This window comes from Rosa chinensis, chromosome 1, assembly GCF_002994745.2.
Source record: "Rosa chinensis cultivar Old Blush chromosome 1, RchiOBHm-V2, whole genome shotgun sequence".
NCBI classification, from domain to species: Eukaryota; Viridiplantae; Streptophyta; class Magnoliopsida; order Rosales; family Rosaceae; genus Rosa; species Rosa chinensis.
The window spans coordinates 48,686,611-48,758,699 of NC_037088.1; the positions used below are offsets into that span (position 1 = coordinate 48,686,611).

The following is a 72,089-nucleotide window of genomic DNA, read 5'->3' on the forward strand; positions in this document are numbered from 1 at the left end:
GGTGGCACACCACTTTCTGCTCTTTGAGTACTAGAAGATGAAGGCCTGAAAAAGTCCATACCTGTCAAAGAAGAAGCTGAGATAAGATATCTGCAAGTGTATTATCAGCTCCTTTTATATGCTCAAATTGTGGCCTAAATCCATTTCCTGTAATACAATCTATAAAATTGACCCATCTTCTGGCTGCTTGTTTATTAGTAGTGATTTTATTATAATGAGAAACAATATTTTGACAATCAGTTCTAATTGTAAATATTTCATTATGTAAGAATAAAAAAAATGCTTCTAAAGAATTAATTATGCCTAATATTTCTAAATCTGTGGCTGGTAATCGAGATTGTATGTCACTAAATTTACCTGATGCATATCTACAAATTTGCTCATCAGACTTTGGTAATTCTTTAAACTTTTTCTGATATAAAATTCCTGCCCAACCTAATGCTGATGCATCTATTTCTACTATTTTATAACTACTATCTAATAGTAGTGCTAAAGGTTTAAGTTGTGTAATTTCTTGTTTAATTTTCTGAACTAACTTAATATCTTCTGTATTAAAGTATTTCTGACCTGTTTTGCTAGTCTTACTATGTAAAACTGCTATTTTTCTTCCTAAATCTGGGATGAAACTTCTAGCATAATTTAATAATCCTAAAAATGCTTGTAACTGCTTTTTATCCTCTAATCGATCTGGAAATTCTATAACCTTCTTAGCTATATGTTCCTACAATTGAATAGTTCCTGACTTAATATATATTCCTAAAAACTCTATATCTTGTTTTTCTAAGTCTATTTTATTTTTACTAATAATGATACCATTATCTATAAACTCTTGCAAGATTATTTCTAAGTGTTTTCTATGTTCATTTCTATTTTTGCTATGTATAAGTATATCATCTACATATACACTACAAAAACTATCATACTTCTTCAAAAGTTGATCCATTTTTCTTTGAAAAATAGAAGGTGCATTTTTCAATCCAAATGGCATAACTAACCATTCAAAGTGTCCTTCTGGACAAGTGAAGGCTGTCCATTCTATTGATTCTTCAGCTAATCTAATTTGCCAAAAACCTGATTTACAATCAAATTTACTAAAGTATTTACTCTCTTGAATCTTATTTATTAACTCATCTTTATTAGGTAATTTATAACTATCTTCATAAGTATTGTCATTTAGTCTCCTATAATTATAAACTATTCTAGCTTTACCTCTTTTTAGTTCAGAATGCTTTCGAACTACAAAGGCTGCTGACCTATGTCTAGATTTAGAAGGTCTAATTACTTTAAGGTTTAATAACTCTTTTATTTGCTGCTCAAATTCTTGTTTATCCAATAAATTACAAGGCATATCTGCTGTTTTAATAGTTAAATCTGGGTTAATTATATCTAATTTTGCTAAAATCTTATTTTTATTCCAATGTAGTTGGGGATCTTCTCCTATGATTCGAGTTTGTTCTGCTAATTGTAATAATTCTTTTAATGTTTTAGGTCTACCTATTTGTTTTAGTTCTACTAAAGCTACTTCTCCTATTTTTGGATACTCAAGTTCAAAGATTGATTCATCATATTCTATACTATTCTGCTCATCGACCTTGTTATCTAGATTTTCTTCTTCTCTAAAGCTATTTTCTCTTGACTCTTCTATGCTAATGCTATTATAAGCTTCTATCAAATTACTTTGATCAGTTGTAGTTATACCTTTCTTAAAGAAAGTTATATCCGGAGGTATATACAAAATCCTTGTAAGCTTTTAAGAAAGTTTAATCCTAAGATAAATTGATAAGATCCTACGGGTGATATAAATGTTAAAGGTAAGGTAAATAATTGTCTTTCTATCTTTATAGGTATATTAGTCATACAATGTGTTAAGTATACAGTTCTAGTATCGAATTGTGATACTCTAACTGGTTTAACTAGTTTTTGCCTAAATTGTGTTGGTACTAACTCTTCCTTTATGACACTCTTAGTGCTACCTGTATCTATCATAGCTACTGTTTGAATCTTATGTTCTTTAGATAATTCTAACTCACAATTAATAGTTATTAAAGAACTAGTTTTCTGATTTTCTCCAATGTTTTGCATATTAATTTCTTCGTCCTCTATTGAATTTAGCTCTAATGTTTCATTAGTATAACAAGGTTTACAAAATATTATCTTGCTTGTATAATATTTTTCAGCTACTACTTTCTTACATTTACTACATTCTTGAGGCCAACCTAAATTAACATATTGAAATTCTTCTTGTTCTTCCTCAAACATATATATTTTTTCATCTAGTTCACTATCTGAATTACTAGAGTAATCTGACTCTAATTCTGATTCGGATAACATATCTATGCTATTTATGCTATAAATACTTTCACTATCACTTAAATTGTCTAAGCTATATATTGACTCTAAGTCTTCATCTTCTTCTAATTTAAATCGCTCAATTAATTGTACTTTTTCTCTAGGTTGTTTTCCTAACTTAGGACATTTAGGTCTAATGTGTCCTACTTCACCACAAAAATAACATTTACAAGTACTCTTATCCTTTGGTGCTTTGTATTTTCTAATCCAAGGTTTATTGGTTCTTTTCCTAAAGTGCTTAGGAATGTATTTTCTCTTCCTAAAGGTTCTTGAAGGTTGTATGTCAAAGGTCTTATGTTGCTTATATGATCTATACTTCTTCCTATAGCTCTTTCTATATGGTCTAATTTTCTTATTATACTTATCTTTCCTATGACAACCATATTGCTTAGGTAAATCTATGTTCTTACAGCTCATGTAAAATTGTTTTCTAATTTGTCTCTTTGCTTTTAATTGTCTACATTCTTCTCTTAATATATCATACACATGTTGTGTTCTAGGTCCTATTGCTACATCATCTTTTTATGGTGTTTTTGCCATTCTCTCCATATTTTTTCTCCTATTGGTCCTTTAATTTTAGTTATATATGTATTTAATAAATTTATGTCATTAATCCTACCTGCTCTTCCTAAATATTTAAAGAAATCTGTAGTATATTCTCCTATGTATTGCAAATCACAAATTTGTAATTGCTCTAAATTTCTTATTGCTCTAATTTGTTCTTGTTCGTTTCTACCATCTAACCTATTATGATCTAAAAACTCATACTTAATAAGTTTAACAAAAGTATCTATATTAAAAGTTTCTTTTGCTGCTTGATGTTGTTGTGGATTTTTTACTTTTCATGCTTGAAAGAAATCAAATACCATTCCATCTAAAGTATGTTCAAAATAATCTAACATATCAGTTATATTACTAAAATCTAACATGATTGCCGCATGTACACATCCTTTCTCCCATCTTTCTATTGTTTTTTCCCAATCTTGTGGGTCTACATGATCTATGTTTAATATATTTCCTGCTAAGTTTTGCATGTTCTATTCCTGAATAAGGATCGGAATTCTATTTCTTCTAGGTCTAGTTTCTTCATAATCATAAGTTCTACTATTTTCTGCATAATGTTCTCTAGTTGGTCTTATATTTTGTTGATCGGTTCTACCTACTCTTGGTTCAGTATAGATTCCTGAAGTTCCTGTTGAACTAGTTTCTTCTACAGGCATACATTCTACTTCTATTAACATATTGTTATATGCTTTTTCTCCTAAAATATGTTCTAATCCTATTTTTAATATTAATTGCTTCAGTTCCTCATCATTTAGTCTATGTAATCCTAATTCATAAGTTTTATATTTTTCTAAGTATTGTTCTTCACTCAAATTATCTATGTCTTCTATTAATTTATCTACTATGTTATCAAAATTATGTTCAATCATATTGATTTCTAAATTATCAAAAGCCATATTAATTTCTACTTCACTTTCTAAGTCGTCTACATTTTCTATTTGTCTATAATTGCTAAACCTTACTGATGCTTCTCCTAAGTGATTTTCAAAAATTTGTGCTTTATCAGGTTGTTTATTTTTTGATCCATGTAAATTAGGTAATAACCATTGAGTTCCTTCTAAAAAACTATTATCTACTGGTTTTGCTTCTATCATATTAACATGTTTACTTCCAAAAGTTTGTACTAAGTTTTGGAATTCAACATTAAACTTATAGTTAAATTTGTCTGACACTTTTCCTACATACATTAAACTAACACTTAAGTTTTTAAAATCGCCTTTCATATTATAATTTTTGTTCTAATGCTTACCTTAATATATTTACTAAATTCTTTAATATTCATTACATAATTTGGAATGCAACCTATAATTGCTAAGTTTGTGCTAAGGTCTACTTCAGCTGTTGCTATGGTTGCTTGCTGGTGATTATCCCATCTATCATCATATATGTATACTAATGCTTTAGTTCCTACTTGTGCTCTAGTTAATCCTGCTATTCCGATTAATATAGTTCCTATATGAATTTGTGAATAGTTTGATTTTCTAAGTTGTTCTATTGCCGAATTACTAAGTAAATTTAGTATAACTTCTTTATCTATGCAACTTATTTCATATTGACTTATGCTACTTACTATACTATTTCTATTTTCAAATCTTCCTAATTGATATAAATTATGTCTATTTCTTTGTGATCTTAAAAATCCATTTCTAAGAAAGTCTTGTGCTTCCTCTTCACTAGGATATATATCTTCGGTTCTTACTATTTCTTTTCCTTTTCTTCTAAAGAGTTCCATTTGCTATTATCAAAAGGGTTTATTTTTCTTTTTCTTATATTGGTTGTGCCTAATGTTAAATTTTCTAATTTAGTAACTAATGATGGTAGTAATGATGCTGATGTGCTATTTAAAAGTTGATTAATTTCTGCTATTTGTTCTTCTATGTGATCTATTTTTTCTGCTAAATTTATTATCAATTGGATAATAATATTATTTTGCCTTATGGGAATATTATTACTAGGAACACTTGTGGTAAAGTCTGAAAATCCTATTGGTTCTTCTTCTAACTCACTAACTTCTTTTAATGCTTTGATGTAATTATTATTATTTCTAGAATCATTCATTAAACTAATAATCTATTTATTTTACTATGCAATTTTTCTACTTGCTCTGTTAATTCTTTTTGTACTAATTTAATTTTCTGTACTTCTATTTTCAGCTGTTCTACAATTTCTAAGGACTGCAATTCTACTTGCTTCGGCTTACTGTCAATGATGTCTACAAGCTCTTTTATTTCTTTTCTACTAGGAAATCTTTGTATATTTCTATTATTATCTTCTAGTTGTGATTGCATAAAACTTAAATTTTGTCTAATTATTTGTAGGGAATTTTTCTGAAAATAATCTAATACTTGCTGTAATTTCTGATTTTACTGACTATGTTCTAATTTTATACTTTCTGCTTGGCTAATTATAAGGTCTATGACACTATTAATTAGTGGATGTTCTTCACTATGCAAAATATGCTTATTATTCTTCTGTGGAAAATAACAAACTAAAGTATTCTGATCTAGAGTGATCTTACGTTTTTGATGCTCTGTAATCTCTAAATTAAGATAATCTATCATAAAACAACAACAGATTTAAATATATGTAACAAACAGTTTAGATTTCAAGATAACGGAATCGTCTATTGGCCTCCAATAGTCGTCTATTGCCCCCCAATACAGGGTCGGATTGTACTGACTCTTAATTACAGGTTCAAATTTTTCTTGTTTTCTTACTAGATGTGTTTATGACTTCTGTCCTCAAGGTACTTTACTGATATAACTATACTATTATAATGCTAAACTAGGCTTTGATACCAGATTTAAGGGGGTCTGTCCTAACTACACATATGCCAAAACATCTATTAAAGATTGAGTCTTGAACATGGACAAGAGCTTAAAACTGCATACAAAGCCAACCTATTGGGCCAAACAAGAGCAGAAACAGAGGTTCTTAGACTCAGAGGTTCCCTGACTAATTTTATTAGTTATCTTGGCATGCATGTTAATTAAAACAGGAATCCTTAAAGATAATATGATCGTCCGTTTAGCAATATAATAGCCTAATTATCTCAGTGTTTCCCTATTTTGGACTAGAAGTCTACTAAGAAAACCGGAAAATAAAAAGTAAGATGAACCTACTTGAACGTGCTAGTACAAACTGTACAGTCTTCTATGGAGTTGCAACAGAAAACACTGGTTGAATGCTAGTTTGCTTCACACGAACATGAATAAAGTGTCACCACAGCTACTGCTAATCATGAACAGCTACTGCTCCATATTACAGCTACAGATTATTGTTGTGGGTTATGTATGGATGATTGTGGTGTTAATAAATAGAAAGTATATGAACAGATGATATTATGAACAAAGGGCTTTATTGATACTGAAAGTGTTTACAAAGGAAAGCAATGGGTACTGAGATTTTTTCTTCTCCAACGTACTCCATCTGCTATCTATTTACATCTTATACTAGTCTTCAGCTAGGTTGCCAATCTAGAGCTCCTGACAAGGCCAAAGCTACATGTACTACAAGTCCAAAATAACATGCACTAATATACAAAAGTTCATGCAAAAGGAAACAAACTCTCTGCAAACTCTTTTTACAAGGAGCTATCATACAAAAACTAATGCAATCTGATACAAAAGTGGACAAACACCATGTGATTATAAGGACAAACGGTGGTGCAGCAAAGAGAAATGCTATTATGCTGGTCTTATACCCCTTTTCGGTATTTTGAAAATAATTTGGGTGACTGGGAATTACCCCCCTAGAAAATGTGTAAGGGAGAATTTCCCCTTTATAATTTTTGCGAGGAGTGATTTTGTGTGCTCTCCTGTTAAAAATGCGCCAATTTCGGTTTGCATGAGTCACAAGCTTGTTTGCAAGGTAATTAGTATAGTTGTGGAAAATGGGTGATGTGATGGAACTGTCCTTGAAAAGACGAGAAGGCCTGATTTGGTATTGCTGAGGGAATACTCTAAGAATATAACGTGTGTTGCTTGATACCATAAGAAATTGCTGATAGTCGAACTTACATGATCATTACTAATTACTAATTGCACTAAAGTCTTTCAAAAAATCATACATTTTTTTTTAGTCGAATCAAAACGGTTTCTCATTAGAAACTCAAGTTAGAGTAATACATTAGATACATTTTCACCGCCTTAAATACAGAGGGCAAATAAGAAAAAGTGGTTTATATATCTAGTACCACTTATTAAAGAACATCCATGCTCACTTATTGTGAAGCAAGCCTATGAACCATGAAAAAACATAGTAAATAGCAAGCCAAAAAATAAAGACTTAGCTGCACAAAAGCGCATAACTTTCCCTAACAAGGTAGGAAATTATTGTAAAAAATCAACTAAAAGACTAGTAGCCCGCACAGGCCCCTTCTGGGTCCAATCACCAGCCCATTCAACAAAAGGAATGCAAAAACCCTACCACTGCCCTTGACCTGCCACATCTTCATCGCCTTCATACCACCATCGTCGCCGCTTTACCTCAATTGCACCACCATTCTCAAGCAAGCCATAATCGCAGCCCACTGTCCTGCCTACCCTGATTGAAGCCACTGCAGCGCAAGGAAACTCGACCTCGTAATCGAGGTTGCTATTCAAAGCGCCCAGCCGCTGACCCCACCACCACCGCTGACCCCACCACCACCGCGACCCAAACCCACCGCCTCACAATCTATGAAACCAGGGACAACCCAATCCAAAGCGAATTTGATCCATCCAAGTCAGAGCGATGTCGATCCAAACGCATCACCACTACCACCTCCACCATCTAAGCAAAATCTAGAGCCCAAAACAGAACCCATGAGGAAATCAATAATCCCACAGGAGGAGAAGTTCGACCGGCTGCACGTGCCACACACCGACGAGGCCAAGGCCCACGCTGATGCTGGTTCACTACAGGATGAGGTGGTTTTGACGAAAGGAAAACCTAGTTTTTTAGAGAGGTTTCCTGTTACATCCTGTATCTCAATTTACTAATTTACTAGTCATTTGGACGGTAAATGACAATTACTTTCATTTTTTACTTTGTTTTGATACTTTTAGTGGACCAAAAAGTTGATTTTTGTTTAGGTCAGTTTTTGAGAAATTTTTCTTTACGAAAGTTGTAGAGGACGTTAAAACGAGTCCGTGGACATATAGTACGCTTAAATCGGAGTTCGTATATGAAAGTTATCGATGAAAAACCAAAAGCTACTATTCATGATAATTTTTCTATAAAAGGAGGAGTTACTGTTGTAAATTTTCATTTTCGGAAACTCACCCATCAGTTTCTCTCTCTTTCTCCCCAGCCTAGTCATCTTCTTTCGGCGATATCTCCTCCATCCGGCAACAGGCTTGGGCGCCACCGGTGTCAATCGAACCCTCTCTTCTTCCTCTTCAAGTCTGGTGTAGTTTGGTGGCTTGATTTGAGCAGTAAGAGTCACAGCAAGGCGGAGAACATGGTGCAGCTGCTGTTTAGGTCTCTGGCGATTCTTCATTTTTCGGCCACCTCCAGTTGCGCCTTCGGTCTCGTTTGAAAGCCTTTGAGACGTACAACAAACCCTCCAAGTCTCTTGATCCAATTTGAAGTGTGGAGCATGAATCGAAGATTTGAAATTTCTAGGGTTTTGAATTTAGCCTCTTTCTTTTCGGACAGATTTCCGGCCAATCAAGATAATTCTAGACTTTGTTGTAGTTGTGAAAGTTGTTGGGCTTGATGAGATGAAAATTTTGATATTGGTATTGTAACCCTGTTTGGGGGTTGGCCGGCGACACGTGGGGATCGATTCTGGCCTCCTAAATTTACTGGTTGCATTCCTTGTAACTTGTGAAGCATGTTCGTGTGTGTTTTGTAAAAATTGGAGGTTTAGTATTGATTGTGATTTTCCGAAGGGTGGAGTTTGGGTTGTCGATTTACGAGAATCTGACCGTTGGATTTCCCTTGATTCTACTCTAGAATATTTAAATCGACGAATAGATCGTAGTTGTGAAGTTTGGGATGAGTCCGAGAAGAAATGAAGATATTGGTTTACAAGGGGTTTTCGGGGTTTCATTTTAAAATCATATTTAGCTTTTGAATCGTTGTTTACAAATTGTAATTTTGTACGGGACGAGATACTGACCCATCGCTCGATAAGAATCCATACGCTTTGCCATGTTAGATGTATACTGTGAGTGGACCTTTAATTTTAAATGATGCATGCAAATATTTTCCGAACTATTGATTTATCCAATTATTGTTTCAATTATCGAGCATTGATTAGTTTTAGATATTATTTGGCTTGGATAATATTTCAAGATTATGATTTGATTTTGGAATTTGATTTTGGTTTTTCTTGTGGATTTGCTTTCAATGATATTTTTCAGAGATTGATTATGATTTTTCTCGGTTCTGATTTCGGAAATGGATTTGTGTTACTATTTTATTTGATATTGAGCTTTCAATGATTTTTCTCCGATAAATAGTTATTATTTGGATTTATGATTTGTAATTTTATCTCGCTATTTGTTATCGATTTGAGAATATCTTGGAGTGTTGGACGTGTCGACAAATAACTTGGATTTCTCATGAGATGTTCCGAGTACGGCTAGGAATCGTACGTACTCGTAACTTCATTCACGAGATCTTAGGGAAGTCTTATGAATTTTATTGTTTTCTAATGTTTCTTCACTATACTTTGGTCACTTTATTAGTTCTCCTCGTCACGTACGTTGTAGTCGAGCTTTATTAGTTCTCCTCCTCACTTACTCTCTGTTTGTGGGTGGTAGTCGAGCTTAGAGCCTGGGAGGCTCCTTTGTCTTATGGTGATTCTTTCTTTCCCATACTCTATTGTTGCTTGACTAGCAGCACTAGTTCGATTTCTATTAACCAGCGGGGCTGATATGTTTTTATGAGATTTCGAGTTTAAAGAAATATGTTTTATAAAAGTTGCATGCATTGAGGTGTTTATTTATTTTGTTCACTCACTCTAACATGTTTTTTAATACTTTTTCCTGGGCCCTTCGGTTTCAAATGCCCAGTTTGCAAACCAGATTAGTTAAGGTTGGGTGAACATGGAGTCGAGGCATAGTCAACAGCACAGCTTCCGCGTATTCATCTTCTTTCTGTTTTTTTTGTTTACCTTTTGTATCAGAATTGCTCTGATAACCTGTGATATTGACATTATTAAGTTGAGACTTGTACTTGTGAAATAGGAGATATCGTGATTTGGGGAGCAGGGTGGCTCAAAGAGAATAATGATGGATTGTTTAGAAGCGTAAATGTGTTTTCTACATGTTTTGGGTAGTCCATTTTTAGGGGTGATGGTGCCGAAATTTCGGTAGGAGTTATTCTAAGGTGGTTCTCACAGGGCCACCTCAAGTTTCAGGGTGAAATCTGGGACAGGTCCTGTCAACTTGGTATCAGAGCATTAGGTTGAAAGATTCTATAGACTTGTTTTTATCTTGTTACCTTATATGCTTGATGTTACTTAGTACCTCTTGAGTGATGGCCCGACTACAGCGGTTCCCCATCATTTACTCTTTGGTGCTGATGTGCTCATCAAGTGTGTAAAGTACAGATCTAGTTGGTTTTCCTTTTGGTACGGTGCTATGCCTCTTGCATGCCGACCTCATAGGGATTCCTCTGCGTGGCGAAAGGTATGCGATTCTTGCACTTTCCCTGATGGTTATGGGGTACGATTATTCCTCATGTTTGAGTTGAGTAGTGAGTTGTGATTCGAAGAATGTTGTGGTTATCTCTTCCTCGATTTCAACAAGTTTGTTGAGGCAGGGTTTAGGATGCAAGAACGAAGTTCGAATTTGTGTTTGATTGTCTGAGAAGAGCGACCATAGCTTTAGGTTGTCTCTAGATACTATAATTGTTTCGGAATCAGGATTGTTGTTGGAAGTGGAACTAGTAGCAATTGTGGGTCTGACTTTGAACTGAGTTTCAGGAGTTGTATTACATGACTTGATCGGTCTTGTTAGTGGTATTTGGAACATTATTGGAAGTCATTGGAGATTACTTGGAAAACAATCAGATTACAGTGACTGGCTAGGTTTCATCTTGGGGACCATTTCTTTCAAAGTGTTGATCTTTCATTTCTAGTTGGCCAACTCTTGGACCAGTTTTAAAGCAAATTTCCGCTTGTACTGAGTAGACTTCTGTGCGAATTATCAATATATACAAATAATTATTGAGATAGAAAATGTTAGTCATGATAGTTTGACATATACAATACAAAGGAGTACATACGTATCTAAGAAACCATATTATATACATATCGGCAAATTTATTTATCTTTTGTTGAAGAAAAGAGAAATATATGCAAAAAGTGAAAGAGAGGGGATGAAATCAAAAACCTCTCAGATAAACATAATATGAAAATACAAATTACAGAAATAGAAACTTTGGGAGACCTAAACGGTCACGGTACATTTTGACAATTCAAGACTAGGTTGATAGATATATCCCTACTTATATTTATGGCCAAAGTATAAATACACATATCCGCTCTTTGTATTTGCGTGCATTACATAGGAACCCACAAAAGACCGGCAGTGGCTAGAAAATGACAGACAGCGATTGTATTTCCAGGCTTTATTTTGAGGACTTGAAAGGCCAAATGCTTAGGATTCCAGCTAGTGGTGTCAGTATGGCAAACAACTAATGCTTTAACTTTCGCAACTCCATCAGCACCAACCAATGGAACCATGTAAGCCCTTGTGTTATTGAATTTGTGGCAGTAAAACACACCATACACATAGCTCTCCTTATGGCACACAACCGAGCTGTCTCCAATACTTTGGACTCCAGTAATCTCAATGCCATATTCTTGTTTGTTTTCGTTATTGTTTTCGGCCTCGGTTGCATAAACTTGGATGTACTTCCCAAGCTTTGAAACCGTGAAATCAATCAAGGATTCTAACGATGTTGCGCAGTACTTGTCTTCGCCTTTAATTGCCGGTGCCTCACACTCTTCGATTGTGCTTTTCATTATTTCTGCAACCGCCGACATGGGTTTCACTCCAAAGTATATTAGAATTTCTGGCAACTTGTTGCTTGAAAAGGGTATGGACTTTACAACTTTACGAGGCAAAAGAGTTGCGTTGTTATCTGTGGGTTTCAAGAATTGCAACGTCACCGTTTTTCCCAAATGCTGAAGATCTTTCTCTTGGAAGTATGTAGTTAAACCTGGCTTCACTTTGACTTCTTCTGTACAGCCCCCACCATAACAGCTAAAACAGACGCAGCCACGGCCACTTACACTATCCTTTCCAATCCCACTGTAACTTCTTTCACCTTCTGACCAATATATCAATTCTTTTGATGAGCATACTTGTCTTTGGTAAAACCGTAAAACCATGGAAATAATTATAATTAAACATAAAAAATTTTAAAAAATGAAAAAACCTTTTACAACTTTAGCTTTACATTTTTTTTTCTTTTTCCTTAAAATCTCTAGAAGTATCATACTTCAAGGAAAAAAAAAATCTCATTATAGCTATCCTGTACGTTAATTAGAAGCTCAGTTAGCTTAAGATTATCTAGATCTTGTACGTGTTTGAATTTAAAATAAATTTACCTTAAACTCAGTTAATTAAGTTACATTATTATTAACTAAATAGCATATACCTGCAAGGTTTAGAAGTTGCTGTACAGCTTTGGAAGGTAATGGAGATTTTGGCAAAGTTGAATTCCAATAAGACATCCAGGACTTGCCATCACCGACCTTATTAGAATACCCAATTCCCACCACTACTGATGCCACCTGCGCGCATGCCACAAATTAACTACAATATGAGTCGTATTGTAGTTAGAGCATCTTAAATAATGTTCGCTATTTTTCACTCAAATTTTAGCCAATTTCAATATATGTATGCATTAGTTCTCTCCGGTTTAGATAGTTCTAAATTTATATTGTTCTTTAAATTAATAATAATAATTTAAAGTTATTTATAAATTATACAAAAAAAAACTTAAAATAAATATTTTAAGTTTTCAATAATAATAGAGAGCCTTATCTCTTTTATATATAGGGCCCTTCCACTAAGGAATCCTTTTTTTGGTATTTTCTAGGGATAGGGCAACTTTTCGATTATATTTCACAATCTCAACCGTTCAGTTTTTAGGCCCTAATGTGTAGATTACCTCTGCAAATTTTCAGTCAAATCGGTGATCGTTAAGGTATCAAACTAGATTAAATCAATGGGCGAATCGAATCTGTCCAACCTGAACCGTTCATACATATAATTGTAAATCGCAGTTTTGAATGCCTTAATGATAATCAATTCGGCTGAAAATTTGCAGAGGTGATCTACATATTATGACCTAAAAACTGAACAGTTAAGATGCTAAAATATGATCGAAAAGTTGGTCTAATGCCCTATCCCTAAAAAATACCAAAACAATGAATCTCTCACTAGAAGGGCCCTGTACACACACACACACACACACACACACACACACACATATATATATATATATATTATATATATACATATATACACAAAATAGCCAAATTACTCCCTGACTTTTCCCATGGCTGCCGATTTACCCCTTAACATTTCAATTTTGATTATCTACACCCTCAGTACTTTTCTAATTGTTGCCAATTTACACCCTACCATTATTTTGTAGACTTTCCATCCAATTTTCGGTTAACTTGGTTAGCACACGAGGGGCTTTTTCATCTTTTCAACTATCACCAAAAAAATAAAAAATAAAAAACGAACACTTCTTTAAAGAAATAAATAAACAAATATAAAATTGTTCTTCGTTAAAAGAAGGAAAAAATAAAACTGCCCTTTATTTCTTCTTCACTCCCCTTTATTTCAAAATTGGTCGTTAGCTTGCAACTGATCACTTAATTGGTATTTCCTAGTCACATCAAATGATTGGATCAATGATCATATTCACTGAAGGAGAAACCATCTTTTATAATTGAGGTTTCTGGTTTTCTTTTTCTTTAAAGGTCGAACTGGTCATTAATATTTCAAACATTCATATGAGAACTTGGTATTCCATGATTCTAGGTGGAGGTTTGAATTGTGCAAAAGATTGAGGCCCATTGAACAAACTAAAATATTATAGTATGGAATACGAAAATTAAAATTACTACAAGCATGTGAAGGTCATCTTGATTGATTCAAGTTGGGATTGTATTAGAGTGATCTCGATAAAAGGAACAAAGAGTAAGAGGCCATGCTGAGAAGAAGATAACTGAGAGATAGACAGAGAAGAAGATGAGAGAATGAGGAAAAAAAAAACAGTTGTGGATGATTAGAAGATTAACAAAGTAATTTTGTATTTTTTTTCTTATTAATATATGAGGGTAATATTGGAAGATTAGAGGCAAAAAATTTATAGTTGGCCGATGCACTAAGATATTTGTTGGGTACAAATAGCAACACCCTTTTATTTGGGTGAAAATTGCAAAGACGAAAAGCCCCCTCACGTGCTAATCAAGTTAAAAGAAAAATTGGATGGAAAGTATAAAATTTAACTATAGGGTGTAATCGGCAACAATTAGAAAAGTGAGGGTGTAAATAATTAAAATTGAAATATCAGGGAGTAAATCGGTAGTCATGGGAAAAATTAATGGGTAATTTAGCTATTTTACCTATATATATATTTAGGGTTATAATGGAGAACCACTAAAGAGTTGTGTGCATCCACTAAAATGAAAAATAAAAATAAAAATATTTTCCAAGATAGCTAAAGGGCCAAAATAAAGAGTTTTCTAAAGAAGCTCTTAGTTACTCAGTTTTGTCTAAAACGTATAGATGAATTAATACTTAGTAGCCTCTTGACACGCATTTTGTGCCATTGACTTTTTATTTTCTTTTATTGAAATGTGAAATAGTATATAAACAATGAATTATAACAAAAACAAATATTTGAATAATAAAAGGGAAAATAAAAGGCAGTGTTTTTCACATTTTGTGGTCAATGGTTAATTTTCCTACTTTTCTGATAGAAATGTTTTTTTTTTTTTTTTGCAAATATGTAATACCATGAACATAATGGAAAGTTAAAAAAATTTAACCATCTTGCATTAGATTTTGAAAGGAGGACGGTATATTATCGAAAATCTCATTTTGTTTTATTTATTACATTTATATTTATAAAAAGTAAGTATAACATACTTACTAACCCTAACCGTAAAAAGTAAGTGATATAAATGTAGGGAAAAATTCACCAACGGTGTCTGGATACTTTGGTGACTTTCAGAATGATACCTGAACTCTGAATTTTATCAATGTGATACCTAGACTTTACTTTTTGTATTATCGTCGTACCTCTAGCGAACTTCTGTCACGTCTCCGTCAACTGTGAGCACGTGTGACTCACGTGAGCCTAAAAATGAGGGCAAAAAAGACATTTTGCACTCAATTTGTTTTAGGAAAAAATTCACCAACGGTGTCTGGACACTTAGGGGACTTTTAGAATGATACCTGAACTTACAAAGCTATCAATGTGATACCTGGACTCATTTTTTCGTATCAACGTCGTACCTACGACCAATTTCCGTCACGGAGCCGTTAAATTTTGCACGTGAGTAACTTAATGAAGACAAAAAGACCGATTTACCCTCAAAAGTTTTTTTTTTTCTTTTATCTTTTATTTCTTTGTTTCTTTATTCTTCTTTCTTTCTTTCTCCTTCTTCTTTTTTGGTTTCTTCTTCCCTTGATTTGAATCATCAAGATTCAAATCATCTTGCTCGTCCGATTCCCACCGCCGATTGCCGATCAAACATTGCCGCTGTGTCTCAATCCACCTTCATGCAGATGTTTATGGTTCCCCCCACTTCAAATCCTACAGCAAATTGAAATTGCACTGAGGCTTCGCCGCTCACTCCGAGTTCATCCCCGCCGCCGACGACTTAGCCACCACCACTCTTCTTCTCTCTTCCGACCCCCTTTTATACACCATTGATCAGAAACTCAGACCCTGCCAGCCCTCCACTCTCAAATCACAACTCCAATCCCACCCTGCCATCCTCTCCGTCGTTCCGGACATGCAACACCACCTCCACACCATCCTCACCTGCAACTTCATCAGTCTAGCAGACAACTTCGAGCTGTTCTAATTCACCAGCTCTGCCACTCCGCTGCTACCCACCATTGCGCCTCGTCGATTAGCAGACAAAGAACTCGGAGCCTCCACCATCGAGAAATGGAGGCTCGCGTTCTGCGTGTCCTGCACGACGGATATCGGCACCGTCGAAGAAGATGTTGTCTGAACAGAAATTAAGTTTGGGTTCCACGGCGGCAGCTCGTCGATTGCGGCTTTGGCTTTCTTGATGACCCAATCGACGACCTTGCTGGGCCAGTCATATCCGAGCCGGACGCGGTGGTCCCTGGGGCTTTTGGCGGTGTAGACCTTGCTATGGCGGTCCTTCCAATCGGTGGCCTCGAACCTCCACGATTTCGCTGGCGGTGGAGGAAGAAGCAGTCCTTATACCCAAACCCAATAGAGAAGCAGCGGAGGACGACGTAATTGCGCAGTGGTGGAGGTTGTTATGGCTCTCCCCCATTTTTCTTCCTACATATTCCATGGTGGGTTCTCCGAAAGCAGTGGTCTTGGCAAGGAGAGAAGGAGAGAATAAAGAAACCGAAAAAGAAGAAGAAGAATAAAGAAACAAAGAAAGAAAAGAAAAGGAAAAAAAAAACTTTTGAGGGTAAATCAGTCTTTTTGTCTTTATTAAGTGACTCACGTGCATCGCACGTGCAAAATTTAACGGCCCCGTGACGGAAATTGGTCGTAGGTACGACGTTGATATGAAAAAATGAGTCCAGGTATCACATTAATAACTTTGTAAGTTCAGGTATCATTCTGAAAGTCCTCTAAGTGTCCAGACACCGTTGGTGAATTTTTCTCATAAATGTATAAAAGAGATTCCATCTGCTCTCCCTAACCCTAACCCTAGCCGTCAATGGCCAGGTCATCAGAGTCACACCCGTGTGCTTGCACTAATTCCCGTCCTCTTCGTCAACCTATTTCAGGTTGGTGTACTGTGCGCTGGAATCCATGGCGTCTGTTTGCGTCGTCCAACATTTGAAAGAATACCCATTGAGAATGGCGGTCTATTTTTGACTCGATCCAGTGATGCTCCTCTAACATGGTCGACGGTCTTCTTAGCTAGTATGGTTCCGACCATATCCGGCAAGGGCAACGCCCTCTACTCCCGTTGATGACTTCAACTCCATTGTTACACACTCTCATGGAGGTGCAGCGACTCAGAGATCTAGTGGCATTACAGAGGGCGATGGCGGCGGCCTGACTGGCGGTCCTATGTTCTCTGGTGATGGCGGCTTCCAGTTTGCCTGAGATGGCAGCAGCAGTCTACTTCTACGGATCTACGGTGGTCTAGACTTAATGGGATTCTCCCTGAGTTCGGGCTCAAATTTGAGACAAGCTCCAAGTTGGGCCTGGAAATTGGGGGATGAACTCTGGGCTTGGTTCTTGGATCTGGAAAAATTATTGGGCTCTATAACCATTTTTAGTTAGTTTTTCTTGTACTAGCCTATTACTATGCGTTATTGGTAGGGCTGTCACTCGGTCGGTTCGAATCGGTTATAGGTATTACTAACTTCAAAACCAAAGCTTTCTGTTTCAAAATTGAGCTACCAATTACCAACCAAAATTTTTGGTTTTTAATCATAACTACCAAATTCGGTATTTCGGTTTTCAGTATTACCAACTTTAGAACAACTAATTCTTTATAATTAAAATTAGAACGAACTAAACTAGGTTCTTCAATTTTAGTCGTAAACTTTGTACTCATCTCCTAATTATAGCCTTCTTTTGTATATCATCAAGTTTGAGTCCTTTTCAATAAAACTAGGTTATTTAACCATCTTTGACTAGGTTACTTAAAATACATGTATTATATGTAATAATGTTCATACTATTATGAAAATTTTTATGTTTATTTTTTAATATACATGTGTGTGTATTGAAAGTCATAGTATATAAAGCTAATATTTAGATAATCGGTAGATTCGGTATTTACCAAAACCAAACCAACTTTTTCGGTAATTTTCGATTTCGGTTTTATCGGTCTCAGTTACCAAAAAGTCGGTTTACCAAACTTAAAACATCGGTTGGTATTCGGTCGGTTTGGTAATTACCAAACCAAGTGGCAGCCCTAGTACTTATTGGCCATAGTTGAATAGATTCGTTTTTAATAAGTGAGCATGACATGTCGAATGAATGGTCCCAGCCTATGTATCACTGTGATATCTACTGCATCACAACTTCTTGACTATTTGTACATGGTAGTAGAAGGATATATAATGGTCATTATGATTTTACCCCATATTAATGAAATATCTATAATGTTCTTTGCCAAAAAAAATATATAAAAAGTAGGTATAACATACTTTCTTTACCTGTCGATCCACATTTTCAGTTTACGAGTCTTCCAATAGAAACTTACAATTCATTTAAACATAGAAACTTATTATTTAACATAAATTGTATTTTTTGTCTAAATATTATTAATTTATTAGATTCGAGTATGACTTTTGACATTTGCTTGAAAAAATAATATATTTTATGAAATTATCAAATATTTGTAGTTTGTCAATATATTCAACAACACACTAAAATTACTATACACTATACCTTTTGAAATAGATATTTAATTGAGGATGCGAATGACTTAAAGAATTTTTTTTTCTTTTTGTAATAAATATATTAAACAAAAAAATAAAAGAAGAAGCAGCCTTAGACCAAAACAAAAATAATACTTGATAAAAAAAATAATAAAATAATAATAAAATAAAAGAAGAAACATGTGTGCGTTTATATTGGCAAAGGCATATTAAAGTCTGCTATTAATCCCTATTATGTTGTTTTTGGTATCCTTGGGATTGGGCCTGGGCCTGGGACTAGGCTTCTTGGGCTTGGTCTCAGGTTTTGGGCTATTTCAGTTTGTCAAGAAATCTGACCCTTTTTAAAGAGCAGGAGCCCATAGCTATCTAGTTGTTTTATTTGAATCCATGTCTATGCTTATAAGAATATCTCTATGAGTCTTGTGAAAGCATTTAGCTTTAGAGTACTACAATTGCATGCTCGGCGTGTAAGGTTAGGTGAACTAGATTACCTGCAAGGCGAGGTGTTTTTATGGGACATAGACTAGTCTGAGCAGAAATATTTCAATGGAGTAGTTTTCTGTACTATTCTTTATCTATGAACCGGAGCAGGCTATTAATATGTTCTATTTATCAAAAAAGAAAAAGAAAAAGAAAAAGTGTGTCTATATAAAGATTGTGTTTTAAAGACAATAGATAGATGGAGTACGTAATTCGTGAACTGACTAAGACTTACATAGAAAATTGCAAACAGCCAAAGAAGACGAAACTGATCCATGCATATAGGTATTCGGTATTCCTAGATATTGATCGATATGAAGTGTGCAGTTCTTGTTTAGGGAATGGGTAAGGAATGGAGTGAGTGCAGACTGCTTATATAGAGACCGAATTCTAAATGCAACAGCGCAAGCTGCATATATGCAACTTGATTTTAGGATAAGGATTGAGAACATAGCTAGATGATTTTATCATTTTATGTGGTAACCATGAAACCAACCAAAGAACTTGGGTCAAATAATTTGTGATCAAACAGTACCCAGTTTTGTATTTAACAACAAAGTTCTATGCCGTCATGGTTGTGAATTTTTGACTCGATCAACTGTGTGTAATCAAATCTAACGTGTTCGATCGTGAATGGGCATTTTAAAGGCAGTGAGGGTACTGATGCAAATTCTTGTAGGGTACAAGAAAAATTGCCTCTCGATGATACATCATCTTCCTTCTTTCAAATGTAGATATCACTAATCACTAATACCAATAATGCAGGGCCGTGGGGTCCTTTACTATGACATTAAAGAGAAAATGAAATGATGTAGATATCACGACAAAATATCAAGAAGAATGCTAGCTACCTTCTCCTTCTACCTTTTCCTTTCAACCTTCCCCACTCAACAAATGACACGTGGATTCTAATACCACTTTAAACTCAATATTTATTACATTGAATAACTAATTCTATTTTTTTCCCGTTTGCCCTTCTAATAAATGTCTCACATTTTTTTTCTTTCTATATTTTACTTTGACTTTGTAGGATGTTAATTTATTTTGCATTTCTTTTTTCTTAACTAATTTGGCATTTTTTTTAATTGTTATTTTGAGAATCTGGGTTGTGGTTTTTTTTCTTTCTAGGTTCATCTAGGTCAAACTTCTCCACACCTATCTTCCCTTTCTCTCACATCTTTCTTTATTTCTTTCTATTTCTCTAGCATCCATTCTGAAATCCATTCCCCTTTTTTAATCTTTGTCCAATCAAATCTTTCTTTATCTCTTTCTATTTCTGTAGCATCCACTCTGAAATCCATTCCCATTTTTAAATCTTTGTTCAATTTCATTTCTTTGGTGGGGGAAATATCTTTTACAAACTATGGGCTGAATGTAAAATATGAACAAGATCGACAATGAATTGTTTTTAAAGAAAATAGAACTAAACTAAACTCAGAAAATAATAGATGGATCAAGCAAAAGTGCAAAATCAAACCAGATAAATATTTCAACAAAAGACAAATCAAAAACTCTGATTGTGAAATGGAGATCTAAAAATGAAATTGATAGGAAACTAAAGAAACCTAAGAGAGAGGGAGAGAACAAAATAATTTGGGGCGCAATTTGGGAGTTTAATATATATATATATATACCATATATATTATCGAAACTTTATTGTGAGTTGGTACTAGAGATTCTTTGGAAAAACAAAAATTATCGATTCATGTTTTATAAATTCAGAAAAGGAAACAAAAAACCCAGGGAAAAGTTATAAATGCAAAAATATATATATAAAAAGATTGTAAAGGGTAGACATGGAAAAAATAGAATTAGTTATTCAATGTAATAAATATTGAGTTTAAAGTGGTAGTGGAATCCACATGTCATTTGTTGAGTGGGGAATGTTGAAAGGGAAAGGTAGAAGGGAAAGGTAGCTAGCATTCCTCAAATATCAATGCCTATTGTGACAATGGAGTTCTAACCAGATTTCATCATGGGTATTTACTCGTTGAGAGGCGGAGAAGGTTGGAGCTCTTTTTTTCTTGTTAAATCGGTATGACTTAGTTAGTATTAGGGCTGGCTTAAAATGTCGGAGCTGCCGAAACTGGCTGGAAACCGGCCGAACCGCCACTGTCGGTGCCAAAAAAAATGGTAGCTAAAGGTCCGGTTCGGTTCTGCCGAACCGTATATACGTATTCGGCTCGGTAACGGTACGTCGAATTATATATATATATATATATATATATATATATATATGGTAGTACCGAACCAGCCGTATATATATACTTTTATTATTTTTTATTTATTTTTAATACTAGGTATGTTTTAAGCCGTTGATTTCTAGCATCTATGAATGACAACCGCTGGATCTTACTGGAGACCACGGGATAACCTAAGGGGTTCAGTTTAATTAGGTCATTTGTGCCCGCAGCCTCTCTCTCTCGACCCTCTCTTCCTCTAAGAACCCAGCCATAATTTCACTACTGAATTGCTTCGAAAATTTGCTACGGAAAACTTTTCCGTCACAAAAAGTTAGCTTTCGCGACGGGGTGTACTACGGCTGTTCTTCCGTCGCACATATTTAGATTTTTGCGATGGCATTGTGTTTCCGTCGTAAGAATTTAATCCAATTGCAACAGCAAAGCCACACCGTCGCATGAAATTCGAAAAAAAACAAAAACAAAAACAAACACCGACTTATCTAGAGTTCTAGACCAAAAGAAAGTCCTCACATAGCTCTCTCTCATGTTCCCGTTCATCAACCCAACCCTAACCCTAGTGACCTTCTCGGCCTTCGCTATAGAGAGAGAAATTGGTGAGGATTTTATGGGCCTCTTCGAGTTATTTGTGAAGAGCGTGGAGGGGTTCATCGCCCAACTTTTCTGTAGGTTAAAGAAGGGGGACATTTTCGAGCTCAGCCATGTCGGAGCCAGTCGATTGGGTTCGGCACTCAGATCTTCACCTAGACAGTCTCCAAGGTCGATTTCTCTGCCACTGTGGGATTTCTGCCTGCGCTATCGATGACTAAGCTGCTCCAATTTTCTGGAATTAACCCTTGCTGGTGGTCAGCAGCGAAGACTCAACTTTGTAGGAGGCCACGTTTCTCGCCAAGTATATGAAATCTACAGGAGGAAGCGTTGAGGGCTTCGAAGATGATGCGGAACAAAGCACTCAACAACCCCAAAATCAAAGTGCTTTGGAATTCGGAGGTGGTGGAGGATTGGGGAAGGAGATAAATCCCATTGCGACTAGCCATGAGGTAGATGAACTTTCTGTTGAAGTAGAGTAGATACTGTGAGTTTGATTCTTTGATTTGCTATATTGGTGTTAGTCTTTGTTTTGTTTCTCACTACTTGCATTCGTATTCTGCTTTCTTAATTCATTGGCTTTAGATTGTATTAATTTTTATTTGGATTGATGGGAAATGAGAAATCAGATATATAAATAGTTTCTCAGTGAAGTTGAAATGTTTCAGGGTGGAATTGAAATAGATCTGTCTATTAAATAGTAAATGATTGTTCACTGAAGTTGTACCGGAAAAGACCCAAACCAATCGATTCTTCCAACTCTTCCGACGGCGACGAAGATTGTTCTCTGGGAATGATAATGAAACCAAAATGGTATATGTACCAGTCTATCTACTCAAGTAGTAGTATTGTTTACATTTTGCTGGATTATGATTTTAGTTGGAAACATTGCTCATACAACTTAAAATAAGATTTGTAAGTTTATGGCTTATACAAAGCTATGAGACAAAATGTAGTGTGTTTACTTTCTTACTATTTGTGCTAATTCTAGGTCCTTTAGTATTTACTAAGGACAGCCATATCTTGAAATATCTCTTTTGATTCAAAATCATGGTGTTAGCTTGGTTTCACTTTTTCACTAGGCTAAATGACTTCAGGGAATCAATTTAGTGTTGCGCCTACACCTATACCTCTTTAATTCCATGCTTTGGTATTTAACTTACAATTTTTTGGAGATTGAAAATATTGATTTTCTTTAATGGTAGCTGCTCTTGGCTTGTTGTTGCTAGTTTAATTAGTTTCAGGTTCTGGCGTCTTCGGTTTTCATTTGCATGAAATTCATACATAATGTGTGGGGTTTGTTTATTTAGTTTTTTGGAAAAGTGGTGTTGAAGTGGAATCTTTTTGCTAAATACTTTTCAGGTTAGCATATCTGTGTAAACTTTGTCTAGGATACCAAATTATGAATAGAGGTCGCTAGTCTTGCTATATATCAGTTGCTTTAAAAATCAGTTCTCTTCATAATGAGAGATGAATATGTTGTAACTATCAACTGTTTTGATATTATATGGTAAGATTTCAGTAGAGAAACTTGTTCAAACATATATATTGTGTGGTGCCATATGTTTTTCGTTATTTTTGGAATCGGTTATACTAAGTTTTTTATTGTTAGTTTCAGGGACATAAAAATGTGGGCAATATAATGAGAGGAATTGGATGATATGGCAGCTCATGTGCAGGTATATGATAAGATATACAAGGCTTATAGAAATTGAGTTTAGGAAAAGGACTAGAAATTTTGGATTATATGGTTTTGCTGATAATAGTGCGGTCTAGAGCTTAGTATCTCGTATGGATAAAGCTCAGTGATTTAAGTAGAACATTAAAGAAACAAGTTGAAATGAGAGGATTGGAAATGTTTGGATATAGTGGAGTACAAAAGTACTGGTCTTGCTTACTAATGTAGCTTCTTATGCATTAGAAAGAGGAATTGGTTTGCGATCTTTTGCTGCTGGTGGAAAGTTATTGCAGGTAATATTTTGATTTCTACATGGTTCAACTGGACCCCATAAGCATTGTTTTATTGATTTCTCATTCCAAGAAGTTTGTGTGATGTAACAATTTTGCATAAGCTGACCTGGAACTTTAAATGTCGATTCGTGTTTGGGATTAAAATCATATGCTATTTTCACATTGCAGATAAATAGAAGAATGGAATTTGTATTCACAAGTCACAGTTTTGAGGTTTGGGAGAGTTGGATGTTGGAAGGTTCTCTGGATGAGTGTAGGCTGGTTAACTGTAGAAATTCACTGGTATGTACCTTTACTTTGTTGCATATGCTTCCATGTTCTTTCACTGCAATACAGATGCATAGTAAAAGTAATGGTCTCTTCCCCCTCCCCGCAACTTTAGACATGTCAACAAAGATAGATCACTGGTGTATAGGAATTCCATATGCATGCACTTTGTGCTTCTTTCAAGTATGTTAGGGGGGGTTAACAAACCGCGGAACAGATTTCAACACCATGCTGAAATTTGCATCTTAACTAGCCCCAAGTGTGCAAAAGTTGTGATGTCTTTCTTAGGGCAACTTTGTAATGAGCTGCTTCTACTTGAGATTTAACATTATACTATTCTCAGTTCTTTAGCTGATATAAGCTCATGATCTTTGTGACTTTGTTAAAATTTTAATATTTTCTTCCAATTTTTATCCTCACCTTTTGGATTTATAAACCTGTAGGCTGTTTTGGATGTAAGCATCGAGATACTGGCCATTGTAGGTGAAGATGATGGGGTAACACGCTGGCTTGAATAGGACTGGAACATGAGAGTAAGCCTAACATTCTTGTTCCAATTTTATTTTCCCCTCCTTGGAGGTTTGTATCAATTTGAATCTGCTTGGAAGTTGTAAAGTGTTCCTTTTGTTTATTTTTTATTGCCTCTATTCCTTTCTATTTCTTGTTCTATTTCACAAGTAGTTGAGTACACATAATGATAAATGAGATAAAATACTGGCATTGTTCCAACTTGATTTGCCCTTTACTTATCTTGTGCTTCGGAAGTCTGTTCTTTTATACTTAGAAAACTTCATTTAACTTTGAGATGCTAGTAGTCACATTCAAGTAAATACAGAGAGCAGGCTGTTCTTGTGTATCTTGAGAGATGCAAGTCCATGGTGAATAGGCTGAATTGGTTGTCCTGCGTTTTGGAAGTTAACAATTTACAGTTAACAATTTACATTATAGCTTTATATCACAGGGATTTTTTTTTTAAAAATTTCTGATGCCATTTATGCATAAGGATTAGCGACTCAAATGGAGGGGGTTCAGTGTTTCCAAACTTAAGTAATATGACAAGCTTGCTAAGATTGCAAGTCCAAAAGATGTTGTATTTTTGTTCATCATAGTTTTAGACTAATCCTTGCTTATCCTCAAGAATGCTAATATGGAGTCATGTTGCAGAATGCTGAGGAGCTGTAATTTATCTGGACCTATTCCTGATTTATCAGCAATGATAGCATTGAATATCTTGTAATACTATTATTTCATTACTTTCTATCTTTCATTCTACTATATTTTAAAAGTACACAAGGCACGGTCAATTTAGACTTTCTCGATAGCAGTTTGATTAACGAGGTTCATTTGCTCAGTTAAGCCTCCAAATAGTAAGCTTTGGGTTCTTATAACATCCTCTCGTTATTATTTTACAGCGATCTCAGCTTCAACAAATTGGAAGAACAATAACAGAGATCTCAGCTTCAACAAATTGGAAGGAAGTATTCCTAATCTTGAAGATCTTAAATCTGCAACTAATTTAGAAGATTATATATATATATATATATATAAAAGTTGATGCTTATATATCATGTAACAAAGGACTCACTTCCAGTGTCCTTAAATCCATTTTTTCTAGTAGTGAACCTTTGGCTGGTCTTAGAATTGTGATTTTTGGTTGGTTATAGATTATGGGTTTCATAATATTTTTCAATTTATGATATTTGCTGCAGATGGTACTATCTTTGGTGTGCAATGTACACCTTTTTTTTTTTTAATATATTTTTTTTATAAATGAAATATTCTTTTGCGACGGCAAAGTATCCGTCGCAACCAATTCACCCCAATTTTTTTTAAAATGAAATATCTTTTTGCGACGGCAAAGTACTCGTCGCAAATAGTTTAGCCATTGCAACGGCAATAGTTTTCCGTCGCAAATACTTTTTGCAACGGAAATTTACCGTCGCAAATACTTTTTGCAACGGAAATTTACCGTCGCAAATGGATCTTGTGACGCCACCTATTGCAACGCTAACATTTCCGTTGCAAAAAGCTTAATTTGCTGTCGCGAAAAGTTTTTGCCGTCGCAAAAGGTCAATTTGCCGTCGCAAAATAGGCGTCGCAAATGAGGTTTTTTTTAGTAGTGTTTCTTGAATCCAGCCCTGATTGTATCAAAACTTTGGCCAATCGAATCCCAAAAACACGATCTAGTGATCTATCAAGATGAGAACCTCACCAACATAAGTTTCAACCCAATATCATTTGATTTTTGAAATCCCCAAATCCTTCGACCCAACCCTAGATCAGCTGCTTGTTTGAACTTTGAAGTGGTTGCTCAGAGGCTTATACGGTGTTGAAGTGGTGGTTCAGAGCACAAAAAATTCGGTAAAATCTATCTCCTTTTAGTCTTGTACTCTTGTTACTCCTTTTAGTCTAATTTGTATGAAAAAAATGTAATCTGTTGTTGATTTTTTTAATTGATTGTTTGCAATTGATCGTGGTTATCTAATATATGTTAATATGTGTTTTGGTAGGAAAGTCCTTTGAAGCTTCAACGTATTGACCATGGATTTCAGTTGAGAGTTTATCAGTTTATGTAGAGGCAGAGAGGCGATCGAGGTCTTTGATTAGGCAACTAAACTTATGTGTGCTTCGATGGGTTTTGATTCTTTGATACATGCACTATCTGATTATGACTTTGTGTGTAAGAAGTATGTGATTATGGGTGCTAAAATTTTACTTTGCATTCAAGCAACTCTTATTACTGTGACTTTATGTGAAAAAGTGTGTGAATTGAACATTGAGTATTGACTGCTTTGTAAGAGTATGTGTGAATATGTATTCATGAATTGTGACCATCTGAAAATAATGGAATTAAGTATGAACTGAACATGATTGCGAATAAGTATAACTGAACATGATTGCGAATAAGTATTGTGATTTACTAAAAGTATGAACTGACCATGATTGCAAAACGTCAGAAAGTATGAAATGCATCCATTGGTTTTAATTTAAATAGATGTAGTTATCAATTTATCATCATAGAAAACAGAATAAATGTCCCTTACATAAAACTCATCAAAACTGAACAAATTTTTTGTTTTCATTGTAGACCATGGCTTCTACAAGTAGGTCAGGAAGTCATTGTTGTTCATCCCCTTCCATAACTTCTAACATGGTTACTGCAAGTTGTCAATCAATAGGTGTTCCCCCAAATAATAACCAAAACACTCTACCACCAGCAAAAAACATTACCCCTAACTCAATTCCTATTCCAACCCCAACTGAAACACCAAATCCAGATCCTCAATCGGTGGAAGCTACTACGGGGTTGGGGAAAAGAAGGTGTCAATATAAGACCACAAAGGGTAGGAAACAGAGTCGAGTGTGGGACTGTTTCACAAGGCCTTTACTCCCTGATGGCAAGCCTGACCCCGATAATGCACAATGTTATTACTATAAAGCAATAGTTCCTGCCTCTATTTCAAAGAATGGAACCAGTTCTTGCTGATCACATGGAAGAAATTGCAAGGTTAACCCTTTATTTGAGAAACCTATCGAGAAAGAGCAGACTATATTATGTAGGGAAAATGTAACCGGGGCTCCACAATATCACAAATTTAATCAAGGTAGGATAGATGAGGGATGAACTTCCCTTTAGGCATGTAGAGGGTTTTGGGTTTAAAGAGTTTTTGTATGAAGCTCAGCCACAGTGGATTCAACCAAGTAGGAAGTTAGTGGCCAAGGGAGTGTGGGAATTGTACCAATCTGAGAAGGGAAAGATGAAGTCCATCTTTGCTCAGCATGCAAAGAGAGTTAGTGTAACCACTGACACTTGGACATCAATTCAGAACATTAACTACATGGTGGTCACTGCCCATTTCATGGACAGCGACTGTAAGTTGCACAAAAGGATTATAAACTTTTGTTCAATTACCAGTCACAAAGGGGAAGATATAGGGAGGGCTCTAGAGCAATGTTTGAGGGAATGGGATATCAATAGGGTGTTCACTATCACAGTGGGAATGGGATATCAATAGGGTGTTCACTATCACAGCGGACAATGCTAGTGCAAATGACCTAGCTGTTGTATACATGAACAGAAGGCTGAGGAACATGAACACATTGAGCTTCGATGGGGATTTTTTGCACCTTCAATGTGCATGTCATATCATCAATTTGATAGTCAAGTTGGTTGTATCCATTTTATGGCCTGTTGTTGGTTTCTGGCTTTCTTTACAGCCTCATGGTGTATTTGAGAGTTATTAGCTCAATTGTTTTTCTTTCTTAAGGGATTTTGTTCATTTACCTTAACTCTAGAGATTTTTTTCCCACTTACCCCATTAAGTATTTTTAATTCTCCCTTCCACATAAAGACTCTAATAAGGTATTCCCAAATAGTCAATTAAGTTTTTTTTATTTTATTTTTTTTATAATTATTTTTTAGAAATATTTTACCCTCACCTCTTTATTACATAGAGAAAGAGAGAAAATAAAAGAGAGAATATGAGACTTTGCCGGAGTCCTGTCACCTGTCGCCGGATTCTAGCCAACAATCGCCGGAATTCAGTAACCGGCCGCCCAATTCCTATCACTGGCAGCCACCCACCGGACTTTTCTAAAAACCTCGCCGAAGGTCCCTAAAGAGGTTGTCGGAGATCTCATTGGTCGCCAGAAAGGTTTATTGCCCCTAAATAGACCTGTATTGCTCCCCAATAACCTTTATTGAGACGCAATAGAGGTTTATGAAACCTCGCCGGAAGTCTCCAAAGGGGTTGTCGGAAATCTCATGAGGCTGGAGAGGTTTATTGCCCCCGCCCCTAAAAAAAAAAAAACCAAAATAGACCTGTATTGCCTCCCAATAGACCTTTCGGTCTCCGGAATGAGAATTAGTCTCCCTAAAATTAGGCAAATAAAACTTTGATTAAGAAAAAAAATGAAGAGATTACATCAATTCAAAACATTTATTGCCCTCCAATAAATATATACCCCCCCGCCCATTTATTGCCCCCAATGAAGATGTTAATTTGAATCATCGATCCTTTTGTAACTTCAGCTACATGATGATATGGACACCCCTCATCTCTCCACCTTTTATATACAATAGTCATAATCAGTGAATAAGAGAGATATCATTATTTACGTTACTTGATCCTTCTTAAAAGGGACTTGCATGTCATAACCACAATCTTTCGTTTGCATCTGACCAGCATGAAATCATGCATCTCAAAATTGGAAATCAACATAGATTGATTCCCATGTACCAAAAAAGAAAAGAAAAAAAAAGGCCTACCTTAGCTAACAATTTTAACAAGGGCCCAACTCATCCTTATTCAATATTCAGCTTTCCATATATAACTATCTATCATTATCCTTGGCTAAAGAAACTAGCGATGCCGCCGCATTGGATCTCTCCACAATCTCGAGTCTCGAAACCATCAGCTTATGAATTTCAAGAACTGGGGACTCGAAAATAGAGACATGGACAAGCTCAGACGAGCGGTGGAGTAGTAAATCGAGGAAGAAGATGACAATGGAGCAGAGGAAAACAAAGGAGCCAAGCTCTCTCCAAGTGGGCAACTGAGATGAGGCCAGAGAAGCTTTGAGAAGCATGGTGATGATTTCAGAGAGAGCAAATTAGAGTTTGATGAGGGATTCAGACGTTGAAGAAGAAGGAATTTGAGAGAGAGAGAGATCTGGCTCTGGCCGAAGGGATGAGATTGAGAGGGAGTGGCCGTGTCTATTATTCACTACTACAAAAATTGAATCAAACGACGGCTAAAAACTGTCAAGTCTGATATGGAGGCAAACCGTCGTATATCGAGGCACCATCTGATGAAGGTCGATAGTAGGGAACCGTCATGTGAAGGGCTCGGCAGCATGTCGACAACATTAGCTATTGTGTGACTGTTATTCAGACAACGGGCACCGTTAGCAGCTGTTGTGTGATTGTGATTTAAAGGTCGCTTTATATAGTGAGTTTAAGTCACACAACGCTCTTTACAAATCAGTTGTTATCTGTTTTGAATTCAGATGACGGTTGTTTATTTTTGTGCGTTGTGGGACTTTTATTCACACCACTCTTTTTGTTTGTAAGCATCCATTGTCTGTTTTGAATTCAGACGACGGTTGTTTATTTTTGTGTGCGTTGTGGGACTTTTATTCACACCACTCTTTTTGTTTGTAAGCATCCATTGTCTGTTTGAATTTAGACGACAGTTGTTTATTTTTGTGTGCATTATGGGACTTTTATTCACACCACTCTTTTTGTTTGTAAGCACCCATTGTGTGTTTTGAACTCAGATGATAGAAAATTAGCTAGATGCAGGCTTTCACACGACAGTCCCAACATCAGAAATTACCAAATGAACAGTAATTAGATTAATATATATATATATAGATTAATCTAATATTGTTATAACCCACATAATTGTACCTAAATGGATTACACAATGCAAAATAAGGAGCACATCTATATATGCTACTTAGCAAAATAAGGAGCACATATGTATATGCTACTCCAATAGCAAAATAAGTGAAGAAATGTACTTTAAATTGTCACTTCAGACCACAAAAACACATTTCTTGCCTATTTCACTTGAGAGGTTCTAGGCCATGAGCAACTGCAGACTTTCCAACTTGAGCATGTTTTTCACCACATAACTTGCGAGCTCATTACGCATTTCATCAATTTCCACTTGACTATAAACATGGTTGGCTCTCCTACCCTATTGTAATAGTTTAAAAATCAAAAATTAAACTCATGCCATGCCATTTGATAAACTAAAACAATAGTACTACTTTGAAAACTAACAACAAACCTACAGACTTTGTCATTTCAAAATGAAAAGTTTCAGTTACCTTTTCTGCAAAACCCAAGTTTGTATCATGTACGATGTCCCTCATATATCTCATCACAAAATAGCCGCACTGTTTGTCATAATTGGCTGTGATGGAATACCCTACAAAAATACACAACATGCACCATCAATCAACGACATACATATACTACTCATTATTAACTGAATTATTATTCAAAAGGAAATGAATATATCAAACACATACTGCCATGTTCTTCCATTGAGGAAAACCTCGTCCTTTCTTGTTGCGGTCCGCTCTAAACATTGATATGGCACTTTATATAAGCAGATCAACATTAGAAAAGACCAACAATGTATAAGGTGACCAACGATAGAAAGGACCAACATAGTTGAACAAACTTCCAGTGAACAAGTCAGTTTTGAGCAACTTAAGTGTCAACAATATCTTTCCATTCTTCGTTAGCACCAAGGCGTCTTTTTAATGGATCCATGAAATAGACAGTGTCATTGTCCGGATCGATCACAGTCAATATCCAATGAGCACTACAGTTCATTAAAATCATTTTAGAAAAATATGCATGTGCATATAAAAGCGGCAAATATATGAAGAATAAAGGTTTGGCTTAAGCATATACATATTGTAAGGCAACAAGAAAATCTGATTTGGAGAAGCATTTATCAGGCAATCTTTTATACTTCGGGACCTCATTGTTGCACTCCTACACCTTATCTCACCAATCATTGCTAGCTGGGTCAACAAAACCAACCATGTCTAGCATTTTGGACTCTTTTAGCACATCATGTAAGTACCTAAAGCACAAGGAACATGCATATATCACATACTAATAAATAACCAAAAGAGATTATGAACTTCATGTTAAAAACATAAATTTACCTCATGTACAGCACTGTGAATGTTCCTGTTACTTCTGCCATGTTTGCAAGCCTTTTAACATCCAAGCCAAGTAGATTGCTCTTAGCATTAATACCAAATACAGGCTCTTTTTTATAAAAGCAAACAGCTTTCCCATCTTTGAATCCTTCTTTTCCCTACTCATATAACTTCTGCAATGCGGCTGGCAAGCTTGATTTGAGTGACTGCAAGTCAAATTCTTCTTCTACATCTTGCGCAAAATGATTCCTTTTCAGCTTCCTACTTGCTTTACCACTTTTTTTTTTCCTAAATGAACAAATAAGACAGTTACCAATGGGAAAATCCTTACAATATCTAAATAAATAAAAACTCATTGTTCATATATAAAGATATGTACCTTTTCATCAAATATGATCAGTTTTTTCGGCCACATTACCTAGCTCCCTATAGCTTGCGTTACTGTTGTTATCTCATCTTCTACAACAAATGGAATCACAGCCTTTTCCTCCAAAGCAGCATAAACATAAACACTTTATCTGTCATCTCCCAATGGAGTCCCATGACAAACTTCTAATGGACCATCACTTGTCAAAATAGTAGCAAGAGCAATAATATGGTCAGTTGAACCCAATACTAACTTGCATTTCTTCTCCGTAGGATTTACCTATACTAACCATAAGTAAATAATAATACACATAATAAGATGAGCACACTGATATGCATAAACTCATGCAACAATAAAAGAACAATATGTTTTGAGCAAGAGTTGTCAATCTACAGATTTTGGGCAGCTACACAATTCAACATATCAACTATAATCAAAACCCAACCAATAAATGACTGAATTCTAGAATTGAATCACACACAGATGCAACTAGAACAACATGTAAATAATAATGCACCTAAATATACCTTTGTTCTTTAATCAAGCAAGGTCAAATCCACTGGTTCTATTTTCTCTTTATCATTTATCACCCCATCAACATGCACCTGATTCTTTCCGGCATTATCTTCATGGGCAACTTCTTCAATTGCTGCTTCAAAATCAATGTTGGACTTCTTGACCTTTGAAGTCTTCTTCCTCTGCTTTTGCAGCAACTCTTTCTCCATCGTATCCAAAACATTTTTCACGACGGATTTTTTAAAAACAACGTCCAAAAAAATAAAAATCAATGACACGACGGAAAACTATAATGCGTCGTCTGATTCAATTTTTGTAGTAGTGATTCATTAATTAGATTGAGAACAAAATGGTTATTTGTTGTTAAATTGTGTAGGTAGTGTTGTAAATGATATTGACTATTCATGCAATAGGTATTGCTTAATGTATGCGATTGACAGACTCGTAATGTGTGCGATTGACATACTTGTAATGTGCGATTGACAGACTCGTAATGTATGCGATTGACATACTTGTAATATGCGATTGATTAGTATAGCTATTATGTATTGCCTTTTGTATACATGATGTAACCCCATATAAACCTCATGGTGAGATGAATACAAGATATATACAATTTTTCCAATTCTCTACAACACGTTATCAGCACGAGCCCTAACCATAAGAAAAAAAACCAAACCAGAAAATTCTTCAAAACCTGCCACTGCCACCTTCGATCCTCACTGCCGCAGCTCCTAGCCCATGCTAGCCTCACCTGAGCACCTATCCTTGCAACACCTACGCGCCCTTGCGCACGCATCCCTGCTGCCCCTGTAGCACCAACGTACACCGACTGCATCCTTCTCCTTTTCTGTGCACGTCCATCTGCTTGCAGGCACCGAAACATCTAGTTCGGAACCTCAGATCAAAATCCTTTCTTCATCAGAGTTGTTCGTCTCTGTCTCTTCCATTTGACCTCCCAATTTCAGCCTTATCAGAGTTATTTTGAGAATGGTACAACAATCAAAGTGAAAGCTGTTTAGAAGAGAATCAGCTCTGAATTTCAACACATAAGTTTTGTAATTAAGGTTGCTGCTTTCTTGTATTTTAAATTCTTTTTATTTTTTGCACAAGTTTGGAATATATGAACAGGATTTTGAGTATTTAATAAAGTGAAATTATGGGGATTCACACTTAACGAACTAAGAGTGTTCGTATGAACTAAGAGTGTTCCTAATGCTCGGATTAAGAGCGTCCGCAAGCATTAAATTGTGACCATATTAAACATCATTGTTCGGTCTAATCCAAATATTCTTGGAAATTGATTTCTTGGTAGCATTAAGGCTCGGAAATCTTATATTAGTTGTCGTGGAAGTTTTTACTCCGAAACTAATCTATTCTCCTTTGTCTTTGAATGTCGAATGCAAATGTGCAAAAACTCGACTTCACTAAACCAGATTCAAATGACATTTGTTATCACCGATGGGTGAATGACGTCAAGAATTACCTCACTACTAATGAGATTTTGTGGAGAAGAGCTCATAGACTAAAGATTAATTGAGAAAAATCCTCTCAACCTTCCCCGTCTCAGCACTAATGATTGCCAAGCAATAGGCTTGTGCGCAATGCTAGATGGATTATGAGGTTTCATCAACTTATGTCAGTTATTGAGAAAGCTAACAACATACTCATGAAAAACTATAATTCAAAGGCCTGTTGGAACTAAGAGCGTTCACGAGGCGAATTATAATAGCGCACCTAAAGAAGGGCGTAAGGAGCGGAACCCTAAAAAGTTAGGGGCCAACGAAATGGACGTGTGGGTTCATACAACCGCCCTACAAAGGAAGGAAAACCGCGAGATTGATAAGCGGGCACGTGGCAACATTGGCCAACGTGGGAGAGGCAAAACAGGCGCCGCCGGTAGTGGTGGTGTCTCCACCAACGTCCATGGAGGATGTCCAAATGCACAAGGTGCATCTCAATTAATGGGTGAGGTAATTCTATAGATGTGGATCTTTAAAGAATTGGTTTAAGCACTAGAATGCGAGTGGAAAAACAAAGCCGCATAATACAACTGTATAAAGATATGAGAGAGCATGAGGCTCATCTCGCAGTTGAAGGAGATGATGGAAATGACAATGACGTCAATCTCAGCATTACAGACTTCAAATCTAGCGAGGAAAACAACCATGTTGATGCAGCAAATTTTGATTAAATAGTCTTTTATTTTTCCAAGAATTATGTAATGGCAATTATGCCTTAATTAATAAATGACAATTTTGTATTAACTCTTTCTCAAGTGGCGTATCCAATGAAGTATGATGTCTAGGAAAATAATTGAGATTAGTGGTACTTAAGAGAGCCTCGCTCCACCGACATCTCTCTCTACTTCCCTGGTCATATTTGATTGGAGTTACCAAATGGATTGAGTGACTACAATTTGTCTAAGTTTGACTTTTATTTTTGGATTAGACTTTGGTTAAGAAATTTTGGTGTAATCATTGGCTATTAATAAAGTGTCGATTCTTTTACTTATTGTCTTGGACATACCTTAATTCGAACTTTATTTGAAAGATATAAGAGCCAATGGTTTTCATGTGGAAACACATTGTGAGAATGGACAAGAGTTCCTTTGCATCACCTCTAATGACTACGGGCATAAACGAGTATTAGAAACTTATGTGTCGCTCTAGTGGGTTGTATGCAACCACTATTCGAGTAATTGAATCCAGCCATGTCATGAGAAATGATTTATGGGATTCTGACACATATAGGCTTTGACATGACAGTTTGGGACACCCAAGTCGTGATATGATGATCCGTCTATTAAAGACTTCACACGGACATCCATTCTTCAAAACGAAGAGAAGTACAAACCAAAAATCGGTTCGAGGAGAAGCACATATGCCTCACGGCACCAAAATTGTGCATGACCGGCTACTTAGGGCAGGTGTCGTCTACCCCCTATGGAAACAACATGGCTTTGACGCTATGGACTCCTCTTTGACTCCTTTTTCTACTTCTAAAGTCAATTGTGACTTCGTGGCTCAACCAAATTCTTATTTGGTTGCTTCTAAAGCCCATCTTTCATTTTGCAAAGCCTGCTCTTTAGAAAAATTAGGATCGAGACCATCCTATGCAAAGGACACTAAGGAAATAATTCCATTCTTGTAAAGAATCTAAGGGAATTCTGTGGATTGGATCAACTAACTTGCGGACCGTATAGATGTTTTATGGTGTTGGTTGATACGCAAACACACTGGTCACGTGTTGTGCCATTATCCACTCGTAATGCTGCTTATACTACACTCCGAGCACATAACATATGGCTACGGACTCACTACCCAGATCATCCCCTTCAGTCAATTTGACTTGATAATGCTAGAGAGTTTACATCGAACATTTCCGATGACTATTGCATATCATTGGGTGTTGATATCAAGTATCATATTCCCATGTACACACCCAATTGGCTCTCAGAAAAGCCACCATTAAAAGACTACGATGGTAGTCCGGACTTTGGTAATACGCACTAATATTTCCGCTTGGGTTATGCAATATCACATGCAGCTATGCTAATTGGTCTATGACTCATACCAGCCACTCAACTTTTATTTGCTTTACAGCTAGTGACTGGGTTCAAGTCTAATATCTCGTACTTATGCATATCTGAGTGTGCGGTTTATGTGCCAATTGCGCCACCACAGCGCATCAACATGAGTCATTGCAACGAATGCATATATATATATATGTTTGTGTTGGACATGAGTCTCCAACTATAAGTCTGCTATGTAGAACCCTTGACAGGTGATCTTTTTTTTTTCACTGGATTTGCGGATTGTCACTTTGATGAGACAGTCTTCCCGTCGTTAGAGGGAGATTAGAACGTCAACGTTCAACAGAAACGACAGGAATTGTTGTGGTCTGTCCCCACTATGTCTCATCTTGATCCCCTAAAAGTGATGAGATCACATATACCTGCTGCAAACATGCCTGCAAGGATTGATGTCCCCACAAGAGGACATGGTGCCACCCAGAGAAGATGGGTACGGCACCACCACCATGGATGGTGGTATGGTGACGCCACAAGGTGGCATAATGGCGTCATAGGCCATGGGTTCTGCTAGAGAGCGTAGGAGACCCATAGGTTTGATGGATTCTCACCCTAAGAAGAGAGCGAGTTTGGCACAACTTGATCCATTGATCATTGATACTCAAAATCCGTCTCATGAGAATATTTTGGATTGTGGTTATGTGCAAGAGACATCGTTGGGGGACGACTCAATGTTAGAACCAATTCCAGAGAATATAGAGATCTCTACGAACTACACTAGTGTACATGATGACGTGGAATTGTTGAGACCAATGACATTGAACCTTACTCCGTTGAAGAATGCCAATGTAGAGAAAATTGGCCTAAATGGAAAGATGTGATCCAGGTTGAATTGGATTCACTAATGAAGATGAATGATTTTGGGCCTGAGATGCCAACACATCCTAACATAAAACCTATTGACATTAATAGGTCTTCGTTAGATAGCGTGATAAGAAAAAGAGATGATAATCTTGCCTTATGGCGCAAGGCTTTTCACAAAACACCCTGGAATCTACTATGAGAAGATATATTCTCTCGTAATGGATGTCATTGCACTCCACTACATTGTCAGTTTGGTAGTTTCTAAATAACTGAACATGCAGCTTACGAATGTGGTCACTACATATCTTTATGGGGATCTAGATACGGAATATAATGAAGGTTCTTGTGAACTTCATTTACCCAAGTCAAGTGGCTCTAGACCACGGAGCGCGTTTGCAACAAGGTTGAAACGCTCACTAAAGTGACCACTTGATTGGGAAGGGATATGATGAACTATGCCCACCCGTTTCCATGACAAGTTCTAGATTTGCAATTGTCGCAGTTTATGTTGATATACATAATTGGAAACCTTAAGAGTTAAGGGAAACCGCTGAACACCTGAAATCCGAGTTTGAGATGAAGGACCTTGGGAGAACATGGTTATTTTGTCTAGATTTAGAACTTGTATACCGTGTCAATAAATGCTTGGCATTTTGATAAAGTCAAAAATGCACTCCCATGGTCGTCCGTAGTCTTAGCCCTAAAAGGGATCCGTTTCATCCCAGGGATGATGACGAAGACGTGTTAATAGCAGAAGTGCTTACTTATGTACAATAAGTGCATTATTGTACTTAGCACAATACAAGACCGAACACCTCAATTGTTATGAACTTGTTGGCTAGATATAGCCCCGCACCAACGTAACACCATTGGACTGGTATAAAGGTAATCTTTCGTTACTTAAAAAAATGTACGATAGATATGGGCTTGTTCTATCCCTACAGAGAGAAAAGAAATGACGGGAATTTGGGATCAGACCACATAAGGAAAAACGCCAATTTCCGTAATGTAGCCATCGACGCCACTATCCATGGTGGCCGGCGTCCTACTCCTCCTCCCCTCCATCAAAATGGAATGATGTCTTGATGGGTTTTGCTGATGCAGGGTATCTCTCTGACTCTCACAAAGGTCACTCCCAAACGGGTTATGTCTTTACCATGGGAAGCACTGCGATATCTTGGAGGTCTACAAAACAGACCCTTGTTGCTACTTCCTCAAATCATGTAGAGATTATTGCTCTACATGAAGCCGTGCGAGAATGTATATGGCTGAGGTCTGTGATTAGACATATTTGAGGAACTTGTGGTTTGAAGTCTACCACAGATGAACCTACTTGCATTTATGAAGATAATGCAGCTTGTATTGAGCAAATGAAATTAGGTTTCATCAAGGGCAACAACACCAAACATATATCGCCTAAGTTCTTTTACAATCAGCAACAACATTGATCACTTCTAAAGATTGAAGTGAATCAAATCCAATCTGAGGATAATGTAGCGGACTTATTTACTAAGTCGTTACCAAAATCCACTTACGAGAAACATGTGAAGAGCCTCGGATTGAGAAAGTTATCCGAACTCCCATGATTGTAGCAATCAGGGGGAGATGTCGACATCAGGGGGAGGCATGATGTCTACATGTTCGATCTCGAAGAGTGAAAGACGTGTTGTGCTCTTTTTGTCCTTCAACCAGGGTTATTTTTGTCCCACTGGATTTTTGTTACCTGGCAAGGTTTTTAACGAGGCAACAATCAAAGAGTCATCACCAAGTTTGAGCGGCACAAGGGGGAGTGTTGAAGGATGTCAACTACTCCACATTCACGCGTGTTGTGCTCTTTTTCTCCTTCGACCAAGGTTGTTTTTTCCCACAGGGTTTTTTATTACTTGGCAAGGTTTTTGAAGAGGCAACTTAGAAGCGCATAGCAGAGACAACACTATTGACATGGAATATCCAAGGGGGAGTGTTGTAAATGATAATGACTATTCATGCAATAGGTATTGCTTAATGTATGCGATTGACAGACTCGTAATGTGTGCGATTGACATACTTGTAATGTGCGATTGACAGATTCGTAATGTATACGATTGACATACTTGTATTGTGTGATTGATTAGTATAGCTATTATGTATTGCCTTTTGTATACATGATGTAACCCTATATAAACTTCATGGTGAGATGAATACAAGATATATACAATTTTTCCAATTCTCTACAACAGGTAGGAACAAAAATCTATTACTGGGGTAAGTGAGATAATTTTGGCTAATTTTGGTGCTTTGGGTCAAGGACCATGCATTTTCTTAATTCTAGGAAGGTATGTACATATCTTTCTAGAATTAAGAAATGAGGGTCTTCATAGATGGGCTGATCCGCCACCACCTACCCTTGCTCTGGTGCTCCAAAATGACGGCCTCCCTTGCCCCCATGGTGAGGAGATATGAACTGCAGTTTATTCTGGCAGTTCTACATTTGGTTAGTTTCTTTTCAGTTGTTTCGACTCTACTGCTGCATTTGTCTGAGTGCAGATAGTGTCCTTTTCTTTCCTGTATTGTCTGTGGTTGGGCCTTTCTTTTGGGCTCTTTGGTGCTTTGCCTCTTTAATGGAAGATTTTCATTATCCAAAAAAAAAAAAAAAGGAAGGTATGTACATATAAGGTGATATGTCTTTATATGAGAAGTAGGTGTTTTGGCTCTTTGTTTGATTTGCAAGACTACTTGTAATATTGCTATTCCACTTGAATAAAATTTTTTACTTTGATAAAAAAAAAAAAAATCAAATAGTCACGGGCGCTCAAGGTCGATTCGACCCTAGCTGTCTCCACCCCCATCAGTTATTGCGATCGAGCTAGGGCAAACTAAGCTTTGCTCCACATTGGCAAACCATTGCACATAGGAATTTTGAATCGCATGGTAACCTCCAACCCCCCTTCATTAATTTCTAAAGCTGCAACCAAATCTAAATTAAATTATATACTGATTGAATGGAGCTTAATACAAGTCCTTTAACAAATGGACGAATTTGACAGAGAGGAATCAAAGTGCACAACGTACAGTTTCTAAGTGATTTTTTGTTTTTTTGTTTGTTTGATTTTTTTTTTTTTGAGGGGGTTGAATATGCATATATATGCACGGCTTCATTGAGGGACCGTCAGCAAAATACATACGCCAAAACTTCTAAACGGGAAGAAAATCCCTAGCAAACAAATTTCATCTTAAAACTCACTGCGCACTTATTCTGAGCGACTAAGGTCCCATTTGGAATTGCTTTGCTTTTAAAAAAATCAGCTTCTGTTTAAAATTTTAGATTTTATTGTGTTTGGTAAACAAATAAAAAGCAGCTTTAAGTGAAAGTTATAAGTTACTGGCAGCAAATTTTAGAAGCAGCCCAGATGTTGCTTTTGGAATCTGTTGTGGATCAAAACAAGCTCTGGAGTTGTTTTATGTACTGATAATACTTTTAAAATTTTTAAAAAATATTATTTAACAAACACAAAACTGTTTTAATTCACAGCTGATTATTTTCACAACACAGCAATAGCAGATTTTTTAAAAAGTCACACCAATCTCAAACTAGCCATAACACAAAGAAAAATAAAATGACTCACAGACAACTACACAACTGAAGGAAACCAACAGCCAACACCCGTCCTTGCACGTAATCGTGGATTTGTGATACGAGACCTCACAAAAATTCAATGAAGCCTGTCACGAGGTATAATCATCTTCAAAACACATTTCAATCGTAACTCAGCCCAGATAAAAAAAACAAGAGGGCAAGGAAGGCCCAAACTCAAGGTCTAGCCCGGTGTTGAGAAGTACCAGGCATCGCAACATCATTAAGATCATAACCTCATGTTCGAGAATTGATTTTTGCGGTAGTGATTTCAAGGCTCTGGTCCTGAGTTCATGGAGAATGGTAGCTTGGAAGAGTGGCTGCATCCAATTATTGGAAGAAAAAAAAATGTAAGATATGTACCCAAGAATTTAAGTCTTCTTCAGAGGGTACCTAGACATAGCTATTGATGTTGCTTGTGCACTTGTGTATCTTCACACTCATTGCACTACAACAAAACTGGTCTTTTACGATACACAATGTGTGTCGTAAAAGACAACTTCACGACACAAAGAAGCATGTCGTAAAAGATAAATTTCTCTTGTGACACACAAAATGTGTGTAGTAAAAGACATTTTTTGCACGTCGTAAAACACTCTTTTGCACGCCGTGAAAGATGTTTTACAACTTTGATTGCGTGTCGTAAAATACCATTTTGCGTGTCATAAAAGACCCTTTTGCGTGTTGTAAAAGACCTTTTGCTTGTCATAAAAGACCCTTTTGCGTGTCGTAAAATACCCTTTTGCTTGTCGTAAAAGATGTCTTCATTCACACTTCTAATAGACAATGCTTTCAATTAAACCCTTTCATTCAAGCATAGTAAATAAAAGCATTCATGTAGTAAATCATATCAATTAAATAACTTCATATTACAAAATCATAGTATAACTGATTTTCAAGTACTTTGAAGAAAATAACCTAATTTTATTCCGAAAAAATTTCACATCATTAAAGAACTACCTAGCCAACTTTGCCATAAGGAATACAAAACAGCATGCAAAGGGCAGGCTGCTTTCTATCATAGAAGAACAACTCCAGCTCCTCTAGGCACATCAAAGTATGAAAAACTACATTGACAAGATTAAATCACTTTTAGTAAACACATCTACAATTTTTGACAACAACATTTTTTTTGGCCAGAAGCAGTGGCGGAACCAGGATTTGAAACTTAGGGGGGGGGGGGGGGGTCCAGACTTGAATATAAGTTTTTGACATGACAATTTTAACTTTTTATTTTTGATAAGATAGTATTATTATTTAGAAAATGGAGAAAATATGTATCAAAAACAATATCTCCATGCACAAATAATTAATTTTTTTTTATTAACCTAGCTTACAAAAAGAAAGATATCAAATATATGTAACCGAAAGAAAGGAAAAAATCAATATATATCACTCACAAGATAATGAAGAAAGTAATTAACTCCTTGACTTCATTATTTCTAAAAAAAAAAAACTGTTTGCTGTTCTATTATGTTATTTATTTACTATAGCCAAGTTAAAGTTGTTTAATATGATTGGGTTGAGAATTTGGGGGGGGGGGGGGGGGGGGGGGGTTCCAGCAGTTGATTTAAACACTTTCATATGTTAATTATACACTCTTTAGCTGCAAAACATGGCATCTATCAAAGGAGGGGTCCGGACCCCTTCAAACCGTAACATCAGTCCGCCCCTGGCCAAAAGGATTGAACAAGTATATCTTTCATGGAAGTGCAGGCTGCCAACAAGATGAACTTTTAAAGGGAGGTGCCTACCATCTAGGACATTCAAGGCCGATATTTTGACTAGATATTGAAAAAAGTTCTCACACGTGAAGATACACAGCAAGGGAGGAGGCAAAGTCAAAGGATTGAAATGCAGATGCAGTCGAACTGTAAAAAGTGATTTCATTTAGAGGCTAAGTACCTGAAAACTAAAATCTAATGCAACACATGATGGATGCCAAAAGCTGCAATGAACTAAAAGGAGTTAACTGTTAAAAAACATAAAACCACACCTCTCCAGATATACTACCACCCTAACATCAACATATATCTTCAAAATTGCCAGCCAAAACTTTGAACGATAAGGGCATGTGTTTGAGCCCAAAAGTAATTTTGGCAAGATCTTTTAGTGGATTTAGCACAGCAGGCCGATACCTGCGGCCCAAAAATAAGCCTACTTGGGTTTGAGTTACAGCTTCGCCCATTCCGTAGTCCATAAGGAAAACGAAACCTTATTGGAGTCAAGTAGCAGAGATTGAATAGGAAACTTCAATCAATAATCCTTCTATAGCAAGGAACAGTCGAAACCCTAGGTATAAATACCTAGTTTCAGGGACAAAGAAAGGATCTCTCTCAAATCAATCAATCCCAGCGATTACAAAGCCTCCCCGGAGCAAACCTTCAACCTCGTTGAAACCCGGTGACCGCGCGCCAGTCCTAGTCTCTCCAAGTGCCGACTGTCAGCATCACCAGATCAACTCGGCGACCGTACTTCCAGTCCTAGTCTCTCCAAGAGCCGACTGCCAGTACCACTGCCACCGAGACTCTCTCAACCAGCGAAGCAAGGGTAACGCCCTCGCAACCCAGCGAAGCTAAAGTCACGCTTTAGCAAAACCCGTGCTTTCTCCAAACTTCCCAGTGATTGCTATGCTCAACCTACAACGTTGAGTATCGATTCGGTGACGTGAAGAGATCACATCCAAAGTCCTTATCCGTAAGGCAAGAAGTCCTTTCTCGGAAGGCTAGAGAAGAACCTTGTGGCGAGGTTGGTGCTCTCCTCGTCCACAACGCTTGAAGAAGAAGTCAGGTCAAGGGACTCCCCCGACGACTGCACCCCACGGTGCTGGCACGCCTGCGCACAAGCTCAAAAGAGACAGTTTGCACGCCAACTGGTTTTGGAGCCAAACATTTTGGCTCGCCCAGTGGGACGCCAATAGTGTCTTTTCGTGAACGTAGCCATTGGGAAGTCAAGCGAAAACCCTTACCAAAAGGTTTACGCTAACTGCTCAAAGCATAAGACCTCTAGTTACAGACCGCATTCTCGAGCGGACTGTCATGGTCTTTCTGAAGAACAAGTGACTCAAAGATTTTATCGCCAAACACCCGATATGTCAACTGAATGGGAAGAGAATCATCCGACCGCTACTGAGGGTCAGAGTGTCACTACTAATCAGGCCAGTGAGTCTGTTATCACTACCGCTGTCTCCAATACAGTGGAAAGTGGGGAAAGAGAGGCTTTCGTTGCGAAGCCTATTCCAGAGGGAGCGACCTCCGAGGTAAGGTTCGCGATCATCATGGAGAATATTGAAAATCATCGCAAGAAGATAGTTGTTGATTTTGAAAGGGAAACCGCGAAAACAGACCAGCTCATACGAGAACTAGAGCAGCGCATTACCCGACATGCAGAAGATACTAAGTAACAAATCGCACAATCAGAGAATGCAGTAAGGGCGCATGCCACAGGTATCGCTAGTGAGCAGAATCAGTGCCAGAAAGAAATCATGGAGGCTATCACGAACCAAACCAAGCAGACTGCAGATATAGCAGGTCTTCGCAAGGATGGCGCTAACCTCGCAACCGAGGTGGCCATGCAGAGAGCCGAATTGAACCATGCAAGAGAAGTGTTGAACAAAGATTTAGGAGATCCTAACGCTATCCTTGGCTCCCTTGGCCAGCCGTCTGGTTCGGGCAAGTACGTGCCGCCGAATCAGCCAGAGAAGGTTAGCAGCAATACCGCTACACCTTCCGCAACCGTTGCTACTACACCACTGAAAAATAAAGAGCAAGCTCTGGTTATCGGCTATAGCAAAGAGAATGCCACCTCATCATGTGAACAGACAACCAGACAGAAGCATCAGGCATCAAAAGTTGGTGGAGCTTCGTCCGACTCTGCTACATTCGTTCAATACGACAGCGATGGGGCAGAAAACATATACCAAGAACTGCCAGGAAGTTATTATGGGATTGACCAGGCGGGTAACCCGATTAAGATAACAGCCTTGGCAAAAGAGACGCCTATGCCAGCAGTGACTCTTCAGCAACCAGCTACAACCCGAGTTGTACATGTAGGAGAAGGGACATCGACTGTAAACCAAGCAATACCCTTGCAGGCTGCTCGCCATACCGTGGCGACACTTCCTCCTCCTCCTCCGGGCCCAGAATATGTAAGACGTGAAGAGGTAGAGGAGATGATCAGGCTGGCTAATCCTAGGGCCCAAATGGATGGGGTCTATGAGGGACCTTTCCCGCAGCATATAATGCTCGCGCCCTTTCCCAGGGGTTATAAAAATATCATATTTTCTACTTTTTCAGGGGAAGACACCGAGGATGCGGCAACCCATTTGGCCAGGTTTAGTGTGCAATGCAGCCAATACCAGAATGATGATATCCTCAAATGCAGGATCTTTGGCACTTCTCTTTCGGGAGCTGCCTTTAGATGGTTTTCCAAGCTTCGACCAGGAACAGTGGCGGATTGGCCCGCAATGGAAATGCTTTTTAGAGAAACCTTCGGAGCCATTGAGCCTGAGGTTGACTTGGCTTCTCTCACTTAGATGGCTCAACAGCCTACAGAGTCCGCTGTGGCCTATCTTCAGCGCTTCCAAATTCAGAAAGCCAAGTTGAACGTCATCCTGCCTGAGAAAGAGTTAGTCAAGCTGGCGGTCAAGGGTTTGGAACCTCGTCAGCGAAAGAAGCAACATGGCAGCATGATCCAGTCAATGGGAGAACTCATCACAGAGGTGGGCAGCTTTGAACATCTCTTTAGAGAAACTGACGCAAGGAAGAATGCGTCCAAAGAGACATATGTACCAGGAAAACATCGCACCGTGGCGGCCCTGAGCTACCAGCCGGCTACTTATGACCCTTACTACCATAATCACAGTGAAGAAGTGGTTCAGGATGACGATGAGGAAGAAGAGAATGATATCGCTGCTTATGAACTAACCGGGATGATGAATCCAGCCCAGAAGCAACTGAAAATTTCCAAGGAACCTGTCAAGCTCAAATCGATGGTCTTCACCAAACCTGAATTCGCGACATATACATATGATGCCAATAAGGCACATGAGATTCTGGACGAGATGATCGCCGCGAAGATGGTGAAGACCGACTTCGGACCTTTTCCTCGACCAGACCAGCTGAAAGGGAAGAAGTACTGTAAATTCCACAACTTGTGGATTCACAATACCACGGACTATGTGAAGCTCAAAGACCAGATTCAGGTATGGCTTAATAATGGCAGTTTGCAGGTGGAAGCTCCATTAACGGCGGCATCGCTTGTAGACCTGAACCCTTTTCCTGACACTGGGATCAATATGGTCGATGTGAACTGGGCCAAGCAGAACCAAAGGAAACCAACCTTGGATTTGAGTACAAAGGAGCGAGAAGGAAAGTCTGCCGAGGATGAGATCCCTGCAAAGAAGAAAGCTAAACCAGTTGGTCAAGCCTCACCTGTGGTCATATGCTCGTGATGCAAAGAAGAGTATGGCATCCAAGCGTCACATGAAGAGGTCGAGGAGACAATTCATTTTGGCTCTCTCCCGCCCATCAGGTGGGCCTCGCCATCGCGAAACTATCAACCTTCTAGCCCAAGAGAAAAAGAGAAAATGGAGTCACCACCATCCCTAAAGGACTCCAATTTGTTCAAGAAGCTGAGAGCGGCCGCGGTTGATCAAAAACAAGAGGAGAAAGCTACGAACAAGCGCAAAGACATTCTGACCAAGCCCTACATCCCGCCTGCGCCAGTCGCCACCATCACGGAAGGAAAGTGGTACACCAGGGAAAAGGGGAAGGCAGTGGAAATAAGCACTTCCAAGAAGAGGAAACTACAGCACAGGTTTGGGGAAGCCAAACGCGCGCTAGAGGCTCTGGACTAGGGCCTGATCAAGCCTTCACAATTGGTCAAATCACCTGAGCAGTATCAGAAGGAGATGGAGGCACTAGCTGCTAAGCCATTAATAGCTCCCCGCAGCCTTCAAAAACAAGCGAGCTCAGCAACAGGGGCATCTAAGCCCAGTGTTTTTTGCACGATCACTGAAGAGAGAACACCTCCACTAGCTCGAAAGGAGAGTTCGCCGACTCGGCGACCACATGTCAGACGCAGGTTGTTTCGCGAAGAACTAGAAGCTAAATCTTCGGTTTTTGAGAGACTGGGGGCAAGGACAAGACTACCGATACTTTACAGTGGAGGGTCCAGAGTGTAGTGGTCGCTCCCCTAGAGGTAAGCATAGCAAGGGAACCGAAGTCAGACTCCCCTAAGGAGGCTGCCGTGATACAGGAGCACAAGTAGTGTGAGGTACAGGGCCTTACAGAGGAATCGTCTCCCTGCGAGGTATGCACTACCGGTCGCCGCTCAGGACTGCGTAAAAGCTGAGGAAAGTAGTGCACAGCCCTTGCAGATCACATCGACAGGCACAACACCTGTGGAAGAGTCTGTCTTTCTTGAAACGGAGGATGCTCCCAGCAAATAATTCTTCATGAGCTTCATCAGGCCAACACTTGCTATGGTCCAACACATGAGACCTCTATATATCACAGTAGAAGTTGGCGGCACCAAAGTTAGCAAGATCATGGTTGATACCGGAGCTGCCGTTAATGTCATCACTACCAGGACCATGCACTTGCTCGGGATCAAGAAAGAGAAAATCCAGTCTACGTCCCTCACGCTCAAGAACTTCGCGGGGATTGTAACAAAGACCCTGGGACTACTTTTCTTACCCATCAAGGTCGGCCCTGCAGAGGGAGTTTATGCTTTTTTGTGACAGATTGTTATGCGGCCTACAGTGCTATTCTGGGCAGAGACTGGATCCACCGGAGTTACTGTGTTCCGTCAACTCTCCATCAGGAACTAATTATGTGGAACAGAGGGACAGATAAAGCTGAGGTGATTAAAGCAGATCCTTGTCCATCCCAGTTTCCGCAAATTATGTAGATGTCAGGTACTATTTGGAGCCTATCACTCCATTGCAGGTCAGTGGCATCGATAACAAAGGCCGCCCCACAGGAGTGACGACCTCTGAATTGGCACAGTGGGGGCTTACGCTCGCAAAAGAAGGCTTGGAAAGGCCTGGCCACGCTATGCCCAAATCCTTAAACAATTAATGGATTACGACCTTCCAGAGGAAGGGATAGAGGCCTTCCACTCGTTGTATGAAAGACTTTCATCGTACTTAGTGGAAAAAGAGGCCTACGATCAAGTCGCGACCTTAGAGGCCGTCAATGAAGAACTTTCTGATCAGGAACAAGAAGATGCAGTAGATATACAGCTTGCTCCGGCAGCGCTGGATGATACACCTCCTAAGGTCAGAGACCCTACCGAGAAGATCAATCTTGGAATAGCAGACGAGCCTATGGAAGTGGCTATCAGCGCTTACTTAGAGCCTAACGAGAAACAGAGGCTCATCGACTTATTATTAGAATTCAAAGACTGCTTCGCGGAGAAGTATGAAGACATGCCCGGCCTGTCACCGGACTTGGTTTGCCATCAACTGCCAACACTCCCCGACAAGGGGCCTGTGAAGCAGATATGCCTTCACTAGCAGCTGAGGGGCCTTCCCTAGTTTGTCTTGAGGACCTATAACGAACCTGCAAGCGAGGGTCGTTATATGGTCGCACGGAATGAAAAGGAGATTCCAATATGCACTTTTAGTTTCTTACCAGTCGATCAGCGATTGGTTCATCCTCCGCCCACCGATCAGTTCGAGGGTTAGAAAGACTGCGCTTGAGGGCCAAGATAGTGGCGATCTGCCGGGGTCAAAGGATTAGACTTGAATTGGAAAGAAAGCATTGTTTTCTTTTTGGAAACAAGAAAGTTCTTACCGTTTGCGGGTTATCATCGTGAGAAGAGGAATCTTCGACTTCAGGCTCCGTTATTACTGTTTTTTGCTTCCCGGACTGGCCAGTGGCCGGGGAAGCGTTAACTGCGCGACTGCCAGAAGGTGGCACATTTCCCTAGTGCAGCAAAGGTTGAGTTAAAAGGGAAGAGTGAAAGAAGGAATAAAATATAAACCAAGATACTTACCTCTAGAGGGGGCTTGCGAATTACGATACCAGCCTGGGCCTGGCGCGGGGCTCGCGCAGGTTGTGGAGCCGGATCAGGAGGAGGCGGAGATTGTGCAGCATCTTCAGGAAAGCGTGCAAGTAGCTCAATGTCAGCAGTATAGGGATATCTCAGTTCCCCAAAGTTAGTCGCGAAGAGTTCGTCATACCGTTGTCTCCAGCAATTGACAGAAACTTATGCCCACCATTCCTCATATCCTTCTTCAGTCCCATCCACGACATCAATGTCCTTAGCCCACTCAGGGAGATCAACCAGTGCAAGCATGCTTTGTACTGGCGGAGGCCCAGAAGGGGGCCCAAATCTATTCCAAGAGGTGTTGTAGTTCCAGGCATTATACAGCGGGAATGGCATTAATTGGACGAGGCCGAATTGGCGAGCGAAATGGTTAGGAGCGTAAAGCTCATAACTAAGTTCTTCGGCAGCAATCCTAATGTCTGAACAGGAGATCGCGAGGCGAAAGGCCAAGGGCGCGCGATCGCTGTAGCGAGGAGCGCTAGGGAGGAATCTGTTTTCAAGCGGAGCTGGGAATTTTCTACCCAGTACTAAGTCTCAATAGGGCATCTCATGCAGAAGGTACAGATATGTGAAGTACTCGGAGTAAGGAGGAGATGAGTACCTTTCATCGTGGCTGAACCATTGACCCAAGAGTTGGTCAGCTGGTGGAAGTAGCGGGATGTTATCGCGACAAAAATATGGAAAATAAGTTTGAATCCAGAAATCAAGAATCCAAAAAGGGCCAGAGATGCTAGTTTCGAAAGGATGCATAGTGGCCTGGTACAAAGTGCGATAAAGGGCGCCCAACACAGATTGTCCGAGTCGGACACAGTGGCCGTTGTAGAGGGCCGTTGCTAGAAGAGTTCAAGCACCAGTGGGCTTACAGGAAGAAGTACAGAAGATGAACTTACAGAGCCAGTACTCTAAGAAAGCAATTCCGCCAGTCGCATTGTGGTCCCGGCTGTTATAAGATAGCCACCGTGGATAAGAGCCGTTGTGAGCGCTGCGACCGTTTTGGGCCATGGTTAAAGTGAAAGTGACAGAGTCGAATTGGCCATGCAGATAAGGCTCGCCATCAATGGGTAGGCCAGTGATGGTGAGAATATCCAGTAAAGTGATACCCATTTGGCCAAATAGAAAATCAAAGGTGTTTGTGGCGGTGTTCCAAAAACAGAGAAAGGCAGCGAGCGGTGAACGATTGCCACCGCGGGGAAGACGAAAATAGAGATCGATAGTGTGAGCGATACCTGCCGCGTTCCAGCGAGCCAGATCTCGTGTTCGTGCTTCGCGATACCAGGAAAGCTCCGCCGCGCTGATAGAGGATGGCCAGTGCCCTATTTTTGCTCGATGATTCTGGGCACCCCAACTGTTGAAATCCCTAGGCGTCCTTCGGAGGACTGGAATGGGCCGACGAACGGGCAAGCCATAGAAGGCAATAGCGTCGGCCGGGATAGAGTCTCGCGGCGCTGGGTCCAGTCTGACATGGTGGTTTGAGAACTAGAGGAGTAGGGGTCTCTGGATAGTGGTGTGGAGACGAATGCGGGCACCGATGTTGGTTCCCCAAGAGTGGGCAGCCTGTTCATTCAATTCTTCTTCTTGATCGATGACTATCTTCTTTGGGGGAGCCATTTCTGGGTTTCTGTGAGGAAGATGTTGGCAGTGAGAGGGTTTCTGGGTTTAGGAGACTAAAAGAGTTTCTGATGTGACAGGTCTGAAGTGGCTGCGGGTTTAAATATGAAATTTTGTGAGGCAAACGATACGACAGAAAGGCGTTTTCGCAAGCGAAAGGACGCAACCCTCATTAATGATATTGTTTCAAGCAATCGGCGTGTCGTTTTAGCCCCCTTCAATCAGTTACATCCTCGCGGGCCTGATTTCGGGGCCTGGAGGGCAATGTTTGAGCCCAAAAGTAATTTTGGCAAGATCCTTTAGTGGATTTAGCATAGCGGGCAGATACCTGCGGTCCAAAAATAAGCCTACTTGGGTTTGGGTTACAGCTTTGCCCATTCCGTGGTCCATAAAGAAAACGAAACCTTATTGGAGTCAAGTTGTAGAGATTGAATAGGAAACTTCAATCAATAATCCTTCTATAGCAAGGAACAGTCGAAACCCTAGGTATAAATACCTGGTTTCAGGGACAAAGAAAGGATCTCTCTCAAATCAATCAATCCCAGCAATTACAAAGCCTTCCCGGAGCAAACCTTCAACCTCGTTGAAACCCGGTGACCACGCGCCAGTCCTAGTCTCTCCAAGAGCCGACTGTCAGCATCACCAGATCAACCCGGCAACCGTACTTCCAGTCCTAGTCTCTCCAAGAGCCGACTGCCAGTACCACTGCCACCGAGACTCTCTCAACCAGCGAAGCAAGGGTAACGCCCTCGCAACCCAGCGAAGCTAAAGTCACGCTTTAGCAAAACCCGTGCTTTCTCCAAACTTCCCAGTGATTTCTATGCTCAGCCTACAACGTTGAGTATCGATTCAGTGACGCGAAGAGATCACATCCAAAGTCCTTATCCGTAAGGAAAGAAGTCCTTTCTCGGAAGGCTAGAGAAGAACCTTGTGGCGAGGTTGGTGCTCTCCTCGTCCACAACGCTTGAAGAAGAAGTCAGGTCAAGGAACTCCCCCGACGACTGTACCCCACGGTGCTGGCACGCCTGCGCACACGCTCAAAAGAGACAGTTTGCACGCCAACTGGTTTTGGAGCCAAACAACATGAACGTGAATCCAGCTACAAAACTTCATTTGCGGAAGACTTGTGTACATTACTCATGTGGAGAACTCAAATTCCTAATTCAATGATCCACGAAACCTGACCAAAAGACATCATTATTAGTAAATTAACGATCATTCTAAAGTATCCTGGTTTTTTTTTAAAAGCAAACTAAGTGACAAATAGTACAACATGAAAAAGATGACCACAAGAACATGCAGTTACCTTTTTGAACCACAATTGCTTGGAATCTTTTTCTCCTCTAATGGAAACTTATAATTGTAAGTTACTAGCAATAGTACCCGCGCTTTGCTGCTGGATTTGTTGTTTGGTAATAAAAATTTACAATAATGAAAAATATAAATGAAAATGACTTTATTATCGATCAAACTGATAACATACCACATATTACATTAATCATAATAGTGTTTTTGTGAAGAGACACAAACTGTTCATTTTTTTTTTTTACCACAATTCATTATTTCATTGAAACACATTAGACAAAATTTACAGCTAATTAATATGGATGAAAACAATCATGAATGCCAAAGTTACCGAGTATATATGCATTTCAAAGAAAATGACATATGCTTTTGCTTTTCAAAAATCAAAGGCCAGCTTTAACTCACATGATACAGATATGATGATACAATATGACATGAATTGCAAAGTAAAAATGATGGAATTGGAACTCAACCAACACTAAGCGATAACATTCTTGGCAAAAGAGAAAAGAGGACAATGTGCATAGATTTCATTGTTTTCTGTGGTTAATCACTTACACAATATTTGGTTAAAAAAAGAAACCCAGCAAAATACTAATACAAAGGAAGAGTCAAATTAGCAGTGTTTTGTTTCCACTCCTATAGTCAACAAAACCCATCAAATTCCAAATCTTCAGCTCTCTCCAGCACATAGTATGAGAATATGGAGCATCCTAGCATCAAATCTTTCCCTCCTTTGGGTGAAAACTAAACTAACATCTTCAGAAATTCAAGACGAAGGAAAAAGAAAAAAAAAAAAAAATCCAAACAGTCAATATGTACATAAATGAAGTCGTGTATAGAGAATCAAAGTAAAATTTTGGAGGAAAAGTATGTTGGAACTGAAACCTAGTGAACAAAGTGAGAATGGAATCAATACCAGACCTTCAAAATTGGATTTTCAAAGCCTCTGGTTTCAGCTTTAGGTTCTTCAAGAGTAAGTCTCACCTGCAAAACCAACATAGAGAAATGGAGGCTTGATATATCAGTGTGGATTTTGATCTTCATGAAATTTTACAAATTAACAAATCTTATTAGCCCTCATAGCTTCAAGGAATATTAGAAATTGAGCAAAGCAGAAAAAGTTGAATGGAACAACCGGTAATTGCGGAATATGTGCATAGTCTTTTACCACACTAAAGACTGAGTTTTATGATATTCCTTTAACTTAAGTATTGATGCCTTTTTCCCCCTTCTGTACAGGGGGTTCTCAACTGTTCACGCTATTGCTGTAGCAGTTGTGTCTTTTTACCTTGTACTCTTATCAGATCCATTTCATAAGGGTTATAGTGATACCTGATCATTAGTAGTAGATCTACTTTTTCAAATACAACATTGACATGGCTACATGACATGAGCCATAAACTTTATTAATGTTGTAATATATGTTATTGGCCTCATGACGGTATCTCCGTCTATTCATATTCTGTGGATATCCATAAACTTGGCCAGGATGTAGATCCCAACCAAATAATTCCCTAGATGAATAAGGATGAACAAAATTACACATTTTGCTTCTTTGCTTTTTTACTTAATCACTTCCTTTTAGCCATGTTCTAGAAGAGCACGTTGCCTTTTTCTCCTAGACCATTTGAAACATACCTGATATTGTTTTGAAGTTTATTTGATTTACTCCTTTTTGTTTTGGACTCTATAATGTAAGGCTAACCTTCCTATCTTATGCTTGGAGGCATTTAATTTGAGACATACCAGATCTACACTTTCTAAAGCATAAACCAAAATTGATAGATTAGAAAACTAAATCAAACAGCAGCATAACAACATGGGTAACTGAAACTTATACATTGAGATACATTCCTTCCTTCCTTCCCAAATCAAAACCCAATAATACCTCAATAAGTTCTTATCAAATTAGAACCCCAGATACTTCCAACAACAACGAAAAACATTTGAATACTCTAGACCCCAGAATCAATCAAAATTTTCAAATGATCAAACACTACAATTTTACCTGAAAAAAACTAAGCAAAAATAAAACTCTAAGTCAGCAACCAACTCACCTCAAACCAAAATGTGAATTGATTCATTAATCACAGTAACTTTATTCAATCTCATACGTCTTTCACCAAAATCTAAACAAACGATACGACGAACGATCCAAAGCAACAAAGGTTGAAACTTGAAGGAGAGAAACTAACCTCCGATCTCAGATGATGACGTGAGAATTTGCCTCCGATCTCTCTCTCTCTCTCTCTCTCTCTCTCTCTCTCTCTCTCTCTCTCTCTCTCTCTCTCTCCGTGCAAACCAAAGAAACACACCTGTTTCTCTATCTCTCTATCTCTTCGTGCAAAGCAAAGAAACACAACCGATTTCTCTCTCTCTCCTCGATCGTTCTTGATAATTGATAAAGATGGTTTACAGGACTGTAGAAGAAAGAAGAAATCAAGTGGAGGTGATATATCAAGGTCAGGACTCCAACACCACAAAACCGTAACTAAACCGAATAGAAAGGGCAAAAGCAGAACTGAAAATTGGGGAAGCAGGGAGTGAAGAAGGCTGTTTAGAAAGCAGGGGAGAGAGCAAAAAAGTTAGTCTAGGAGGCTTCTGGAGGAAGAGAGAAGGGTAAAAAAAAAAAAAAAGGTCAGTGGCAGAGGAGTAAAAAAAATCTAAATGAGGGCAGAACCGTCTTTTCGGTCTCTTATGAACAGTAGTAACAGTAACCGGGCTTTAGTATATAGTATAATTTCTTCACCTGCAGCTGTATGTCGTTTTGCATAAATGAAAATCTTTTTCTCACCCTCAACACTTATAACCTTGGTGTAGCGCTGCAAAACAATTGGTGCCTATTATGAGGTCCAAAATACATGCAACTCCATTTGATGCAGCAAACTGTATTATTATTTAATAAAGAAGCTACCTCACAAGAATGGTTTATGAATCTAGCAATTCCTCCACGATTTGTAGCATCAACCTGCAAGTTTCAGGAAAAAAAAAAAAAAACTAATCAATAGGCAATAACCTGCATTGCACAATTGTGCACAACTAGCTTTGAGAACGGAAGGTCGCAAATGGCTTCCTGAATGCGCCTCACATACAAAGTAGTAAAGAGGAGAAATACTATAGAGCATATGCTGCTTACAATAATTACAAACAAGCAAAAGAGAGGTTTTGTCTTGACTTTTGATTAGTTTAAGGTCAGAGTGCAAATTTCCACAATGACTAGTAAAGAGGAGAACCATGTATGCTGTAATGAGCCCGTTGGACTAACAATTCATGTATTATGTGTGTCGAGATTGTGCTATCTATTATACTTACACGAAAAGAAAAAAGGAAAAAGAACAACAGTGACATCTGAATGAGATGTGTGAAAAGCAGAAAGGAAGAAAAGAAGAAGAAGATGATTCATATATCATAAGTACAGTTTAAGGCTATCAAGAGCCATGGTTTTGGCTCTCGGTTTTCATCAGCCCAACATTTTTGGAACCTAGATGTTCAGTAAAAAACATAAAGTTATGATGCAAGCTGCAGTCTATTAGTTAAAGAGGGAAACCAATGCCTAAAAGGAACAAGCACACACTTATTGCTCAGCATTTCAGTCCGATCCCAAGTATCCAATTTCCATATATCCTTCTCCGTAAGAGGTCTTTGATAGCCAAGCTTCATAAAGGGACTCACCCATGAAAATAATATTCCTGGTAAAAACAGAGAAAATCCAGATATCAGCTGACAAATCAGCCATAGCAGCAACAATAACAATATCAGCATTGCTATAAACATCATCAAAGATTATAAATTTCAGGCATAAAGTCTCACTGGAAAACAAGTTTGCATTCCTCTCAGGACAGATTTGCTCTCCACCAGGAAGTGCTTGGTAGGCATCATCAATTGATTCCGTATGGATTGGAGTATAACCAGGAAAAGTAACCAAATTTGGTACATGCACAAGCAAAAGTATTCCAAACAAAACCTGCAACGGGGATAATTCCAGTTAAACATTAATAACAAAGGTCTATGAGACTATGAGTGCAAGCAACACTTGGCATCTAACAATTAGATTCTAGTCAAACCACACAAACTTGTATTGTTCTGATTGTAGAGGCTAAAATGTATTGTTCTGATTGTAGAGGCTAGTCACAGTCATGATTTACATCTAAAGAGAGAAAAGCGCTAGTAACAGTCAAACTACAAGGGACCTCTACATTTTCTTTTTACTGATTATTGATGTGCATCACTAGGGCTGTCAATGGGTCATGTCGGGTTGGGTTCGTGTCGGGTCAAGGTATTTGTCGTGTCTAAGATATAAATCCAAACCCAACTCATTTAATAATCGTGTCAAAAATTTAAACCCAAACCCAACCTATTTATTAAACGGGTTACAAGTTTCCAACCCGCTTAACCCATTTAATAAATAGGTCGTATTTTGTTAGATAAAATGACTCATTTAAGCATTAACAATGGGACCCATTTAACTAAAAAAATATATAAGTTGATTAAATTCACTAAAAACTCCACAAGACGAAAAATATAAATAATTATATATAATTTATAAATAATTAAATCCAATAATTAAAAAGCGAAATATTTCAAATTGTCTAATCCTATGATCAAATACTCCAAACGTCCAAAATTTCAAGAAGAAACATAGCACAATCGGGTGGTTGACCCATGGCTGACCCATTTATTAAATCGGTCATGCTGGTTGACCCACCACCGACCCGCTTTTGAATCGTGCGGGTTCAACCTGCTTTATTTCGTGTGGGTTTCGAGTCGTGTTATCGGGTCGTGTCGGAATTGACAGCCCTATGCATCACTTCACACTATACCAAATTAAAGTTATATCACAATAGTATATAGATTATCCTAGCCAATAAAACCCCAGAATACACATCTCAAAATAAGAGGAATCATTAAATAGCATTATCATTTCTGAAAACAGTATTCAAATCCTAAGTCTCTCACATATTCAGCTTCATGATTATGATACCATCAATTCGCCAGAAACGTACACCACCTTAATTTGAAACTGATTAGTAATCAAATCTTCAAGAAAACAACTAGTAGAAGAACATTGCGGCCTTACTTTCTAGTCTATAGTTCCAATTCAGTTACACACCATTCAACACCATTCACCACGATCCATATATACAACGGATATGTACAAGTATGGTACCGCTTCCAATTAATCGCAACAATTACTCTATCAGAAATCCTATTAAGGAGACCATACAAACAGATAATCAAAACGAAAAACGAATTGCACATATTGAAATCGAAACCCTAATAAAGGATACACGTACAATGGTCACGAGCATCGACAAGAAGGATACACAATTCAAAATCAGAAACCTGGCGTTAACCTAGGCGAAGCAAGAAGAAAGGTACTGACCGCTTGAAATCGACGCCTCTGATGGCCATGGAGGTCGAGCTATGCACCAATTGTTGTGAGTGAGATACAAGATCAGATGATACTCATTTGAGAAAATGCTTGAATCAGACACCGATCTTTCGTTGACGGAGGTAGGTTTCGGAAAGAACAGAGGTCGCCGGAAAAAGAGAGGCGGTGAGGGAAGACGAAGTGAGAGAGGAGGAGCTCAAGAGGGGAAAGGTTTTCTTTTTTCAAACAGAAAATTTTGTTATCGAGAGAGAGGGAGAGAGGGGCATTTAATACTAGCTTGGATAAAAAAAAGAGTTTAATACTCATTTACGACATGCTAGAAAAGTAAGTCGTAAAAGATTAGTAAATAACTCATTTACGGCACATATATTGTGCACGCCGTTAATAGATAACTAAATTTACGGCACACATAAGATGCACGTCGTGAATGACCCAAATAAAGACATTCTGACGACACACATGAGATGTGTGCCGTAAATGACAATATTTTACGGAAAGACCAGTTTTCTTGTAGTGTTGTGATCTCAAGCCGAGCAATGTTAGTTTGGACAATGACTTGACTGGCTGGGTTTCTGACTTTGGACTGGCAAAGTTTCTCTCAGAAACCAGTAATGTTGCTTCAAATCAATCAAGCTTTATTGGAGTTCGAAGATCAGTTGGTTATGCTGCACCAAGTAATTATCCTCATACTTCACATTTTATCTTGCCTGCTGTTACTCTTGGTTCAACGAGAGCTATTAATTTGATATAGGCACAGATGTATACGCAGTGACTAATATTTGTGATACATATTGTTTGAACTGTAGAGTATGGTATGCAAAGTGAGGTGTCAACATATGGGGATGTCAATAGCTAGCTTTGGCACTCTCTTGCTAGAATTGTTTATGGGGAAAAAGCCCACTGATCACATGTTTAGTCACAACTTGAATTTTTATAATTTTGTAAAGACGGCTTTTCTTGAACGTGTTGCATATATTACAAATAAGAGAAAAATTTAGTCACCGTCCCCAAACTATGCTGCCAAGGCCAATTTGATACCTGAACTCTCAAAAGTATCAATGTGATACCCAAAGACCTAAATTGGCATCAACGTGATACTTCAGTCCAAAATTTTTGACTGCGCCGTTTGTTCGTTGATGTGGCAAGCACGTGCCACGCATGTAATATTTTTATCAAGGGTAAAATAGTCTTTCACTATCAACTAATTAAAAAAAAAAAAGGACTAATTTCAGTTTGCCTCCTTCAACTTTAGGTCGAAAATCATGTTAGTCCCTGATCTTTTTTTTTAATCAAGATCACCCCTACACTTTCATTATTCCTCTTCCTTGTCCAATCCTCATAACTCCATCCAATTTTGCCGTCAAATGGTGACGTGGCACTGACACCAAGGCCCATTTTTCAGCTTTCAACCCAAAGAAGGGCAAAATTTCTAAAATAACCTTTGAAAAAAAAAAAAAAAAAACACTTGCAAACTCAGAACTTCAACAAAGAGAGCCATTTATGAATGATTCCTTCAAAATCAGAAACCACTAGTATATTCAATTTCTTCACTATTCTAATCTTGATTGTATTCAACCAATGCCATTAGCACTCGTTTCCCTAAATTGAATCTGCATTCCACATCTAGCTTAAACTAAACAAAACCTTTTCCAACACAACGTTCATCTCAAACCCAGAAATCTAATACAGTGAAAGAACCAAACCAAGAAACACAGATTCAGAAAACCAAATCCCACTTCTTCATCTCCACGAATCCCAACAATCAAATTCGTCTATATATCAGAAGCCTTCAAGTCCTTACTCGTCAACCTCCTCCTGGTCCTCATTGTTCAACGGACGCGCTCTCATTCCGCCCTCCTCCTCTAGCTCGGTAACATCGTTTTACAACTCCGAAGGTGGACTCGGTCCCCGATCCGCCACGCCGAGTCGCTCCCGTTCTGAATCAATATACCAGGGCTCGCGGTCGTACGACGGCGTCTTGCCGGTGGAGTTCGCGGCGGAGGAGCTTATGCCCGAGACGGTGGATGCTTCGAGGTCTGGGGATAGTGTGTCGATCACGATTCGGTTTCGGCCTCGGCTAATTTTGGTAGATCCGTGGGAATTGGATCAGATCCATGCGATTTGGGATTAGGGGAATTTGAATCGTTTGATCCTGGGATTTTTTAACTGAGGTGATGTGATTCAATTGTTTGGTTTTTGGGCCTTTTGGTTGCAGTGAGAGAGAGTATCACAGAGGAAATGCAAAAAAGAGAAGAGGCTAAAGATTTGAGCTTTGAGGAGGAAGATGGAGACTTTGGAATTCTGGAACGGACTCGATTTTGCTTGTAATCTCAGAGCCGAAGAGAATTTGAGAGGAGGAGAAGAAGAAGATGGGGAAGCAATCGCTGAGGATGAAGGCGGTGGTTTACTAAGAAAAGGGCAGCATAGGGTGTTGGTGGGGTGAAAAATGTCCATTTTGCTCTTTTTATTGGTTGAAAAGCTGAAAACTGGGCCATGATGTCGGTGCCACGTCACTATTTGACGGGAAAATTGGATGGAGTTATGAGGATTGGATACGGAAGAGGAATATTGAAAGTGTAGGGGTGATCTTGATTAAAAAAAAAGATCAGGGACTAACATGATTTTCGACCTAAAGTTGGAGGGGGCAAAATGAAATTAATCCAAAAAAAAAAGATCATGAACATTTGAATAGAGAGATGGCTCTCTCTCTCTCCCCGACCCTCTCTCTCTCTCCTCTTCTTCTTCTTCTTCTTCACAACCCTCAGCAACTCTCATTCTTCGACATTGAAACCCAATCAAATTATAGTTCTAGTAGAAAATCTAGAGATAGAAATTAGAAAATTAGGTCTCCCTAATTCCTAGAGGAACAAACAGAGCAATAAGTTGCTATTTCACTCTCTCCGATTTCAATTCATTCCTTCCGATTCCGCAAATGGTATACTTTTCGTTCCAAAGAGGCGACCAGGTCGAAGTTTGCAGAAAACTCAAAGGCTTTTTGGGCTTGTACTACGAGGCCACAGTCGTTGCAAACATGGGCACCAACTATGTGATCCAGTACATTGCCGCTGGAAATCAGGGAGGCTAATGCTATGTTTCATCACTTTCATGTGGGTAATAGGATCGATGCTTACGATCTTGATGGGTGGTGGGTCAGTACAATTTCGTCGGAGGAAAATGGTTCTGGGCATCAATCTGTTTTTCGAGACTACTGGGCAAGAGCTTGATTACCCAGTTTTGAAGCTGAGGGTTCATCAAGATTGGCGCAATGGAAAATGGGAGTCATCCAATTATCCAAAGCCAACTGTGAGACTATAATAAAAATACACACATAGCAAAGCACCAAACCATCCAATTCAACAAGAGCTTTAGGACTAACCATATTGGCAAGTTCTGCAATTGCAAGAACAAAGCATATAGAGTGATTATCAGTCGGAATAATTGAATTCAAATCTATTAAGATAAACACTGAAGGTATGAACCAAATCTTACAACATTTCTCTGCATCCTACGTCACTCGAAGATGAACAAACGCAAATCACCACACACTCTTACTGAAAAGAAACAAAAATAACAATAAAAAAGACACAATGCTCTTAAATGAAAAACAACTGAGATTGAAACAAAAGGGGTAGTCGGTTTCCATTAGGCATACAATGGCAAGTAGGTCCAGGCCCCGGAGACATGTCCATTGTCGCACACATAAGCCCTGACAGTGGGTTCGCCATCATCATGGTAGCCGAAACCGCGTCTCAAACAGAAGGCGAAATGCAAACCCCAACTCTGCTTGCAGGTGTAATAGGCGCAATTGAGGTCAACTTTGGTCCTCTTGGCATCCTTGATGTTCCTCCCCGCAAAACCGGCTGTGGGGAAGCTTGTTGCCTTGCTCTCGGCTCAGATCCCAGACTCCAGAATCCAAATGTGACCTCATCGACCTGCAACTCTTTCGCCTTTTTTGAATAGGAAACTCATCGCCTACTGATTGAGATTGGGGTTTTCAAGGCCGTCGGGGCTCAGATTGGGATTGGGGCGGTAACTGTCATTGGGCCAAGCTCGCGTTCGAGGCCGAAATTGGAATCCATTTTGGGGTGGGTGGTGGTGGCTGGTGGCTGGTGGCTGATGACGTCGTCAAGTAAGTAAGGAAATGTGGTGGCCGAGCTTGCGGTGGTTTGGCTAGAACAAAATTAGCCGAACAAAATCCCAGAAGAAGAAGAAGAAATGAAAAGAAAAGAAAAATGAATTAACAAACACAAAAGGGTAAATTAGTCATTTAACTTTCTTTTTGTCTCCACGTGCTTGCCACGTCAGCAAACGTATGGCACCGTCAAAAATTTTAGACGGAAGTATCACGTTGATGTCAATTTAGGTCTTTGGGTATCACATTGATACTTTTAAGAGTTCGGGTATCAAATTGGCCTTGGCAGCATAGTTTGGGGACGGTGACTAGATTTTTCTCTACAAATAATGATTCACTACTTTCGTCAAGGAGGCATCACCAATATTGTCGATGAAGCTCCCAACCAATCCGGCGTGAGAGAACAGAAACTTGAAGAGTGATTGACTTTGATATTTGGAATTGGAATTGCCTGTTCTGCCGAGTTGCTAACAAATAACCAAAAGGATATCAGTAATGTTGTATCTTAATTGCAGTCCATTAGGGACAATTTTCTTGGCTAGAACCACTTACGTTTTTACTGTTTAGAGAAGGCTTTTATATATATGTTGTATGCTGGATGCTTCTTGTATCTCTTTCTTTTTCAATCTAATACAGTGAATGAAGAAATTTGTCTGGATGATACTCACTACCACAAAACTAGGCAATAGATACCATTATTCCCCACGATTTAGAGAATGGTGAGAAACATGTCTCATTGTTTACTAATCTCTCTCTTTTCATAATAGCAGTGGCCTTGATAATTTTTTAATATTAAAAGTTGTCACTAATACCAAAATAGTATGTATGTTGTGGTGGGTCCTTGTTAATTGGAGTGTCACCAAAGTCTGGAAATAGCCTCTAAAAGAAAGGCCTTGGCAAACACATTTCTCACCTTGCGGATCCAAATCTAGAGTTGCAGAAGAAACAAAGTAAAAGGGTTCGAATCAGGTAATCGACTACGAGGTTTATGCCTAGTTTTCAAATTCAAGAGTTGATTCCACAATGACAAAGGTAGTTTATGGCCTCTTTTTTCGATTGATCCATCGCGTAATATCATCAAATCCTCAAGTCTTCGATCAGAATCTTTACCAGTACGTTCCTCTCATCTTGGCTTCGATCTTTTTCTACTTGGCGCTTCATTTTTCTATGGGTGTTTGTTTACTACCCTATCCATATGCTTTTCTGTGGGTGATTGTTTGTTGTCTCCTACTTCAAGTTCTCTGTATCTCTGAAACCCCCAATTTCGAATTTCAAATGAATGCCTGACTACTGGAACCATGCTAGTGCACTGGGTCCGAGGTTTACACATGTGTCTAATTGTGATGTATGATCTTCAATTGTCCTGGTTGCATTTGCTTATGACTGACTGCGTATGTTTTTCATTTTGCCTGGACACAAATTCCATTCTTTTGTAGCACTAGAGATTACACGATAGGACGTCGCATTAGGGAATAAGGGCGATCATACTATTGTGTAATTAAGGTAAGAAAAGGAAAAGCTATCTATAATGCCTCACAGACTAATTCATATATCATGTATAGACTATTATGTGGAATGGTTTTTTTTTTTTTGTTCCAACCTTCATTCATTTTGTCGCTCGGGCTAAATAACTAGTGTGTATAGTTATAATGGTTAGCTTTAGTATTCTGAAGATTTTTAGCTAGCTGGGACAAAGCTGGACTAGTTAGATATATGTGTTCTAGTTGATGCATCTTTGCTCAGAAAATTAGTTTCAGACTCTTACAGTTCAGTAGCATAGCAGTTTTGACTTTGAAAATGTCAATTCCAACCACCAAAATAACGATACATGCGCCTAGAACGCGCCTTGAAAAAAAGGAAAAACAGTGAGAGTGTGGGGTTCTCTCCCGGCTGAGACGCAGTGGCAGAAGAGGATTTGTCTGGAGGCGGCCATTTTTGCTTGGCTCTAGCCTTTGTCTACCATCTCAGGTTGGTGTTTGGTGTGGTTAGGAAGAGTGTGTGTGTGTCAGTTGCTGATCCGCCGTCGGCTGTGAAGGAAGGGAGATCAGAACGCAGCGGTGGGTTTGAGGAGGGTTTGGGGGGTTCTATGTCCCGATCTGATGTCCTCTTGTTTTAGATCGAACTTGTCTGGGCGCGTAGCTGTTTGTATTGAGGATCTCTAGTGATCTGATGTCAGGTCGGATTCTCAGTCAGGTTTCAGTGAGCTGTTCCAGGGGTTGGGTGATGTAAGGTGTGGTGGGCTGTGGATCTGGAAAGGGAGGCTTCGATGGTTGGGCCTGTTGGCCTTGATCGACAACTGATGGCAGTGTTGGTGGAGGTTCTGAGGGGCGGCATAAGGTAGTTTCGATGGTAGCAGAGGCTGGAGAGCTCCTGGGGTTGGGCTGGGTTACTGAGGTAGGGCGGGGCTGTCCTGAATTGGGCCCTGGCCTTGTCCCGAGGGCCACCCAGTTTTGGGCCTGGTTGTGTTGGCCCAGGAGAAGTGCTGCATCTCCTTTTATTTTTCGTTGCTTGTTGTTGTTCTGTTGTTTGTTTATGTGTTTTGCTTTTCTTTGATCCTTTGTGGTCGTGCTTGTGGCTGATTACAATACACCGCTGATCGAGTGATGATGCTATTACACCTGCAACTATCACATGTATTCACTTCTCAGGAGGCGGAGTTGACTCGAGCATTTGTCAATCCTTCATGGGCTTAGAGCTGCTACCCAGTTGGAATGCCGACGTTTTCTTACCAACTTTGTTTGGCAGTTTGTCGGATTATGCGTCTTCTTGGTCGATAGGACCATTTTCTTGTCTCATGGTGTACCGGAGATTTGGTAGCTCTATTAGGAAGTTATGTTCAGGCCTTTTGGTTTGACTCTTGTTATAAGTGACCCATTAGTGGCTCCAGATTGTATCGTTCATACCGCTTGTAACATCTTCCGTATGAATGCACTCATTTGATCAAAAAAAAAAAGACTTTGAAAATGTCATATTACTTTATGTAAATTGCAATGCTCTCATTGCTCCAGCAATTTGAGTTATCAGTCAATAAGGCAGACTTCTTTTCCAATTTTAGACCTGAACAGAAAGTTCAATGATGTTGTAAGGTGTTTTCTTTGAGCTGGTTGTGTTTTTTCAAGAGATAGATTTGAACCTATGGTTTATTGTGAAGAATAATTTACTTTTGATTCAGGAAATAATGTGTTTATTTAATATGTTTCAGGGAGTTGCCTCCTCTGTTGTGGCAAGCTGTGACAAACCTATTCAAGTTGGTGCATTTGTGCAGGTAATGTCATATTTTAACAATGAATTTTTTGAAAAGTAAAGTGGTTTTGATTTTGTGAAAAATTAAGCGATGGAGAGAAAAACATATGTGTGAGTTCCTAAGTGAATGTCCTATCTTAATTGTGGTCTTCGAAACACCTGCTGACTAAAATTGTATATGTTGTATATATACAGTTTAATAAAAAAAAGATCTGAGCTTATATCAAAAGACCTTTCTTTTTGTTAACGGTTATGTAAATAGAGAATGCTAATAGCAAGTATGAGTGTTCTATTTTTACACACTTTTTTCTATATAGCTTTTGAGAACTTTTACTCCATAATTTTGAAGATTATTGCAGAAACCTGAATCAATGTTGAATATTAATTTCGATGCAGGGTGCAGTCCCAAGAATGCTAAAGTTGTTACAGGGGTAGTTGTACGTGATAGTTCAGGGAGATTACAGGGCGCTTCAATGTGCCCTTATGCTGGTAATCCTATTCTGCTGCTATGGAACAACCCTTGGATGCTTCTATTCTGCTGGTAACAAGAACATGGATGTGATGTGGGAGGAGAAGACATTGTATGATTATTTGCTAAATCCCAAGAAGGTACGAGTCTTTTGTACTACTATTTGTTTCTCATTGCTTATCAATTTTGTTTTTAGTTTCATCCTAAATGTATGGGTTGCAGGAGAAAGATCTGTTGCAGTTCAGACCAAGAGAGACGAGAGCAATAATTTGTTTCAGATGAAAGAAGAAACAATTATCAACTTTGAAAAGTTTAGAGTCAATTTGTATTTAAATATTCAAATTAATTAAATTTGTATTGATATTTTTTTTTAAAATTGAAATACATGTAGTCACCAAAGACTTGATTGGTGAATTGTTTGAGTACGTGGGACCCACATTGGTAGGCACCATGCATTGTAATGGTGAGTCTATAGGTACTTGTCACGCCAGCAATAGAAAAGATCAGCAATTTTGGTAACTGAACCGTGGCTATTGGTTATAGAGACCAATCATTGGTGCCCAAAGGCCCAACTCACACTATTTGTTATGGTGTCTAAAGCCAACATTTGTGGTAGTGACTGCTGCATCTTGTATTAATTTGGTAGGTGATTTTCGGGTAAAACTTTTCTTTACTGTTTTGTGATGGCACTTGTGTTCTATACTCGTTTTTTCTTTCCCCAATTGTTTTGTTGTTCATTTGAATTCTTGGTGCTGATACATGGAGTCGATGATGTCTCCATTTCTTTCTTTAATTTGTCGATCTTTCAGTTAGGACCTATTGAGATTGCAGATACTTTTAATTTGAGACTCATCAAACCAGAGACCAAAGCAGGGCTCGACAAAACAGAATTATCTAATTTCTTTTAGCTACCATTCTTTTCACTGTGTTGTAATCTAGACTGTTTGAAGTTGACAATAGAAGGCTTTTAGTAATGAGCTGGTGGCTTTCGAAGAATCATACACAGCTTTACTTCTCTTTTCGCTCAGCTGGCTAACTTCTCCTTCTTGGATATTTCTTTGCTATTTTCATTTGGTACTTTTGTCTGTCCCAATTTCCAACCTTCAAATGAAGTTGCCAATTGGATCCAAGAAAATCATCTTTGGAAAAGCAAGTGATCAAGCAGAAAGTGTTAAGCAGTTTCTACCTCCCCTATACATAAACTAGTAGTCATATATGCATATGCCTCCAAAGGAAACAAACCAATTTCACAACCAAATTTCATCTGCTATGGTTATTATTCTATAAACAGTACGTCCATTGTCTAGTACCTGCTTGATGTTATAGTCACCAAATAGTTATATGGTGCTTTTTGGATATTTCTTTGCTATTTCATTTGGTACTTTTGTTTCAAAGAATCTTCCCTGAACAAGTTGTAGAGATTCCAGGTGGTGGCTTTCCAAAAATACTCCCTGAACGAGTTATAAGTCGGCAATGGTAGAAGGCTCTGCTAAGTAATTAGGTGATTGCTTTACTTCGCCTTTCAGCTCATCTAACTTCTCTTTTCTTGGATATTTCTTTGATCCCTCTTTCATTTGGTACTTTTGGTCTTCAAGTGAAGTTGCCAATTAATTGGATGCACATCGTTTTTGGAAAAGCAAGTCAAACCCAGAAATTGTTAAGCAGGTTCGCTCTTCCTCTCCTATATATCATGCAGTATAGTTACTAATCTATAAACGTACAGCCCATTGTCTAGTACGTAGCTGCTTGAAGTAGAGAAGAATACTTCAATTCAGGGTTAATTCGATAAATCTATTCATCCCACAATGGGGATATATATACAAATACAAAGGAGTAGTCTAACTCTAATAGGAAACAATTTTTCCATAATTACAGGATATTCTAATTAAATAAAATCCTAATTACATACAGATTTACAGCGATTCTACACTCCCCCTCAAGTTGGTGCATAGATGTCTATCATGCCCAACTTGTCAACCGAGCTGTACGTCAAATACCTTCCTGGACACTCCTTTAGTAAGAACATCAGCTAATTGCTCCTTTGAGTTTACAAATGGAAAGCGAATAACCTTTCTGTCAAGATTTTCTTTAATAAAATGACTGTCAACCTCCACATGCTTTGTTCTATCATGCTGAACTGGATTATGTGCAATCTCAATGGCAGCTGTATTATCATAATGCAAATCCATAGGCTTTTTAAGCTTGTAACCCAGGTCCTTCAAGACATTACGAATCCACAATATTTCACATACTCCATGTGCCATACCACGGAACTCAGCTTCTGCGTTTGATCTGGCAACGACTTTTTGCTTTTTGCTACGCCAAGTGACAAGGTTTCCTCCAACAAAAGTGAAGTACCCAGATGTAGAACGTCTGTCCGTTTTATCACCAGCCCAATCTGCATCTGTGTACCCAACAACTTCCAATTCATATTTTTTTCTGAAACAGTAACCCTTTACCTGGCGCCCTCTTCAAGTACCTCAAAATATGAAAGACTGCATCCATATGCTCTTCACTAAGACAATGCATAAATTGACTAACAACACTCACAGCATAAGCAATATCATGTCTAGTATGTGAAAAATAAATCAACCTTCCTACAAGACGTTGATACCTCCCTTTATCAGTTGGAACTTGATCAAGATAGATAGCAAGTCCGTGATTCATCTCAATGGGTGTCTCGATGGGTCGGCAGTCCAGCATCCCCGTTTCAGCAAGTAAATCAAGAACATATTTCTTCTGTGAAAGTGAAATCCCCTTCTTAGACCTTGCAACTTCAATACCCAAAAAATACTTCAGTTGTCCCAGATCCTTCATTTCAAACTCCTTTGACAAATTCTTTTGCAATTCATTTATCTCATTCGGATCATCCCCTGTAACAATCATGTCATCAACATACACAATAAGAGCTGTAATCTTACCATTCTTGTGCTTGATGAACAAGGTATGGTCAGAATTGCTCTGTCTATATCCAAAGGTTTTCATGGACTTTGAAAATCTTCCAAACCAAGCTCTTGGAGACTGCTTTAGGCCATACAAAGACTTCTTCAATTTACACACCTTGCCAACATAACTTGGGTAATTCTTAACACCTGGGGGCATATCCATGTACACTTCTTCCTCCAAATTCCCATTAAGAAACGCATTCTTCACATCAAACTGGTGCAAGGGCCAATCTTTGTTTGCTGCAAGTGAGATTAGAATTCGGACAGTATTAATCTTTGCCACAGGTGCAAAAGTCTCCTCATAATCAATCCCATAGCGTTGTGTATATCCTTTGGCAACCAACCTCGCTTTGTATCTATTAATAGTTTCATCTGCATTAAGCTTCACAGTAAATACCCAACGACATCCTATAGTCTTCTTTCCAACCGGCATAGGTACTAGCTCCCATGTTGCATTTTTCTGAAGAGCTTCCAATTCTTCATTCATCACCTTGGTCCATTTTGGATTCGTCAATGCATCCTGCACGTTACTAGGAATAGATACAGTAGATAATTGATCAACAACAAGTGCATGTGACCCAGAAATCCTATGGTTAGACATAAAATTAGCTATAGGGTATTTAGCTTTGGCTTTGATATCTGGTTCATAATATTTCTTAGGAATTCCCTTGGTAACCCTTTGTGATTTCCTAGGTTCGACACTTTCTAACCCAGAAGACTCATTAAAGTTTAGGGGTACCTGAGGTGTATCATTCTGACTGGGATCTTCAGTTGGTGAGGCAGAAGGGGGAATATCTTGTGTGTGAGCTTCGGATATGTCTTGATTTTGTTTCAAACTATCCAGAAAATTCGTCTCTTCTGTCTCGGAATTCACAATGCTCTGTTTGGCAGTTTCAGCAGTTGCATTCTCTATTTCGGAATTCACAACACTCTGTCCGGCAGTCGCATTTTCTGTTTCGGAATTTACAACACTCTGTTCGGCGGTCGAATTTTCTGTTTCGGAATTTCTACCTTCAAATCGTTCCTCCAAATCTTCCAAGTCTTCAAAGACATCAAAATCAATAATAGAACAAGGATTCCCTTCATAACCTCTCTCCCCCTGAAGGGAAGACTGAGAAGCTCCCCCTGAGTAATATGGCTCAGATTCACAGAATGAGACATCAAGAGATATATGTATAGTGCCAGTAAGAGGATCATAACAACGATAACCCTTCTGGAAGTCAGCATAACCAATAAATATACACTTACGGGCACGGGGATCAAGCTTGCTACGTTGAGGCTTAGGAATATGAACATAAGTTGTGCACCCAAACACCCGGGGCTCCAAATTAGGCATAGAAGGGATGGTCAAAAGTGTATGAAGCTTCTGATGAGGATTCTGAAACTCAATCACCCGGGAAGGAGTACGGTTGATAAGATATGCTGCTGATTTCACTGCTTCGCCCCAATAGGACCGAGATACATTCATGCCAAACAAGGAAGCACAGACAACTTCCATCAACTACCTGTTCTTCCATTCTGCTAAACCATTCTGTTGAGGAGTATAAGAATTGGAGGTTTGATGACGAATTCCATGTGACCCGCAAAACTCAATCATAGGGCCATTCACAAACTCTCCACCATTGTCAGACTGAAACACTCTGATGGATTGTTGATACTGAGTTGCCATCATTTTGTGAAATTCGGTAAACATTCCAAATACATCACTATTATTCTTCAGTAATGACACCCATGTCATGCGAGTGCAATCATCAATAAACGTTACAAAATACCGAGCTCCAGAAAGAGAAGGAATTTTCGCAGGACCTCAGACATCGGAGTGAATCTTCATAAAAGGGACAGGACTTTTATTAAGACTTGGTGAATATGAAATACGGTGACTCTTGGCCAGTTCACAGATGTCACAGTGGAAATGCAAATCACTAACAACTAAAAACAATTGAGGTTGCAGCTTCTTAAGATAATAAAAGGATAGATGACCTAAACGGCGATGCCATAACCATACAGCTTCCTTCACATTCTCTACCCCGTTGATCTGATTAGCTTATCCCAAAAGATGCTTCTGTTTCTTTCTAGTCTCTGTCAGATCCAGATAGTATAATTTCCCCCTTTTAACACCATAACCAAGAATCCGTCGAGTCAGAATGTCCTGAAACACACAGAAAGATTGATAGAAGGTCATAATACGTGCAAGAGCGAAAATAACTTGACCAACAGACAGGAGATTATAAGCTAGTGATGGAACAACTAAGACAGATTCAAGGGTTAAGGTATCAAATAAAGCAATAGAACCTTCTCCTGTGACCGGAGTTGGAGTACCATCAGCAGTAGAGACAACGTCTTGAGGGGAACGTCTAAGGTTTTTCACAAAACTTGGGTCATTGGTCATATGGTCAGATGCACCTGTATCAATTATCCATGTACTATTAAAAGCAACCTTACCCTTCATACTTGACTGCGCTACATTAGCGGAGGCATTGTCTAGGTAAACTTCCTCTTTAGTAGCAACAGCGGCCTTGCCCAGATTCTTTCGCGGTTTCTTGGTGAAGTCCCACCAATCAGGGTAACCAATCACTTCATAGCACCGCTCCTTGCTATGACCTAATTCCCCACAGATAATGCACCTTTTGTTTGCATATGGATTTGGTTTACCTAGAGGATGGTGTGGAGAAGGTCCTGAGAAGCCTGGAGGAGGACCCTGTTTGTGTTGGGCCATAACAGAAAATTCGGTAGTTACCGAATGCCCCATAGCCTGTTTCTCTTATTGCATCATTGAGGAATTCATGATTTTTGCAGGATTGGATTTTCAAGGGTTTCAAGATGCATATGAATGTTTTGGAAAAAAAGGTAGGGTGATGGTGGTTTGAAATTCAGGATGGTTTGATTTCAACGGTGGTGGTACGCAGCGGTTTGTGGTGTTCTTCGGGTTTCAGGGTTCAGGGTTCAGGATTCAAAGGATGCAGCGCAAGTTCAAAGGATTGAACTTGGCTCTGATACCAAGTAGAAAAGAATACTTCAATTCAGGGTTAATTTGATAAATCTATTCATCCCACAATGGGGATATATATACAAATACAAAAGAGTAGTCTAACTCTAATAGGAAACAATTTTTCCATAATTACAGGATATTCTAATTAAATAAAATCCTAATTATATACAGATTTACAGCGATTCTACACTTGATATTATAGTCATCACTGTCGAATAGCTGTCCTGTTTATTTCTTTGTTTGATAGGAAACATCGACAGAGGAACCAAATGGGACGATCCGGACATCTTCCAGGTTTCATATAATACTCTTTTAAAAGCTACTGATAGGTTTTCTTCAGAAAATTTGATTGGTGTGGGTACTTTTGGGTCTGTATATAAAGTATTTATTGATAGAGCTCAAGTACTTGTTGCTGTGAAGGTATTTAACTTATTACACCAAGGGTCTTTGAAGAGTTTCATAGCCGAATGTGAGGTGTTGCGAAGTATCAGGCATAGCAACATCGTTAAGATTATAACCTCATGTTCGAGTATTGATTTTCGTGGTAATGATTTCAAGGCTCTGGTTTATGAGTTCATGGAGAATGGTACCTTGGAAGAGTAGCTGCACCCAACTGTTGGAACACAAAAGGTAAGAAGCGCACCCAAGAATTTAAGTTTTGTTCAGAGGCTAGACATTGCCATTGATGTTGCTTGTGCACTGGATTATCTTCATAATCATTGTGATACACCAACAGTTCATTGTGATCTAAAGCCGAGCAATATTCTTTTGGACAATGACTTGACTGGACGGGTTTCTGACTTTGGACTAGCAAGATTTCTCTCCAAACCCAATAACATTTCTACAAATCTACCAAGTGTCATTAAATTAAGAGGACCTGTTAGCTATGTTGCGCCAGGTAAATGATTATCTTCATATTCTGCAGAATTTGTTTCTCCTTTTTCCCTGGTTGAATCTTTTTTACTGCTAATAACATTTACACTTCATGTTACAATAGATGTACACATGTAATCTACCTCTAGCTTGCAATACGCTCTAGTACTATTTGCAATTATATATACTGACAGCAAGTGACTTTCAATTAAATTGTAGAGTATGAAACGGGAAGTGAGGCATCAACATATGGGGATGTGTATAGCTTTGGGATTCTCTTGTTAGAGATGTTTACAGGAAAGAAATCCACTGACGATATGTTCAGTTACCGCTTGAACCTTCATAAATTTGTGAGTATGTCTTACTTTGAGGGAGTATTTTCAGAGATTGCAGATCCAAGACTGCTTCTTCAAGGAGGCAACAGTCGTCCCAGTAAATGCAGTGTGAAATTCAAATCGGAAATTGGGCAGTGCTTGAGATCGATATT

The 72,089-nt window shown here is 38.5% G+C and overlaps 2 protein-coding genes across 3 annotated transcripts in view; one reads left to right on the plus strand and one right to left on the minus strand.

Annotated features, from left to right (window-relative positions):
- Positions 1-11,227: 11,227 nt before the first annotated feature.
- On the minus strand, positions 11,228-19,373 carry LOC112185963 (BURP domain protein RD22). Of its 2 annotated transcripts, none has more exons than XM_024324313.2 (3): positions 19,216-19,373; positions 12,514-12,649; positions 11,228-12,180 (listed from the first exon to the last, which is right to left on the minus strand). In XM_024324313.2, the coding sequence occupies exons 1-3, from the start codon at positions 19,255-19,257 to the stop codon at positions 11,411-11,413; spliced, it is 948 nt and encodes a 315-aa protein (XP_024180081.1). In that variant the 5' UTR covers positions 19,258-19,373; the 3' UTR covers positions 11,228-11,410. The 2 variants fall into 2 exon arrangements, with proteins under 2 accessions (XP_024180081.1, XP_024180074.1); XM_024324306.2 differs by having other exon boundaries at positions 11,228-12,183; positions 19,216-19,371.
- A 41,343-nt stretch (positions 19,374-60,716) lies between these two features.
- LOC112182646 (probable LRR receptor-like serine/threonine-protein kinase At3g47570) overlaps positions 60,717-72,089 on the plus strand; it is a 13,229-nt gene continuing 1,856 nt past the window's right edge. The window contains exons 1-7 of the mRNA XM_040507183.1: positions 60,717-60,869; positions 60,912-60,980; positions 64,286-64,348; positions 64,686-64,815; positions 70,977-71,315; positions 71,466-71,627; positions 71,822-72,089. The exon at positions 71,822-72,089 is cut by the window's right edge and continues 23 nt beyond it. Coding sequence (XP_040363117.1) covers positions 60,717-60,869; positions 60,912-60,980; positions 64,286-64,348; positions 64,686-64,815; positions 70,977-71,315; positions 71,466-71,627; positions 71,822-72,089 — 1,184 coding nt within the window. The remainder of the gene's footprint in view (positions 60,870-60,911; positions 60,981-64,285; positions 64,349-64,685; positions 64,816-70,976; positions 71,316-71,465; positions 71,628-71,821) is intronic.

What these genes read in the sequence shown, in the direction of transcription:
- LOC112185963 (XM_024324306.2), bottom strand. Translation starts at nt 19,257, where the DNA reads ATGGATCAGTTTCGTCTTCTTTGGCTGTTTGCAATTTTCTAT. An exon ending in GGCTGTTTGCAATTTTCTAT is followed by an intron (nt 12,650 to 19,215) that starts GTAAGTCTTAGT and finishes GCATGCGCGCAG; the next exon opens with GTGGCATCAGTAGTGGTGGG. An exon ending in GCAACTTCTAAACCTTGCAG is followed by an intron (nt 12,184 to 12,513) that starts GTATATGCTATT and finishes TATATTGGTCAG; the next exon opens with AAGGTGAAAGAAGTTACAGT.